At 37.6% G+C, this 72089-nt stretch overlaps 2 protein-coding genes across 4 annotated transcripts; both read right to left on the minus strand.

Moving 5' to 3' along the window:
* Positions 1 to 8875: 8875 nt before the first annotated feature.
* Positions 8876 to 18398, minus strand: C1H3orf52 (chromosome 1 C3orf52 homolog). Of its 3 annotated transcripts, none has more exons than XM_072422498.1 (6): positions 18248 to 18398; positions 15682 to 15799; positions 14150 to 14289; positions 12611 to 12684; positions 9785 to 9960; positions 8876 to 9006 (listed from the first exon to the last, which is right to left on the minus strand). In XM_072422498.1, exons 1-6 carry the CDS (start codon positions 18305 to 18307, stop codon positions 8999 to 9001), a joined length of 576 nt encoding a protein of 191 aa, XP_072278599.1. In that variant the 5' UTR covers positions 18308 to 18398; the 3' UTR covers positions 8876 to 8998. The 3 variants fall into 3 exon arrangements, with proteins under 3 accessions (XP_072278599.1, XP_072278582.1, XP_072278590.1); XM_072422481.1 differs by having other exon boundaries at positions 9781 to 9960; XM_072422489.1 differs by having other exon boundaries at positions 9781 to 9960; positions 15682 to 15796; positions 18248 to 18365.
* Positions 18399 to 43485: 25087 nt separating this feature from the next.
* APOBEC2 (apolipoprotein B mRNA editing enzyme catalytic subunit 2) lies at positions 43486 to 52347 on the minus strand. The gene is made up of 2 exons (XM_072422509.1): positions 52073 to 52347; positions 43486 to 46174 (listed from the first exon to the last, which is right to left on the minus strand). The coding sequence occupies exons 1-2, from the start codon at positions 52210 to 52212 to the stop codon at positions 45613 to 45615; spliced, it is 702 nt and encodes a 233-aa protein (XP_072278610.1). The 5' UTR covers positions 52213 to 52347; the 3' UTR covers positions 43486 to 45612.
* Between the last annotated feature and the right edge of the window lie 19742 nt (positions 52348 to 72089).

Consider the following 72089-nt stretch of genomic DNA (forward strand, 5'->3'; position numbering starts at 1 on the left):
AGAATAATGATCCTGTAGGTGTCAATAAATATTCTGATAGTTTATTACAAATATTTGGGGCACCTAAAAATCCGCAGCACCCTCCTAATTATGTGGTGTGTCTGTGTCCACCATACTGTCTGTGGAATTATTCTCCTCCTTCCCTTAAAAAAAGATCTATAATTCTCATGACCCCTTTACAACCATCACTGCATGCATTGAGGTTATCAGAAGTGCACAGTAAAAATCTGGGCCCTATGTGGGAAAGGCCTTGTCACATTTTGGACAAAACCATCCTCTTATATAAACTTGAATAAGCATGCTTGATGCTCTGTGCTTATGAATGGTTGGGTGTGAGCAAGGGTTAACCATCCATGGACCATCCACAGTTTAATGCCAAAACTGCCTGTTTAAGAAAATGTTTGCATCTCTGCAACTGTAGTAGGAGCCAAATTTAAATATTAGTAAAGGTGAACTTTTACACAACGTAATCTACAGCTAGCAGAGCAATGGAAAAATATTTTTTGCAATTGAATAGTTCGCTGACGCAAATAGGAAGCTGTATGGGGGTGTATGTGTTTGCCATTAATCTTCTCTGGATACTGCCAAAGATCTTTTTAGAAGGGTCTGGAATGGTCCCTGGATCCTCAGCTCCTGTATCAGCAGATATACACAGAATCACTCAAGTTCAAAGAACTTTCTGCATACATTGAAAAAAAATCACCAAAATCTCAGAAAAACAGCAAAGATCCATCACACCCTAATCAGCTACCTTTCCCTTCTCCCTCCTCAATACACACATATCAAGAGAAGTGGCATGGCACTTGACGCTACAAATATCTGATCCAGAAAAAAAATTGATTGAATGAAGTTCTAAATTGACTGAATGATGGTTCTGGAACATGAATCTCAACGCAAGGAATTTTCAGAATAGTAAGAATGGCAGCTATCTATGCTGAAGAGAATACAATTTTTAGCTTAGTAAAGGAAACAAACTTGCAATTTTTAGATCTATGAAAGCATTAACTTTATCATTTTTTATGATTTTGTAGGACATATGATCTGGTAACATCATTTTGTCAGGTGAGTAAAATATCTTTCATTTAAATTGCTTCTGATTGCCTTGCACCATAATAATTCACTGTAATAAAATTCCTAGAATATTGTAATGTAATCACTTGACATGTATGTGATTAAAGAGAAGTAACAGTTTAAGCTCTTGTATTCACTGTTTTACTATATGTTGTAAATCTTCCATATAATGATGTATTTCTAGATGAAGAACACCACAAACAGGTGGAGACATTGCAGTATGGAATTATAGACGTTTATCTGCAATCCACAAGGAAGCTCATATGAATCTTCTTTAAGGGCATGAATGAAGGTCTAGAATTTAAATAAGGGAAGGAGATGGTTCAAGACACTTTGTCACTAGGGATGAGTGAGTGCGAATATTACGTTCGATCTCGCAGCAAATCAGGCCGTTTTCGTTTACCAAACATTTAAACGAGAATGGCCTTGTGATTGGCCACGAGGTGGTGTTCTCGCCAAACAAGGGGAAATGCAGAGGGCGGGACTCCCCACTATTTCCAGCGGGAATGGCGTGGCTGGGAGCGAATCATTTGCTCCCAGGATGCACAGCAAGGCCCAGCAGCACCAATCAGCAGAGATCTCAGAATAGGTTATATACAGGGAAGGAGGGAGGGGTTAGTCACTCCATCTTGTGTTCTGTGTGAGGTAGAGAAGCAGGGAGAGAAGTGAATAGTGACAGGGACAGGTTAGAAGCCTTCTGTATATCTAGAAATATACAGATTGTGCAGTTTTTGCTGTTACCTCTTGCTATTTATACAAAAAGGCAAAAAAAATTCTGTTCTACTCTACAAAAAGAAATATTTCAGTCTTACACCTCTTGCAATCCACTACAAAAGCCATTGTGCATTGTGACAGGGCATGTTAGGAGCCTTATGTATATCTTGAAATATACAGATTGTACAGCTAAAGTTGCTACCTCTTGCTATTTTTTCAAAAAAGGCAGAAAAATTTCTGTCCTACTGTACAAAAAAACACACATATTTCAGTCTGATACCTCTTGCAAGCTATCCAAAAAGCCATAAAAAAACTCTGTATTTCTCTCAAAAAATACAGATATTTAACTGTGATAGCACTTGCTATATATCCACAAAGCCAGAAAGGTGTCTGTATTTCTCTCCAAAAAATACAGATATTTAACTGTGATAGCACTTGCTATATATCCACAAACCCATAAAAATTTCTGTATTTCTCTAAAAAAAATACAGATATTTAAATGCGATAGCACTTGCTATATAACCACAAAGCCATAAAACTTTCTGTATTTCTCTCAAAAAAATACAGATATTCAACTGTGATAGCACTTGCTATATATCCACAAAGCCATAAACATTTCTGTATTTCTCGCAAAAAAAAATACAGATATTTTATTCTGATAGGACTTGCTATCTATCAAAAAAAGCAAGAAACATTTGTGCATTTCTTTAAAAAAAAATACAGATATTTTATTCTGATAGGACATGCTATCTACCAAAAAAGCCAGAAAATTGCAGTATTTCTTTAAAAAAAATAGAGATATTTTATTCTGATAGCACTTGCTATCTATCAAAATACCGATATTTAATTCTGATACCTTTTGCAATCCATCAAAAAAGCCAGAAAAATTTTTGTATTTCTCTCAAAAAAATACAGATATTTAAATCCGATAGAACTTGTTATCTATCCAAAAGGACAGAAAAATTTCTGTATTTCTCTCAAAAAAATAAAGATATTTTATTCTGATACCTCTTGCAATGTATCAAAAAAGCCAGAAAAATGTATGTATTTCTCTCAACAAAAATACAGATATTTAAATCCGATAGCACTTGTTATCTATCCAAAAGGCCAGAAAAATTTCTGTATTTCTCTCCAAAAAATAAAGATATTTTATTCTGATCTGACTTGCTATCTATCAAAAAAAAAGCCAGAAACAATTCTTTATTTCTCTCCAAAAAAATACAGAAATTTTATTCTGATAGCACTTGCTATCTATCAAAAAAGCTAGAAAAACTTCTGTATTTCTCTCAAAAAATATAGATATTTTATTCTGATCCCACTTGCTATCTATCAAAAATGCCAGAAAAATGTCTGTATTTCTCTAAAAAAAATACATATATTTAATTCTGTATATTAAAAAATACATACATTCAAAAAATACATATATTTCAGTCTTTGATACCTCTTGCTATTTACCAAAGAAGACAGTTTGGTACAGAAAACTTTCTGTCCTACTTTAAAAAAATACAGATATTTCAGTCTTTGATACCTTTTATTATTTACTGAAGAAAACTATTTGGTACAGAAAAATTTCTGTCCTACTATTACAAAAATACAGATATCTCAGTGTTCGATACCTGTTACTATTTACCGAAGAAGACTGTTTGATACAGTGAAATTTCTGTACTACTTTAAAATAAATACAGATATTTTAGTGTTTGATACCTGTTCCTATTTACCAAAGAAGACCATTTGGTCCAGTGAACTATCTGGCCTACTTTAAAATAAATACAGATATATTTTTTTTTTACTACATTAGCAATTTATTTGGAAATTATTAATTAACAGTATTGTACAAAATGCCCAATATTTGAAATAGTTGTATTAAACAAACCTAAGAAGCTATAATTTTTACAATTGTACATTTTAACAGACTATGCTGAAACCCAAAAATAGAGTAGAGGCACATTGAGTTGTTCTGTGCTTATTTTCCCCCACATATAAATGTACAAATAAAAAAACAACAAATAAACTCAATCCAAGACTTTCTGAAGTATTTAAGCAGACATACAACTGTATCATTAATAGAGTAGTTCTCTTCATTTCAAATGTTAATTATTTGTTATGATACCTACCAGTAAGCTGATACATGAGAGAACCAAATATAATATTGTTCTGTGGTTCTCAAAACAAAGAGGACAAAGTGTGTATGTGCTAAGGTGTCTCCTAGCACCAATCTTATTTTAGGAATGACCCATTTAGAGATCATGGCTTTGTTTACTCCTATCTCACAAGGTATCCATGGCGGGTAACATCATATTCTTTTAAAGCCTTTTCTCTTCTCTTTCTTTGGGAAGCTCAGAGCATAAGTTCTCAGTCACAGCTAAAGCATCTGCTTTTGCTAGGCGAAGAGAATTAAGATAGCTTTCAACTAACAATGTAAAGTCAGCGAGCATGCCATCCAACATAGCTTGACACAAATCTAGGAGGTTCGATACTTCCAGAGCCAACACTTTCAGCAAAGAAGCAGACAATGGACGGTCCGAACACATATTAGGATTTTGCTCCATCAATGTTTGTTTGATATTCAAGAAACGTACTTGTGCAGATGTGGCATATTTAGATACCGAGTCAAACATTCCTACACAGTAGATGTTCAATGAGGAAGAAAACCACTAGTCTCCATGGAAAACAAGTACATATCACCCACCTGTGTATCAAAAACATCATTCAAAAACACACCATATTGGTGGGACAAAATATCTCCTAGCCAACGACAGTCGTGGGTGACTTTTAGGATGCCTTTGTCTTTAAGCTTCACTTGGAGACCATTTTTAAAGATCCCTGGTCCCAATACAAGATGTCAAAAGGGTAAACATGATTTCTTGTGCCCTCCAGCTCTAGATGCCAGTTACCAATGCCGTCCTTGCTCTGTTTCAGGGCCCACTGCGTCCTGCTCATGCTGTTACTGCTGCTGCCTGCCCAGTACCCAGCTCTAGAAGGCAGTTACCAATGCTGTCTACGCTCTGTCTCAGGGGCCACCGCCTCCTCTTCCGGATGTTACAGCTGCCGCCTGCCCAGTACCCAGCTCTAGATGCCAGTTACCAATGCTGTCCATGCTGCATTTTACAAAGTTACAGCTAGCAGATAGGAAAAGGCAGTCCCCTACACAGCAATGTCTCCAATAGCTACTGCTTCTACACTGTCCATATAGGTGATGACCTCAACCTCTAATGCTGTCCTTGCTCCATTTTAGGGCCCACCGCCTCCTCCCCATGCTGCTACTGCTGCTGCCTGCCAAGTACCAAGCTGTAGATGCCTGTTACTAATGCCGTCCTTGCTTTGTCTCAGGGCCCACTGCCTCCTCCTCATGCTGTTGTTGCTGCCACCTGTCAGTACTCCATTTACTAAAATTGTACACTTCTGGGTGGCATTGACGATGCACTACACCCAGCTCTCCATGACTCTTACCAATGGAGTCTGCCTGGCGACAGCTGACCAGAGGCCACACATTGCTACTGCTCTTGCTGACCCACGCTCCATCTTTGGTCCTCCATTTTTTTGCTAATGTCACCACGCTACTTGTCCACAACTTTATGGGTAACATTTCTAACACATGTCATCCAGCTCATGATGGCAGCTAATGTAAATTCAATAGGGGTGCGTACATTAAATAGCAATGGGTTTTCCTGCTGTTTTGAGGGCAGAGACTGTTGCTAGTTCATGTAAGTTCAAGGAAATTTTCGCGAGACTGTCAGAGGCCTTTTCGCTCATCCCTATTTGTCACCATGGCATTTTTGCAATTAAACTAAATGCATGACATTTGTATGTTCTCTTCATGTTTGCCTTGTTTTTTTTTCCAGGCATTACAGTTTCCTCCAACATTCTAAAAACATGTTAGGTTAATTGGCTTTCCCTAATTTTCCTTAGACTTTTTTCTTTTTAATAATAATTTTTATTGATAGAAAGAAAACATCAAATAACATAGGCTACACAAACTTTAAAGGTCAATAACAAGATCTTAATAACAAAAGTACAGGACATTTAGATAACATAAAATATTGGTATTAGTTGTACTAGATAAATAGGAACATCCATCATATTAACAGGCATATGAATGTGTTTCCTCACTAACATTTTTTTTTATTTAACCAGGGATGGGGGAAAGGGATCACTACCTAGTCGGTAGAACAAGGGCAACTAATTATTTAAACAAAACCAAGCAAATGCAATGTCTGCCTCATTAACAAAGAACTAAAATCATGAGCTAGCTATAAACAAAAGGAAAAGAAAAAAAAAAAGAAACCTCTGAAACTTTAGGTATTGTTTAAAGTTCTATAGTCGTACCATGTAGAATGACAGAAAAGATCAATAAGATCATCTAATTGAGAAGAGGAGAATGTGTCTTTCAAAAAAGGCATCCAGGTATCAAAAAATCTTTGAGGATGCGTATCTAGGTGCTGAGTAGCTTCTATTTTATTATCATCATAAGAGAATGTAATAATTGAATTAGTTGTAACATAGACGGAGCTATGGGGTCCAGCCATTGTTTAATAATATATTTTTTTGCTGTGAGAAAACATACATTTTCAGGTTTAGACGGAGATCTGGTGGTGCTAGATACTGGCAGAGAAGAGGGAAGTACATGGAAAAGAGCCCCTTGAGATAGAAAGGTTTGTCTTTGGCCTGTTAAATGATTTGCATAGGAAAAAACTTGGTGCCAAAAAGACTGGATTTTTGGACATGACCACAATGCATGTTCCAGGGAAGCTAGGGATAAACCTGATTTAGGGCATGCCAATAAAAATTTGGAAACTGTAGAAGATTTGATTTTAAGATCAAATGCATAGTATGCCCTATGCAATATTTTATAATGCATCTCCCACCAGATTTCACTAATGATCAACTAACGAACCACTGACCAGCTAGTTTCCAAATATTGCAGGGTTTCTTGGTAGGGCATATCTAGGAATGTTGCCCATTTCTCTACATAGGAATAATTGCTGGGTAAATCAGCGTCCCTTAGTTTCAGGAACTGATAAAAATCTGCAATGGATAGTCTACTGGGCATTTTCCTAATTAACCTTAAAATGGTAGATGGCAATGGAAAAACTTGATAAGAGGGGAGGTGGGTGTATATATAATGCTTTACCTGTAAATAATTCAAAAATGTGAGGCTGGAAGTGCATATTTAACCCTTAACATAGCAAATGATCAAGAAATTGAACTCCTCTCCTGGGTCAGTAAAAAAGCTTTTAATTGGAATCCATGTGGAAAATCAGGCGTAGACTGTAGTGGCATAGCAGATGTAATATAGTGAGAGGCTCTATATAATTTCCTGATTTCCCGCCAGACTAAAAGTGTATCACAAAAAAGCAAGTTAGTCCTGACCTCCACAGGGATACGTGGGAACCGTGTATGGAGCAGTCCGAGTAAAGACCAAGGTGGAATAGCTGATGTTTCCAATTTGACACTCAGTTACTCAGTTAAAAATTTTGTGTATTAGGGGCTTATAATTCAAATGGTACATCTCCGAAATATTACAGGTCACTTTAACCCCTAAATATGTGAAATAATGGTGCACCACTGCCAGGCCTATTTGTCTCGCCCAAGAGTTCAAAATAGAGCAATGAGAAGATTTGAGAAACATTATCTCGCTTTTATGGTCGTTAATTTGAAACCCTGTTAGAGTACCAAAAAAAGTAATAAGCTGAATCAAATTTTGGAGATCCCTTCTAGAATTATTAAGAGACAAGGGAAGGTTGTGAGCAAACAAGGGCCTTAGACTTTTATTGTATGACTATTTTTTTGAACATTGTAAGCCCCTTGTAAGAGGGTCAGTTAGTCATGAATATGGACTGTGAAGTGCTGCATAATTTGTTGGCACTATGTAAAATAATAATACGTTAATAATGATAAAATATTATTAGGAAGAATGCCATTCACTGTGGGTCCATGCCTTCATTTAAAAGATGCCATGTGATTGCAAAGCAGCAGTAAAATCTACCGTTTCTCAATTAGAAAGATACATCTGCAGTGCATATGTGCAAAAAGTCTTGCAGCAAAAAAAAATATATATGTTTATATATATATATATACTTTTATAATTGGTCTGACTTATTATGGCACAAATATTATGGGCTGTATTTTTACATATTGTGCTCATTAATTCGGTTCTATTTTCGTGCACAGCCATTCAAATTTTTTTGCATGGCTTGTTTTAAAGCCTAATAAACAAATTCCCATACTTATTAAACAAAGTCCCAAGTTTTATCAGTTTCACCCATTCTGCCGGCCAATCCGAAAATAGCCTCTTTATCATCCCTGGCTTTTTAGCTAGCTCAGACACAGCACATAGCACAGCACTATGTCTCCACTACTGCGGAGCCGCCTAGCTCAGCTGAGCATTTCCTGTACACCAGTTGGTTAATTCAGTTCTTTCTCTGTCCAGCAAATGTGTAAGCGCTTGTTGGCCAGTCTGCTGTTTCCCAGCCAGTTTCAATGTTCTTCTGTCTGTGGTTATCCCTGTGTCTCCTATGTTCCCTGTGTCTTTGGTGGCTCCTGTGTCCCTGGTATTTGACCCCTGGTTTGTGACCTGACCTCTTTTGCTTGCCACCCCCTAGTGGCCCTGTCTCCCTAATCGTGACAAATAACTGGCTAATTATAATAACCAGAAAACAAACTTTAGGAGTCCATACATGTATAAAAATATAAACAAATTTATTTTACAGACACAGTTTAGGTTTTAAATTAACAGACCAAAAAAAAAAATACAAACTTTTCGCCACGTTAAAATAGTCATTACTTCATATTCTGGTTTACATAAACTGAGTTGTTAGGAGATGTCCTATATTTTTTATTAGTCTACAAAGAGTAGTGAAATTACAAGGTAATCAATTTATGAATGAGTCAACGCATTGATAAAACAGTATAAAGTATCACATTCTTATTAGTGTCACCATCATCAACATACTGAAGAAGTCTATGTATCCGGAAGAAGCAGCACGTCTGGAAGAGGCACAGTGCCAATGAGGCTTTTTATTTCTGCTATAATTAGCGGAATTTTTCAATTAAAAAAAGGAAAACTCCTATACAAATGTTCCTGTTGTGTCAACTAAACCACAATAGGGAAAAAAAAAACAAAAAAAAAAAAAAACACAGTACGGTAGCAACATCATTGGTGAAATGTGTGAACTGTGGTGGTTTTTGAACCAATGTAATCAGTCAGTGATGCTTACAAACCTGTAAAAGATAGAAAGACAGAGACAAAGAATTAGCGAAACCATTACATTAATTCTTACTGTTATTTACACACAACAGTCTTGTTGTGGATTAAAAGTTGCTAATAAAAAAACAAAACAAACAAAAAAAAAAACTTAAATAGGAAAATACGCTTTTACCTGCTACTAACCAGCCATGATGGGCTTGAATTGACATAAGGGGAAGAGATGGTTCAAGGCACTTTGTAGCCATGCAATCTTTTTCTTTTCAAGTATGGCCATCACTAAGGCTGGGTACACACGTGCAATAATTATTGTTGGAATGGATCTTTCATGATCCTTTTCAGCGATTAAGGACTGCACGATGCATGAACGAGTGCTGTACATACACCACCATTCTGTTCTATGGAGAGGGGAGGGGCACCCTGCTGCGCGCTCTTCCCCTTTGCTTCCATTAAGATCATTTGTCATCCATCATCCGTGGATAAGCCAGGATAAGAGGATGGACGACAGGCACTGTACACATGCCAGATTCTCGTCCAATATCGGCCCTGACCCAATTATCGGACGAGAACCATTGGACGTATGTACGTAGCCTTAGTCTCAGCAAAATGGAGTTCCATTCCTGGCATTAGCCATTTACAAAACACACCCCCAAATATTTTGATAAGGTTTTAACAACAAATAGATAAAGCATGTCTAAGACCAAAGAAGGGCAGTACCAACAACTATTGGTTTTAGTTAATGCCATATGCAGTAGTAGACAAACATTTTATCCATTTCTTACAGGACATACCTACTTAATGTAACTTGAAATGCATCAAACAGTGTATTGGAATGCTGACATGCAGAATAGTCTGGATCGTAGATATCTTGTCTCAGTATGCCCTCCACCAATTCTGTACTGATAAAATATTCAAAAGCTTTTGAAGGACTTGCAAACTCCAGTTGAATTATTGCTGATTGGTTCTCATTACTGAAAAACAAAACACATCTTGCATCTCAATTTGTAAATAAATGTTGTACAGGAGAACCCACTTCATTTCAACATTTGCACTTATATTGTATTACTACACAAAGTGCTCATTGTAGTGGGCAATGGTTTGTTTTGTTACTTATTGTGCACCTATAGCTAAAAAGGCAATATAGAATGTCCTTTAAGGAACATCTAAAAACGTAATTTGTGGCAATGCAGTGCACTTCCTGACTCATAGTTGCAAATTTGAAGCAGGACATCTTCTAAAGCAGTTCCCTCTGCTACCTCTGATAACTGCTATTCTCAAGTAATTAAAGTTAGATTTGGAATACAACACACCCTTTTTTCCCCAAAATACATGGACAATATGGAATTAAAATGGCATACAATTATTGGTTAAATCCACCAGTCTTGCTCCAGGAAACCCTGACTCAATACTTGTATTTAGTCATTGGCAAGGCAGTCATAAATCACATCAATCGTGAACTATAATAGTTATCAATTTTATTAAAACAATAGTTTAAAACAGTATTATTTAATATCTGAACATAGTAAAACATTTTCACAATTTTGGTGTGACTCCAGAAAAATAGAGGGATCTACATGATATAATGCTCTCAACGCGTTTTGCGGAACTCCAGTCTGCTTCTTCAGGGGATCTAAAGAACCCATATGTCACATTTAATTATGATTACCATTTTCATTTATATATATATATATATATATATATATATATATATATATATATATATATATATAAATAATTGTGTTCACTCTTTCCACAGGACTTGGTAGGAATGATTTTATAGGCATGTTTCCAGAAACTTCAAAATTATTTTTTTTACTGAAGGAGTATCTTGCCATTATATAGTGAAATTATCTACCATGTATTTGTATTAAACTGTTGAAGGATGGTTTTTCAGAGGCAAATGTAAGGGGCCATTTTGGATATTAAAGATATGAAAAAAGGCACAATGACTCTTTTTTTATATTACTTTTCATTTTTTTTTTACAGGTTTTAGAAACAACCTCATATTCTGTAGGGTGAACACAGATGTAATTCTAGGTAGTAAAAACATAACATGCACAAATTGTGGATTTAACATACCTTAGGCATTATACAATTATGAAGACTGCCAATTTTGACCTGTGTGTTAAAGCTGAATAAAACTTAAAATGGAAACAGGAGATGCATGAAAACTGCTGCCTCTACTGCAACCTGTGGCTTCCGCAGTGACAATTACATACCTGCATGCACACTAACACATAGCATAAGCTACAAGAGGCCTCTCTGAAACCCTGAACCCCAAGCAGCTTATTTTCTACACCTGTTGTCCACTTCCAGAGTCACCCACTAATACATCACCTCTGGCTCAAGAGACAGGCTTTCATTCAAAATTTGTCAGCCATGGCTGCCTTTGGCCTGGCTCTGTCTTTCCACAACATGTACTAGGGGTGGAGGATCATTCATCAGATGAGGCCAGTCACAATCTTCCTTCCTTCTATACCATGGTGGCAATTAAACAGCAAGGAAAAAAAGCAGCAGGGAAACAGACAGCAAAACTCCTTTTACATAGGGACAACCAGTGTCACTCCCCCTCATTGGGCCTTCTGAGCTGAGAGTTATTCCCCTGTTTTTATGTAGGACAGAACAAGGAGATAAACTTACCAAATTTCTCACTCCCCAGCCAGTGCTCCTCTCTATTGCCCAAAATGGGGGGGACCTTTTGTGTCCTCCCATACAATGCAGAACTGCAGGGCTTTTATTGTACATATAGATAAGAGCTGCAACAAGCTTTAAAGCTTTAAAGTGGCCAGTTGACATACATGCTGTTTTAGCTTCAAGGCTGTTTTACCAGTCAGTGAATCAAAAGTAATAATGCCAAACATAAGCAGACAACGTTCCAGCGGCGAGCCACTCATAAGATTTAGCCCCACATTGGCCACGTCTGGCACTTTCAGCCTTCCCCCACAGCTGTACTTTTCCTTGCTTCTCCAAGGCATGGACTTGAAGATTGGATTTTCATAGAAGAAAATTGTTATTATTGTTAGCTTGTGCAAAAAGGTTGCCAATGAAAGGTTACCTCTGTAGAAGGCTACAAATAGAGAAAGAGGTATAAGTTTTTTCCTATATAAAATTTTTAAAAAATTCTTATGCCTCTTTCTCTATTATAGGCTTGTTCCAGATTGAATGTGAAGCAAAACGTCTTTGTTTCCATATGAAAAGGTTTTTTATCTGATGAGAAAGAAAAACGTCCCCAATTTTTTTCAATAAATTTCAAGGTTGGCCCGCGACTCATCTAAGTTTTTAATTTTGGCCCACTGTGTATTTGAGTGCGACACCCCTGCCATAGACAGAAAACAATTATGTACATACCTTCCACATTTAGTAAATATTTTCTTTGCAATAATAATTCTGAGCTCTCCTGCATACAACTATGTCTACTGCCCTGATAAAATTATGCTGTATAATATTATTCATCATTTATACAGAATTACTATACATAGTTTGAAAACATGAAAGAGCCTGAACATCTGTTATTATTAGCATGGTTGACATCATGTCTCTTTCAATATGGCTCCATAAAAGTTGTATGCAATTATTTTTCTCACAGCTGTCATCATACAACAAAATGAAATACTGGCTTACGTTGGATCATATTCTATGTTGGCACCAATGAAGTAGTATTGCAGAGAAGGCGCTTTTGCATATAGACTGACAATCTGCAAAACAAAATAATATACTGCTTAGCAAACATTATCAGAATTAGTAAGGATAGACGCAGAAAGATAAAAGTGAATAGTCATTTAATGACAAGTGTAGCTCAGGGTTTGTGCAAAGTAAAATGAACAGGGTTATTTATATGTAGAGCAAGTAATTTATAGATTACATGCTTTGTAAAAATGTGATACCGGAGTTGGATACAAAAAAATTTATTATTTAAAAAAAAAAAAAATTCATGGTTATATGTGGTATGAGCTTTCTAGATTTAAAAGTATAAATCACCTAACATGTGTCCAGCCAAAACTCTTGAATTTTTGGTAGAGTTAGGAAGGGTTAGAATTCCTATTAGGTTTTACTGCTATGTGAGATTTGTTTGTGAAAATGTTCCCTTTTTTCTTGCCTAGAATTTTTTAGGTCTTCTGTATTTGTTTTGAAAGGGAAATACTAATATATCACCCAATAATATTCAAATATTCTCAGATGTTCAGCTGGGCGTTCCTGTTTTATTAGCATCTTATACAGATGCATTAGTGAAACTATGTGGACAGAGAAAATCTGCTTATTGGCACTGACTGATACCATTACAATATCCTGCTGCTGCCAAATGTGGTACAAACCAAACCTCTTAGAATGCCACAGCCATACAGTTCCTCCAAATCCAAATCTCAGCCAGGACACTATACATGAGATTGTATGTTCTCCCCATGTTTGTGTAGTTTGACTCCCACATTCCAAAAATGGTAGGATAATGGCTTCCCCTATGACTACGACCATCTTTAAGCATATATATTATTATTCCTAATAAATAGAATTTATATAGCACCAACATATTACGCAGCACTGTGCATTAAATAGGGGTTGTAAATGACAGGCAGGTACAGAATGTGACACAGGAGAAAAAAAGGACCCTGCCCAGAAAAGCTTACAATCATTAGCATGTAAGAAGAAGTTGAACACATCACACACTATGTTGCTGTAGTCTGGTGTTATCCCTCTGCATGTTTTTCCCCAAAACATATTTTGTTCAAATTGGTAAAGGATAAACTAAAATAATTTTTGGGTGCCTTTTTAGGTGACTTTTCCCCACATTCTGTCATTTAATAGAAAGCCTACAAAACAGACACCTAAAACATCTAATAGATAACCGACTATTACTTTTACAGATCTATTTACTTGCAAGTGTAAATCTTAGTTGCAATTAAGCTTGAAAAAGCGTTCCCCTCCCCCAAAAATGCAAAAAAGGATAGCCTGGTGGACATGCAAAACATAGCCCAGTGTTGCCTTCTAAAATATGTATAGAAATTACTAGCCAGACCATGTGTCGAGAAACAAGAGTTTCTGGTAAATGCTCAGCAGGGACGAAAAACAGGTAGCAGGAGCACCAATTAGCATTTTCAGTAATTAATTTACATATTTTCTATGCCTATGAAACACAGCATAATATTAATATTTTATACATCTTACTCTGTCCTGAAATGTATTTTCATTTTTTATCCATGAATTCAATAGACAAGGATCTGACAGATTCAGGATTCCTGTGAAGGTACAAGTTTTATTTGTTGATGAACTTCTGAAATGCTTTTCATCGTCGTCCTCATAAACATCTACATTAAAAAAATAAATAAAGGTATAATTTGAAAAACTTTGAATATACAATTTTAGCCCTTTACATAAATGCAGGCATTTTCCATACATGCCATTAAGCTGTGTCTGTGATCCCACCATTTCTTATTTGCACCAGGGGGTGTTATACATTAACTAATTAGGAAGTTATGACTAGAAATAGCAGAATCCTCCATCTGAAAATATGTGTACAGGTGACCGCCTAGCCAGTCACCAGATGCCAGTAAATTAATGGGACAAATATTTCATCAGACTTGACTTTGGCTGAAACACATAACTGATCCAGTCCTAGCCGGCAGATACAAAAATGCACAAATTCACCTAGCTCTGTAAATATTCATAATTCATACAACTTAAATGCAAGCAGTGCAATCAGCATCTTGCAGTTTATTTTATAGTCTGATTGAGGGAGTTGAGGAGGTACTAAAGAGCAAACCAGGTGTGCTGAAGGGCATTGAGAATCTTGTGAGGAGGAGAAAGATGAACTCATAGGTGAGCTCATAGTGTGCAGATTCTCCCTTTCCCATTCAGTCACAGAGAAAGATGGAGAGAAGAAAAAAGTGGAGATGCAGGAAAATTAAAGCAAAAGAAAGTTCAGATTCACTAGCAATATGGTAATCTTACAAAACAACACAGATATTACTTTTTAATGTTAAAATAAACCAAAAAGATGCAATTACAAAATAAAACTTGTCAGGTGAGTCAATGGACCAAAATGTGTCTATAGTGTTTCAACAGGGAACCAGATGTACTCTGAAAAAGGCCAATGCCCCAAAATGTATTAGTGAGAGTACAACCTCAGGCAGTGACTGAGTGAAAATTAAACAGATAGATATTAGTACTTTTTACTATCTAAAAAAATTAAAGTAAATCTTACTGATGTGTGGCCATTTTAGGCATTCCCTACAATCCATGTAGAGAGTCTCAAAGAGAGAAACAGACCATAACCACAATATTTTATGTGATGCTTCAGTTCACATTTAAGAAGTCTAGAAAAGCCAATGTGTTTTCACAACCCCCCCCCCCCCCGCCCCTCCCAAGTAAATAGATATATTAAAAGCACAAAATGACAGTAGCTTGATTGCTTATTCAAACAAGATGCTATTACATATAATTATTGTGGACTCTCTTAATCTAGGTCTGGTGCACTTTTTAAGACTCATGTATATGTGGAATGCAACTTTTGAATTGCCTGGTAAAGGGGTTAAAGGATTAGCATCATTACAATTAATAAACATTGGGACATTTCCACTGTTGTATAGAAACCAATCAACTGGGAAGAGTTTGCACCTTTAACCTACATTTGCCTGGATTATTTAAGGAAGACATTCTAAAGAATACAACAGAGAATTATTGCATGCAACTTTACTTACTTGAATAAAGTACAAGACTGATAATTGTTACAAGTACAAACAGTACAAATATGATGGCTATCCAGACTTTAGGTTTCTTAAAAAATGTCTTTTTGTGTCTTTTTGAAGCATTTTCCTGCTGAAAAGATAGAAGACATAGAATTTTTATACTTTAATATCTGTGTGTGGACTTATAGAATATTAGGGATTGTGATGGTTATGAAAAATGCCCAGAGCAACAATAAAATCATATATGTAAAGTTTTCAGGATTAAAGCCATATTGTAGACACATTCCATGTTCATATAGAATAATTGCTTAGCATAAGGTATGTTAATACAGTTTAGTATTCCTGTCTCACAATCCAAATGTGCTTAATGTGTTTTACAGGCACAGACTTGAAAGCCATATTAAAGTAGTCACAAGTTTCATCACTGACATACTTTCCACAACTCTCTTGTGTATAAGGGATGTCAAGATTACATTTTTCATGTGTAAAGATAATTCCTGCTGCTTAATAGTAATTATGAAAAAGTGTTGGCCATGCCTAAATTTAAAGAAGTTAGAATCAAAATTTTTGTAGATTGACTTGTTTCCAGAAGGGCCCTCTGAATCAGCAAGCTGGAACTAAAAGAGAACAAGGTGCTACCTTTCATCTATGACAATCATCTCTTTACCAGCCAAAACAAGAGAAAAAAATGACTGATATATAAATAGCCTAACCCATAATGATATGCAGGATTGGTGGGCTGTAGGTGTACTATTTAACAATTCTCGAAATAGCACGTGAGAGGTACATGTGAAAACTCCTTCAGTTTTCTTGTTTGCAGAGCATAGCATGAGTCACTCATCTATTTCTGTGCCTGTGTGATAGCATTGTAGAATGCAAAATTGTTCACTGCACATTTCCAACAATAATAACGAATTATGTAAAAAAAACAAATAGAAAAAAACAAAACAACAAGTTATATGGCAACTGCTTCATGTAAACTATATTGAGTTTGGTCAAATGGTAAATTTGAATCTTTTTGTTAACAAAGTATTCAAACATGTTGATATCAAATATATATTTCTATACAAATTATATACAGAATAATATTTAAAAATACCTGCCAAACAGATTTCTGTTATATTGTGATTTTGGGGGGAATGGGGAATACTGCATCACAGAGTACACACCTGTACAGTCCAGAACAGTGTTGTTAACACGAAAAAACTTCATCCAGCATACAGGAAAAGAAACTGCTTTTTTTCAGCAGAAATTTTAACAAAATATAGCAAAAACGATGCAGAAAAACAAAGTCCAAACCTGACAATGGTCCATGACAACAGTCCCACACAGGGATAGTAACTTCCACTACAGAGTTGTACTCAAATCTATTCAGGCCTCCTCAGGCTATAACATCAGTATGACCTGGCAATTCTATTAGATTTTCAGGTGCTGCAGAACCATCTCCTAATCCTGGCCTGGGAAAGAGATAGAGTGTTTGTCCCACCCGTTTCTATCCAATACACACTGTGCCTGGATCCCCCCCCAAAAATATGTCTTTAACCTCTGCTGTGTATGCCTATGCAGGGCGTGGTGGATTGATGAATGATGTTGGGGATAACTGTTCAAATATTTTACCCAAGATAAGCACAACCATTCACTCGGGCAAGAATCATCTGACGTGTGTATTAATGGAAATTACCGTGTTTATTTGTATTTACATTTGTAAATTGTGAATAAGGCATTGTTAAAAAATACACAAGCACAAAAAAATGGTGCAGGCAGGATCTCATAGTAATTCTGTACTAAGCTCTGTAGCTCTGTCACATGAAAAAGAAACAAAATGGGAAAAAGTTAGAACCCCTGTCATGCTTTAATTTTATCTGGGACCACCTTGGGATAACCTTTTACCATGTAATATGTGTGGGAAAACAGACAACAACAAAAACTAGCAGAGGTTCTAACATTCAAATTACTTCTAACAGTTACAGAATCTTCCCCCTACCTCCTGTCTTGGGGACAACCTTTAGGTTATGTACACATCAGATGATTGTTCTCCAAGATGAAATGTCATGATCGGCGATTATCTGAAATGTGTACAGTGGTCTCACAACATTAACCATCAATTCTCCCTGGCAGGTGAATGACTAATCAGGAATGAACACTGTGCATTTTTATGGAGGAGAGCACAAAGAAGTCCCTCTTGCTTGTCCTTCCCCCACCCCTCTCCATTGAGCAAAATGTGAGTGTTATGTGTACGACATTCGTTCATTTATCTATCACTGGAAACATTCACAAAAGATTATTTCCAGCGATAGTAATCTTACATATATACGCTTTGATTAGGCAGGAAGTGAAGGAATTTCTCCAACACAGCTTCTAACAACAGGGAAACAATAAAACCTCAAATCTATAGTTGTGGCTAAAGATACACTAAAAAGTAATGAAAAGTCTATGTATATTTGGTAAATGTTAGTTCTCCACAGTTTTAGCAAATGTGAGATATATTGTAGCTTCAGTTTATATCATTTTACACAATTTGAAGATAAATAAAAGTATTATTATACACAAGGCTACATAGAATACAGCACAACCTTACCTGATTATTTGGGAGAAGAATCTTTGACTGAACGCTGTGGTTGTTTTCCTCTGAAGCCATGGTCCAGGATTATATAGATACTGAAATATCCGGAAGCATTTTCATCTGCTCTTAGAGTGAATGCAGTTTAAAGGTTTTAGGGAGTGGCCCTAACTCCTCTAAAAAGGTTAAACAGTAATGAGAGTAAGCAAATACCATCTGACTGGTTTTTCTGGTTTGCTGTCATTTCCCAGCAGCCCATGCACTGGCTAAAACAAGGCAAGAAAACATAATAAAAGAGTTAACAAGAGAAAGGGAAAGAAAAACAATCCTTCAAAATGACTTTTTCTTAAATGTTTAAAATTCTTTGATCCTATTAGCTTTCTGAATAATATAATGTGACAAGAGTGCAAACTTGTTTCAGATCTTTTATGTGTATGTAAGTAAACATTTTCATTTAGTTCCAAATTAGACTTAAACACTTTTTAGGATTTTATTGTTGTCTTTTACCTTGTTGGGGGGATTTCTACATTTTGTCATAAAACAACGGGTGAACAGAAATCTGCCAAAGGGGACAATTGCTGAGGTAACAATTGCCTGTCCTTTTCCTCCTTCTTCATTTACCTACAATACTTAAGGTTTTGGGGGCCCTTGACATGGCTTATTCTCATGGTCAATCAGAATTTTTGGAACCCTAAATGCAGACACTCACCTGCTCATTTAGCTCATCGCTTTTGGTCATGTGATTATATTGATAACAAAGGAAAAAGTGAAAAGAACAGAGGTTTACGGCTCACGACTTGGTTTGAAAGATTAATAATGTATTTCAGCACACTTAGTGAAACAATTGTACATGCAAGTAAACATCCAATACCTGTTCAACATTTCACAGGATATGGGTTTTTAAGGTACTATACATACGTGCTCCTAACAACAATACAAATGAGCAAGGAAATGAAGGGTACCATGCTTAACCCATATATAATCCGACGCGTTCGACGCTTTCTCAGGGATATGATATTAACAAGCTTTTTTTAACAGTCTATATATACACATAAACATTATATGAAATATATTATTAGTAATAGATATGTATAGGTGCAAAACAGATATCATCAAAAAAAAATTATAACAGTAGTAAATAATTGGTGGTAAATGTCAGTTCATACATGAGGGTAACATTTTTCCAAATCAATCTGATGTTTAGCTTGTGTGCAGATGCTTACGTGCAGAAGTCAAAACATAAAAGTGCAGTTTTAAAATTAGTAAGATATAATGAAGTTTGGTTGTAGTAAAGGCTGTGTATAGATGAAAGATGCATTTGTTAATGATAACAGAAGGTAAATGAGCATATTCTGGGTATACTATATTATGTTAGAGGGTACATACCATAAGTCAGAAACACTTAGGGGTACTTATCAGAAGGTTGTTGATCTGTACATTAGGGGGTGATGTTGGCCTCAGTAGGAATAGGCATTTTCATCCAATAATGCTTATTGTAGTAAGGCGTAAGAACAGGACTAAGCCTTCCAATTCCTAAAGTAAATAATTATAGTATGTGTAAGTAGGTTCAAAGATACATAGGGCATAATGTATCACATATATAACTTCAATAGTATATGGGCATCACTTATAATACCAAAATATAGTTTAAGGAAAAATGCTTGGTAAAAATAAACAAATGAAGGATCGAATTGAACAATTACCTGAGCCCAGAAATTGTGGTGATCCAATGTGTGTTAAGGATCCCAGATAAATCCGAACGAGTTGATAATTATAAGTATTGAATACAAAAATTCTAGGTATAAAAATATTGCTGCACTCAGTACAGCAAAACTGGATTGTATTAACATTTGCTTTTTGACAGCTAGGAGGGCCATTATGGCTACCTGGATACTCTTATCCATCATTGACCATGTGGTTTCTTATTTACGAATGATCTTTTACAGGGACATGCTTGAGGCACAGCAAAAGGATGATACCTTTACCACACTATTCTTTCAAAAATGGTATACCTTTACAGTCATACCTTTATGGGCCCAGAAAAGGAAAGAATTTTAGACCACTTCAAATACCACCTCTACATGGTATATTACTAATGTGTCTAGTATGATTGTGTTTGGTGTATACAATACAGTGTGGTATGATAGATGCCACATTGTATTGCATGTATGGTGTTTTTCCATTGGAAGCCAGGCAGGCATGACGTAACATAATTTGGCAATATTATACTCTTGCATTCTTCTTGATGTGAGTGTCTTATGTTTCCTTTTTTAATGTCTCTTTGTTATTTCTTTTCAATATCCAGTTTGTTTAATTGTTTAGCCACTTTATTGACCCTCTGTTATTCTGTTGTTGGTACTGTTCTAATCTCTGTATCTTCTTTGTTGCTATACTTGTTCTTCTTTGTAATACCCAAAACAATAAAAAGACAGTTCTAAAATATGTATATTTTAAACATGTTTGTCTGTGGATTACAAGAAAAAAAGCTGCAAAACAATATTGGTAAATTAAAACCTAGTCTGTCCCCCTAAAAACCAGTGTATGCTTTATTTTGCTATCTTATAGGTCCATGCACAGAGGTAGATACATGTACAAGTTTGAAAGCTGACCTAGTTAAATGTGATTGTTGCTGGCAAATGTAAATTAGGCCACATACAAACACATCACACAAATCCATCATCAGGTGTATATATTCAGATAAAATGGGGGACTTTACATCATGCCGCGATCTTGTAGGCTAAGCCCCACCCCCTGATGAAAAAAGAGAGAAGGGGTGGAGATTTCAATGTTTTGAGGTGCAATCATACTGCTGAACCCTTCCCCTGGACCCTCAGGGACAGAGAGCACCAGGAGAACACCAGACAAAATGAGCCTAGTTTTGGAATTTGTCTCCTAATGATATCTGCCTGTTCCTAATAATATTCACATGAGCAAGAGATTCGCCTGTGGTTAGTAAAATTCTGCTTGTTGCAGTATATTTTTTTACTGGACACATTCACTTTAACATGGCCATTTCAATTTGACCATGCCTCAAAAACATAAGTTAAATCTAGTCAGTGAATACACTGCACACATCTGCCTCAGACCTTCTACCCACAAAATGCTACTTAATGACTGTGCCAAAAGGAACACTCTCACAGACACAAACTTCAAAATCAAGTATATTTTTGGAGAAATTAAACTTCTCTGTAACATGTACCTTTCTTTCCACAAAATATAAATATTTTTTGAACTTCATTCTGCACAAGAATAGATAGGTGTCAGTCAGTAGTATGTAACACACAAAATAGACAATAAAGAGCAGTGGTCAGTAAAATGTAACAAAGTGACTATTGCATGGCTCCACAGTGCACTCTTCTTCTGATGTCTACTTTCAGCAGGATAAGGTACTTTGTCACAAAGCTCAAATCCTCTCCTGATGAGTTCACTGTACTCATGTGGCCTCCACAGTAACCAGAACTTAACCCAAGGGAGCACCTTTGGGATGGGATGAAAAGGGAAATTGTGTGGCCAATGAGTATAGATTCACCAATTAGCTAAACCACTTTGGAAAATTGCATTAACTGGTTATTTTAAAATCTCATTTCAGTGTTTGTCATGCTACATATGCTTAATAATATTAATATTTATATACTGTAACTCTTCACAGATGGTGATGCAGTCTGGCACAAGTATAAGCTGTCATTTCCCCCTTGTATGGGCAGAATTGATGGCTCATAATTTTTCTCTCCATCTATGGAGTGGTAGTGTAGCATTTTACATGACGTGAGGTACAGGATCGAGAGGCTGGGTATTGCTTTGCATGAACGACTAAGTGTAATAGATTATTTGCTTTGTTTGTGGCAAAGTGTTGGCAGGCTGTTAAAACAAACATGCTGGTACAGCATGTTTGTTTTAACAGCCTGCCATGTTTTTTTTTTGGCATCTCAGTAAAGTAAGTCTTACACTAATGAGAGATGCTGCGTTAATATTATTACAAATACTGCTGCTCTTTTCTTTAATGCTTTAAAGGGAATCATAAGAGTTATAAATAGATTTCATTTATATCAGGTGAATATACACGGTATATCCTCCTTTCTAAAAGGTACAGGAGAGATGCAGATGTATTCTGACCAGATTTTCTGCCAAGTTGGCAGAAAAATACAGTTTCCAACATGAAATCACATAATGTACAAATTATTCAAAACCAACCGTAAAGTGGCCTAGTTATAAAACACTCTTCCAATCCAACTAATATTAACCCCCCTAGCATTCTAATTCTGTTTGTATTTCCATGCAAAAAGCGTTACATTTTTTTTGCATGGAAATTTATTTTACATTGTAGGCTTTAATTCTTAGGCATAACTCACAGATGTCCAATACTTAATAAATTTAATAAATGTAATGATAAACTTTATAAAACTGTAAAAAAAAGTGAAAATGTAATATAATTGTACAATAGCATGTATAATATATATATTTATATTTTATATCAAGATTTCTTTATATTGGACTCAATACAGCTATTTTGTATTGAATCCAATACAAAATATTTGAATTTACCGCCGATCCTCCCGCTCGCACCGACGACCGGGAAACCCCAGGGATCCTCTCGGCAGTTCGCGGCTGAGAATCGAAGAGAGAAGACGTGTCCCCAGGACATGACAAAAACTTTATACAATTTCCCTAATCAATATATGTCTTTTTTAACTGTTTTATTAAAGTTGTTAACCAGTGTCAGGGCTGATTGAACTACAAGAATTGGCGAACCGCTAGACATGTTAGTCTGTTTAAAAATTAGGAAAAAGCTCTTCTTTAGAGCAATTAATGGTGAGAATATTGCACTGCAGGCTGATACCAGGTTGCCACCACCCAAATACATGTCTAAACGGGACTAGCAATAGAGGATTTGAACAGATATAGTATACAACACTAGGTTATTATCGTTAGTTAAGATAGTAAAAAGAATCAACAATTGGCAGGTCTTGGCGTGGCGACCATTAGTTTACCCGCGTTTCTGGAAAAGAAAAACAAATCAAATCCCTATCAGTGCCAGGAGCCACTTCTACCCCCTTCCTCCCTTGTCATGGTTATAAATTAATGAGCTGAAAATCTTTTCCATTTAGAAGAGTATTGGGGGGGGGGGGGGGGTGGTTTGATGATTTTGGAGGTTATTTAAATGGATTGGAACATGGGGGGCTTGGAGGGTACCTGGTGGTACTAGACCTTAATTGACCAGTAGAAGTACCAGTCATAAAAGATTTAAAAACTATAAGATTTTTTTACACTGCATTGTCCTGATATCATGTCAAAATAGTGCATAAAAACACTACAAAACCACATCCCCTGATCCCCTGAACCCTCTTTCATTTTAGTATCTGTTGTTGTTCCTAACATAATAAAATATATGATATAATATAGAATTTGGGGATGTATGTGGTAGAAATTAGCCAGTACAGTACACGAATGCCTGAGTAGAAAGAAAAGAAGAAAATCTGTTTTATCTTACAATAAATATAAAGAAGTATATCACAAATATTGCTCAGTATGTAAGCAGCCTGTCCACAATATAGGCGAGAGACAGACAAGGTGGAGCTTTATCTTAAAATAACGAATATAGTGTATTATTTGCGAGAAAATAGCAACAATTATTGCACAGTGGCTGTACCATGCACCTCTAGATGGCAGTAGGCATCAGATTACATATAGGGTTGCAAAACATTATAACCATTCAAGACTGATGTCTAATTTTGTCAAGGATGTTTACACTGCAACAGCCCACGAGCAGTCGCGAGAAAAGGATGGTACACCCTTTTTCAATGCTAAGGTTTTGTGTATCGGGAATTAGGAAAAAAAATGATCTGTTCTAATGCATGACCTAAAGGTAGATATATAGATATGAGAAGTGAGAGATGATATACCAAGGCATTATTTATTTGCTAAAGACTAGGTCAAAATGCAGAAGCACTGTGTGAAAAATGATGTATACGTTACCAATTTCGAGAGGAAGAAATAAGATAGTAAGCATAACCTAAGTGCTGCTATTCAAATTCACCCGATTAACTGATCATTAACAAGTGTGACCACTTCCATGAAGGCAGAAGTTTTGGCAGTTTGTTGGTCTGGATGGTAACACAGCCCCCATGAGGAAAGTCATCAGAAGCTGAAGAAAGCAATTGTCCCCCTGTAGTCCAGGTTCAGAAGCTTGAGTAATTAGGATTTTAGGGTACATATAACAAGATATGTCTCCTCTAACTAATCATGTTGTTGAAGCAATCTGGGAAGGTTATAAGGCCATTTTAAAACAATATGAAGTCCACCATTCTTCAACAAGAAAAAATATTACCAAGTGGAAAACATTTAGGACGCATTTAGGTGTAATTTTCTCAGGAGTGGATGTCATAGAAAATTCACCCCAAGGTCAGGCCATGCAATGCTCCATGAAATTGCAAATAAACATAGGCTACATTATAGACTTTACAGGCCTTAGTTAGTGTGGTAAAAGTTGACAATCATACCAGTACAATTAGAAAAAGACAACAGGACTTGTTTGATGGGGTTGCCAGGAGAAAGTGTCTTCCATTTAAAAAAGAACATGGCAGCATGGCTTAGCTTCTGGAACAATGTCCTTTGAACAGACAAGACCAAAATGGAGATTTGGTCATAATGCACACTATATCAGCACAAACATCACTGATAAATGAGCAAAGGATCGAGACTTCACCAATTTATGCCAATTGATGTCATAGCAATCAATTAGGGCAAACCTGGTCTCTGTTCTGTGCGCACCTATGGTCCATTACAGGTCAAGTTGATTCTTTAGAGCTAGTTTTTTTTTTTTTTTTGGTAAGTGCTACTCTTTTATGTTACATATTAATAATTTGGAAAAGTTGTTTATTTATTTTTTTTAATTGTTGTAGTTGTTGTTTTAGTTTAGTTTAGTTTTAGATAAATAGATTTAAATGTATGTATATACATATGCATTTTCATTTTTACTATTTTTTTTGTTTTCTTTTTTTCATTTTGCTCAGAACACTTTTTTTTATTATTCAAATTTTCTAAAAGATAGAAGAAAGCACGGACTTAATTGCAATACAGGATCAGGAAAACAGATTATTTGACACTGCATGTCTGCGGCGACATGACAACGTCCCTATGGAGAATGATTTGGAGTGATCTGATTCTAGCTTACCTTTGCGTGGAGAGCTTTTTAGAGCCCTATTTTATTTATTACGGGAAGGCCTTGAATAAACTGTTCAGCTAAAAGGGAGCTACTCAGTGGAAGTCAGTGGTGATGGGGGGTGATGTTTGTTTTATTCAAGTTTATTAAGTTTCAATTAAAAACATACAAACAATAAAAGTGCAATATTATGTATACACAGATACAAGGGAAAAGGGGTAGAATAACTTTAAGAATCATATAAAAATACCATGAGGCATTGGTAACTTCCAGAACATGTAAACAGCTAGCTTTTCAAAAGTACAGCGGGGGCTTACCGAGGGCAATATGGATTATTTATTGTAATTGCAGTCACCCAAGGATAACCTTATAGGTACAAATTTACCTATAATAATGCTAATGCTAATATATAATGAAATAGGGGGAAGGGGAAACACACGCATAAGCTTAGTCCTGTTAAGCTTATGTGTGTCCCCCGGTGGGGGAAGGAGGTATAGACATGGGAACATCGGGGGGGGGGGGGGGGGGATGGGGGGGGGGGGGGGGGGGGGGGGGGGGGCGTTGATGGGGAAGGAAGGAAGGGAGGGTAATGCTCTCTTAATGCCAAGAGATCTCTCTTTAAAATCATAATAGAAAAGTTATGATTATTAAGGAATCTTTAAACCAGTCCAATGCGGACCATGTCATTTTATATTTCTCCATTTGGTCCTCATCTTCAGCAACCAACAACTCCAAGCGCTGAATCTTCTCCAATTCTGTCAGCCACTCCCTCATAGAAGGGGTAACCAGCTCTGTTTCCAGAACCTGCTCTGAATAAGTGCTCTGGCCGCCGTCAAAAAGTGACAAAGCACACTTCTCTTGGCAGACTTAACTGTTCCTGGTATCATAGACAGTAGTACCACCTTGGGGTTATTTGGGACATCAGAGCCTCTCATTGTGTTGTATAGATTTAAGATAGTTTCCCAGAATTAAAAAATGGTTGTACATTCCCACCACAAACGCAACATAGTGCCTTTCTGGAACAGACATCTCCAACATACATCAGGGAATGCAGGCGAGATAAGATGTGAATCTGCCGGGCATCTATACCACCTGGATAAGATCTTATAGTTAGTCTCCAGGGATTTACATGGAATGGCAAGTTTATGAGTGAGGTTGAAAGTCTTTTCCCATTCTGAATCAGAGATAGCTATATTTATGTCTGTTTCCCAATACCTAGTAAATAGTAGAGAATTGGGCACGTAATTTTGAAGGATGATGGAATATAACAGTGAGAAAGTATGGGATGGACGATCTGGGGACACTAGTAGTGTCTCCATAGCAGTAAAACTCCTGTTGAGGTAGGCTATTTTTGTTGTATGAGGTTATAAAGGATGACAGTTGTCTGTATTGGAACCATGGTGCCAGTTTGCCCCACTATCTTATATTAGGGAAGAAAAAGGTTGGAGTTTCCCGTTGTGTAGTATATTTCGGAAGTACCAAGATAGGAAATGTTCTGCACCCACTGCTGGGGGAAAGGTGGGATTATCAAATAAAGGGGTCATAGGTCCCAGTTTGGATGATAATTTACCAGAACGTAGGAGGTTGTCTCAGATATGTAACAGATTCGAGGTTAAACCTGGGGGTGGGAGGAGCCTAGGAGAGGATGGTCTATTCATGGTAGGGATCAAAGATCTAATGGGGAAAGGGTGTTCTCCAATAAAACCCAACTTTTCCTGTCTTTGTTGTGGAACCAGTCCACTAGGCGGATCTGGACAAATGACCATCGGTAATAAGAAAAAATATCAGGAACACCTGCACCCCCCCCTATTTTTAGGTTTACTCAACTATCAAAGAGCTATACAAGGGTGTTTCGCTTTCCAAATAAAAACACTGAAAAGTTGCTGGACTTTACGAAAAATGGGGTGGGAAGGAATATCAGAACCGTTTGGAAAATATAAAGCAGCCGAGGTAGAACAGCTATTTTGAGTGAGTTTATTCTGGCAAACCATGACAAAGGGAGAGAAACATATTTCTACAAGTCTATTTGAAGTTTACAAAGTAGAGATGTGTAATTGTAGGTGAACAATTTGGTCCGGTCAGAAAAGATATGTACTCCTAGGTATAGCGTTTTTGCACAACCGAAGGAGGTATTGATACAGATAGAAGCGATTTGCATGTGAGTGAGTGTTACGTTGAGTAGCTCCAGCTTATTATGGTTGACTTTAAAGTTACTGGTCCTGCTAAATCTCTAAAATTCTCTCAGTACAGAAGGAATAAAGGTATAGGGTGAAGTGATATTTACTAATAAATCATCCATATACAGCGATACTTTGTATTGGGTATCCCCTATTTGCATACCCTTCACATCAAGTTTCATAAGCAACACGATCACCAGGTGTTCAATACCTATAGCATATAACAGCGGGAATAGGGGACAACCCTGTCTGGTAGCATTTAGTCTTGGGAAAGATGCTGAAAGGGAACCATTTACACGCAAATGAGCTTGTGGAGACTTGGCTTCCTGGGTTAAAAGAATCGTCTTGAGCGTGTTGTCCTTGTCTCTCGTCCATATAAAAAACCGACCTGATCAGAATGAATCATGGATGGCATATATATAAGGCAAGAATGCTATACATTTGGAAAATAGCTTAGCATCCACATTGATTAATGAAATGGGCCTGGAACAGACCAAATGATCTTTACCTGGTTTAGGGATGACTGTGATATGCGCCTCTAGACTCTGGGTCAGGAATATAGTGTCAGCAGATATGGGAAGAAAGGGACCAAATTTCAATTTCAAAGGAATGCAATTTATAAAATTTTGGGGTGAACCCATCTGGGCCTGGGACTTTTCCCTGTCGGGGTGTTCCTAATGGCTAGAGAAACTGGGGCTAGAAGAGGTTTCTAAATGAGAGAAAACCTCTGGATCCAATGTTGGTAGTGCTGTAGAATCTATGTAGCTTTGCAGGGATCGTGAGGAGATGTGTGTAGAATCGATATTGTACAGGTCTGAAAATTATTGTTTTTTTATTGGAACACTTGCAGGATGGCCTGGGGTGTAGTGAATGGGGTCCCCTGGGGGGTGCAAATGAAAGGAATATAGGTTAATGCTGTTGTAGGATGGAGCCCTCGCTCCAAAGAATTTGCGATTGCAGTTGTCACAGAGCTAGCGCAAACCGACTCTTTAAAGAGGGAGTCCTTGCATTTCCAATTCCATTCCCCACGTCTCATCTGCGGTATATGTATAGTAATTGAAACAGATGAGTGATCGGACCATGGGCAATTATCAAAAGAAGCCTCTGGTGGCCAATCTAACACAATCTAACAGTGTTGTGTGGGTCTGAATAAAAAGTGTAGTCCTTGGCTGATGGATTTTTGGTGCGCCAGGTGTCCACTAATTGGAGGTCATGTAGTTTGCTGCGAAAGACATTTAATTTGGAGTAGGGGATAGGGGTCTTCCCCAAAGAGGTGTCCACTTTGGGGTCAAGAGCAAAATTAAGGCCCCCCTACTATAACAATGACCTTTGCGAATCCCTTCAAAACATCTAGATATTTAGAAGAGGCTATTGTGGATTGTTGATTCAGTGAATATATGGATGCCACTGAACTTGACGAACAGGTATCTGCCCTGGGGGTCTTAGAGAGTGTCTATGATTTGAAGTGGAAAAGATTTATGAAAAACTATAGAGACTCCCTTGGATTTGGAGTCTGGGTTAGAGCTATGGATCCAAGATGAAAAGTGTGGGTTGCTTATAGATGGAATTGTTTGTGTTTGAAAATGAGTTTCTTGGAGGAGGAGAATTTGTACTTTAGCTTTATTTTGGTCATAAAGAAGTTGTGAACCCTTAGATAGGTTGTTTGGTCCCTTGGCAATGAGGGTGTGGTTTTTCAAGAGGAGGATCTGAGATGGTTCCTGGGCCATTGGAAGCAAATTCTGGGGGGGAGTGTGTTGGAAGTTGTTACAGGTAGGGGTGATGGAAGAATACTAGGATATCCCTAGAGAGTGCTAGGGAACTCTGCTAGGGTAAAGATATGTGATAGTGGTTGGGATTCCTAGGGAATAGTAGGTAATGTGGGTGTCAGGGCAGGGGGTACACAATAGGATATGCTCTCGGCTGTTGGGGAGGGCTAAAAGCGCCGATGAGCAATTTAAGGTGAAAGGTATAAAACCTTAATCTCCTGCCTGTTGAGGTAGTAAACCTACATGGGGAAAGTGAATTCTCATAGAAGAAATCTAGCCCAGGAGAATCTTTTTATCTTTATGTTACAAAATCCTGTTAACATAGAAATAAGTACAGGCATATAACTTATAACAATTAACCAACTTTGTGTTCTATTGGCATTACCTGTAGAAATATACTGTACATGTGGAATCCTTTTAGGTTGTCACAAGTGAAGAAAATCCCATGGGAATCTCCTGAGAGTAATACACTCAGCAAGAGTAATAAACTAAACAGCAGAATGCCTACATAGAAGTCAGTACGGTGGCCCAACTCCATTGTTAAATAGGCGTCAGGTGCGTTCCTTCTGCCAGAACATACAACAATAGTAGTAATAATAATAAAAATATTAACAATAATACTAATACACAGCCTACTGTAAGCAGCCCTCTGGTGTGTCGTCTCCGGGTGTAAGTAGGACCTGGACGTATGGGAGTCCTTGTGACTAGCAGTAGAAGTATGGTGGAAAAAGCCAATAGAGTCTAGAGATCCTTATGGTTCGTCAGAAACAATGAAGAAGCATTAAGTAGTGCGGTGATGAGGTAAGTTGTGTGTCTTTATTGTGCCATGAAGGAAGGGGACACCAGAAGTCACGTCTCGAGGCTGTGGTAAAATTTTGGGGTATGTGCAGTGGGGCCAATAACCATCTGGAGACAACAACCAGGATGTCCAAAAACATAAGCAGTGGAACAAATAGAAGAAGGAGAGAAAAAAACAGACAAGAGGATCAATGCTGCGTTCACAGGATGGATATGCCTTGACCGGTGTTGGTGATTCTGAGAACAGGAAGCTGAAGGTGAATTGAAAGGATCGGTGAAAGGATATGATACCTTAGTTGGAGAGACAGGTGTGGTGTGTGTGGGGTGAGGGACTGCTGTATTCAGCCCACGATTTAGCGAGAACATCACCGTGGGCCAATCCTGAAGCACCATGTCGGAGAGTTGTAAATCAACAAGGAGTTGTGGTAGACCAAAGGCTCTCTAAGGATATGGTTTTTCCCTCCTTTGCGAATAACAAGATAAGAGCTCGTCAAAGCTCTTATCTTGTGTATATCTGGATAGATCCAGTCAAAGTTGGAGCCGTGCTCCTCCATATTCAACATTTTCTGCCTCACAAGCCTTACGCATGATGTTCTCTTTGGTCCTGAAGAATTGTATTCTGCAAATAACATCTCTCGGCCTCTGGGGGTCTTTGTTATGTGGACCCAGGGTTCTATGAACCCCATTGATTTTGACATGCATGTCTTACGGTAAGTCCAGCAACTTGGCAAAAATTGAATCAGCTGCAGTGGGGAGCTCAGAGGTAGTTACTGTTTTAGGTACCCCACAAATGCAGATGTTATTCCTCCTGTTTTGGCTCATAACGTCACCATGCAGTAGAAAAAGCTAATTAATTTGGGTTTCAAGACGTGAGAGAGTTTCCTTGTGGGAGGTCAGTTGTAAGGATGACTGTGTACAGGTATGTTGTCGTGTGACTGCATGGAATTCAGACTTGCAGCTGGCTTCCAAACAAGCAATATTGTGTTCCAGGTCTGTTTCTGGTGGGTAAGTCGTGAAGATGTGCTTTCTAATCCCATGTATCCTCCCCTGAATCAGCTGAATTACTGGAGCATGTAGAATCCTCCATAGTAAGTGGCAGATGGCTGTGAGGAGGACTGGGATGGATGTGTTTGTGGCCGTCTGGTGTACAGATTCGCGGGGGAGCCTAAAAATCGATGCCGCGGCTTTGCGTCCTGGTCTGTCGGCTGCTCTGGCTTTTCGACCTTGACGCTGGTGGAGCGTCCACCCACTGGGAACAAGCCTGTGAGTTTTCCAGCGTCCCTATTGCTTCCTTTGGGTTTCTCCTTGATTTTGTTCCGATGTAGCTGCTGTCTTCGTGCACACTCGTACTGTAGCTAAAAGATTGCAGGAGCTCACAGAAACACTGCTTTCACTGCCATTAGCCGGCCAAGTCCCCCCCCCAAAATTTTTACTATTTTAACTTGACTGGTTTGTGGGGGGGTTAATCGGGTTAACTTGTATGGTATGAATTGATGTGACTTTTTTTTAACCTTCATTATTGTTAGCTTCATCTGGTGCTGCAATGTTTTTGTGCCTGGTTTCTAATTATGGTCTCTGTTGGTTAGCAATACTTATTCAAACTATTCTACAGAACTACTGATTTGTAGTAGTGGTATAGGTTTGTTCCTATTGGACTGAGCCTTGTAGTTGCTGTGCTGGCTGATCTTAGCCCTATTGTATACAAGCATACTTCCACTTTCTGTCCAAACATGTTGTAATTAGCTGTCCAGCTCAGTTGCCCACTCATTTTAACACACCTGATGGTGATGGAAGGAGGTCCAGGTTGCCAAGCGCAACGTCAAACCACATTTATTAGACAAGCTCACAAGCAAGGTCAAGCACTACTATATATTCACTTCCTCACATCAGCTTGGTAGTGGAAGCACTTAAAGGTGGATTCCTCCTTTAACTAGAAGCATTATCATGCACAAATGTACAGTAGTCTGTGATGCAATATTCCAGAGGCATGCCAGAAGTTCCCAGCAAAGGGATGTTATCTTCCTGTTAAAAAATGAATTACATTATTAGGGTGTGATGAACAACATGTTTTAAAATCATGTTTTGTTGGCAAATAGATGGTGCTGTGTTGTATGTTTAATGCTTTTCTTGCTGCATAAGCAAATCTGCACTAACATGCACTCTGTTCCAGTTTGGGATTGTATTAATTAAAGGGTCACATAAAGGCACAGCTCTTCCCCAAATATGTCTGCTATTAAATTTTACAAAGGACGAAAGACGGCTTGCTTTGACCTAAAATACCAGGTTTAGTTGTAACTCGAAGATAATGTGCTAAATATGTAATTCATGCATTCTATGTACACATTTACCGATGTAAATACTCACGCGAAGACGTTTCAACAATCAGTTGATCCCAGACTCAAGACTCTGTCGTTGTTTGTGAGCTGGGGGCAGAATGTTGGTGTACCTCTGGCTCATTACCTTTGAAATGTCCTAGGTATCAGCATTGTGTATGCATGGGTTGTGCGGGACGCAGCATGTCATGTTGGCTCGGGCAGCTTTCCAGGGTGTGTACAGGAGTTCACCACCAGGCTGCGCCAAGCACAGAACCCAAAGCTTTTAGCAGCCCAATGGTGTTCTCCCCAACACCCTTGCTTTTCACCAGAGCCTTGATGAAATTAAGCTCTGCTTGTGACCAGGGGTGATGCACTGGTGTCATATTCCATGGAAGCTGCTTGTATCCTTTGTCAGCTGTTAAAAGACAAAAAAAGAAAGTTGTGTGTATTCTTCTAAGTGTTCTCTGTCTTTATCCTTCCTGCCCTAATGCATATACAACCAGGGTACAGTGTAACCCTGGAGGTTCTTATAATGTTTGCTAAGGGTTGTGGTCAGATTAGAGCTTTTTGGTTGTTAGGAGCCACTCTTACTACTGACTACCACACTAACGTACTGTGAGCTGTGGACATAGTAATTATAGTAGGGCTTTCCTGAACACCTGAAAAATGGTTCAAGGGTTCCCCCATGGTCACAATATTGTAAAACACTGTACAGTAAGGTAATACCTTTGCAGGCAGCAAACAGTCACTGACTTCTTCTTAATGTTATTCATTGTGCCAATATGTTGTCGAGGACCTATTCATAGAGACTTTGAGGTGGATGACTGCTACTACATAATAGGTGTCTTTAGGAGTTAACTACTGCTACTGTTGTATTACAGTAATTACATTATACATTACCTACTAACCAGCCCTCAGGCATTTCTCCAGAGTTGAACTTCTGCTTTTGAAATGAAATGTCCTGAATTGCCACATGGGTGCAATCAATGGCACCTTAAATATTCGGAACTCCGGCTCCCCTGAAGAATTCCACCTTTTTTACACTCCTCCACTCCCGAGCTGTGCGAGGGAAATTAATATACGGTGGGACAAGGTCCAAAATGGCATTTATGACCTGGATAATCACCCTGGATACTGTAGGCTGGCTCAGGCCACAAACTAATCCAGAGGTTGTTTGGAACAATCCCCTGCCTAGTATGTATAGAGTGGCCAGGAGTCTGGTAACTCCTGGAACAGCCTGGCTTCTTTTTGTCTTGGGTGCAATTTTGTCCTCCAAAATAGTGTAGATCTTCTGGATTACTGGACGTGACAGGTGGAAATGTCATCCAGGTTGGTGTGAAGTAAGAAAAGGCGTAGCTGCCGGACCCGTACAAGACTTTGACTTTGGGATGATGTTGAAGGCTGCCCCTCACCTTCTTGGGAAGGTGAAGCAGCATTATTCTGTGCAGCAATCCCCATTCTTGCAGTACGGGCCACAACTGTGCTTGCAAGAACAATCTCCATAATCATAAACAACAGACCACGTGAATGCATGAGGAGCATAAATCATGTATGCATGCTCTTGTGATTGCGCGTATTTGCACACAACAGGAATGTACGCTGTATTCGCAAAACGTGCACGCGCCATTGCATCCTGATATATTTTTAGAGAAGTTCTTGAACTTTTTCCTTGAAAAAAAATATATTTAAGAATATATTAAGAATCCATTAAGAATTTCTTTTACTCATCAAAAATGTATTTTTTGTGTTGTCCCATAACTGTTTTTCTTTTGTTCTCCTAGGACCATGGAGCCTCCATCTAAAAAACATCACACCCCTGACACCACTGCTGGCACTACCACTTGCACTACTATCCTAGGGCACACTCCAGCCCATAGACCAGCAGGCACCACCCTCACGCAAGGTAGGTTCTATAGCAAAGTAGCCCAACAAGCATCTAGGCCCCTGGGCCCTCAACCTGGCAGCTCAGCCAGTTTGAGTCAGCCCATAGATTCTGCTTTTAAGGCAATCAGCTTCACACCTGAGCAAAATCCAGCCTTCATGTAGTCCTACATAGAATGTTTTCCACAAATCCGTGGTGGCTTCCACTCTTATACTGCCAAAAGGAGGAAATTGCCAGGAGAGTAAATGCAGTGGGCAGTACACAAAGAACGGTTCACCAGTGTCAGAAGCGTGTAAGTGACATCTTCCGCTACATCAAAAGTGTCCTGGGCACAGAGGCAGTAAGGAGTGGGACATATAGCCAACACCATGTGCAGCATCTCAGGGAGTATGAAAGATCAGTGTTGCCACTCATTGGGTCAGAAACGGTTATAGAGGTGAACTACTGGGATGACTTGGCAACCATGTAAATTCAATCGTTTTGGACAAATTACCAACTACAAATGTCATTTTTTGTTTTTATTGTTGGATCCCAACAGTTTAGTAATTTGAACTTGTGCCAAAGTTTTAGTGTGCTTCTTTTTACTTGTGTCACACTTACTTGTTTCACCTCTTCCTCACTAAAGAGCAGGCATCTCTCTCCTGAGCATGTGGGCGATTCTGACCCTGAGGTTGCCTCAACTTCCAAGTTTTATCAGTTTTGTCCAGCACGCCGGCCAATCAGAAAATAGTCTCGTAATCATTCCTGACTATTTAGCTAGCTCAGACACAGCACCCAGCATTTGTGCAACATTTCTTCATTAGTACCGAACCCCTAGTTCTTTTGAGCTAGTTCCTGTACACATGTTGAGTAAATCAGTGTTTCTCCTGTCCAGCTCCTGTGTTAAACCCTTGTTGCACAGTCTGTTGTTTCCAGCTAATTCTCTTGTGCTGTGCCAGTGTTTCTCCCTGTAGATATTCCTGTGTCACTGGTGCCCCTGTTGCATCCAATGTCTCCTGTGTCTGCTGTGTCAGCAGTGTCCCCTGTGTCACTGGTGTCTATTTCTTGGATCCCTGGCATTTGACCACTGGCTTGTGACCTGACCTCCATTGCTTGCTGCTTGCCTTGACCCCGGTCTTCCTTGACAATTTTTCTGCTTAGTGATTTGGTACCGTGTATCATCCTGTCCACCTTGGTGTGCCCAAGGACCGCAACCTGGCAGTAACCCGCAGTGCAACATCCTCACCACTAGAGACTCTGGAGAAGACCTAGGTGCCACTTAGACTCTGCGCCTTATCCCTTCTCAGGGCTCACACCACTTTTGTGCATGCTGTAGCTCCCTCTAGTGGCCCTGTCTCCCCAAGTATGACAACTTGAATCAACAATTTCTGATTTTAAATTTTTTGGACATAGTAGGCGCTGAGACGCAGCAGTACCCTCCTGGCCTCTCTGCTCAGAGTGATGAGGATAATAAAGATGGGGCTTCACACGCAGATGACACTGGTCTTCCTTCTGTTAAGATGAACCTTTATGGTATATTTTTTTTGGCAATGTCCAGCTGTAAATATTCATTTTTTACAACAATAGTCATATGTGTATTATTTAAGCTCCCCTACATGATAGATTGCATGCCTTTATTTGTCTTGTACTCTTGTGGGTTATTTTTATTTTTAACTGATCCATACTTAGAGCCACAACAACAGGAGGAGGTTGAGGTCACTGGCCACTGCAGAGAGGCCTGGAGGAGATTCAAGGTAACTTGGTTTGTGTGTGGTATGCCTTCCAAAAGATAAATTAGAAGCTTCTATCTCTATATTTTTTTTTTAATTTTAAAAATAGACTTCAATTCTGCGTGATTCTACAATATTCTGTTTGCCTTTGCTAAATATTGTGGACTTTTTAGATATTGTGTCTACAAATGTATTCATTTTGATGTCATGAGCCTTTGCAGAAAATCCTTGTTGTCTGGTTAGTGGTGCTGGAGATTTTTCACAGACTGCATTTACTGTGGAGGTAGGCAAGAAGCTATTCATGTTGAATGTATGCCTTATTCTTTAGGCTGGGTTTCGTGGGTATGTTTTGGCCTTTTTGACCCATAGACAAAAATACCCCAGCTTACAAAACTCCTTTTGACTATGCGTGTTTCTTGGACTGAATTTTAATTTATAGTGCTTTCTATGGTTCATGTTGAATGTTTTGGATTATGAAGAAATGTGTATAGATTCACTAGATTTGTCTGTGTCCCATTGTCAGGATGCTGTCTGCATAATGTAATGGTGACCCCCAAAGTCATTTTTTTCCAGACTGCCTAATATTATGTTGAGACAAACATCTGTCCTAATTTCATTTTTCAAAATAATGTATGTGTTCCGATCTACATACAAATTCAACTTAAGAACAGACCCACAGTCCCCATCTCATATGTAACCCAGGGACTACCTGTATATCCTAGTTTATTTGTCCTAAAGGAATGATCACAAATTAGAAACACTATAAATACTTACATTCAGTTAAGGAACCACTGGAGGAGGTGATGGCAATCCAGCTCCCATAGCTGTAAATTAAAAAAAAAAAACAGCATAAGTAAAAGTGGGTGGGCAGGACTAAAGTACATTTGTAAGGTTATTCAAGGGTAACAGCTTAAGGCCGATTTTCTAACAGATACTTTTTGGTTATGTAAAAACATTTTTTTACATTTGCCAGCAAGGGACAACTGAACAACTCAAGTCTAATTTTTTACATGCTATTGAACAACCAGAAGGAACCATCATTAGACGCAAAAGCATGATTAATGAGTGGAAGCTAGAAGAAATCATGCTAGGTCTTAGTAGTTTTACCTAAAATGGTGAAAATGGTGTGAGAATGTGTTTAATTTAATGTTAGTTTAATTTTAACATTTTTAACAAAAGGTGATTATGAGGTTAACTTACAGGCAACATCCTCTGCTTCAGCCACAACCTCCGTGGCCTTTGGCCGCGGCTCGGCCTCCTGCTCCTGTGCGCTGGCCTCCTCCAGACTCTTCTTCATGTCTCTCAGACACTGCCTCTCCAAGCACGGCCAACTGCCTGAATGGCAGCTCTACAATAAGCAGCTGCTGTGATGGAGAGCGGGCTGTAATTTAAAAATAACAAACATTACAACATATTAAAGATAGTCAAATTTAGGAAGTGCTAAACAGTTCCAATTCCAGACAATACTGCCTTCCCCACCATAAAACATTCTAAAATAAAGCCCCTTAACAAGAGGAGAAGACAAAATGCAATACTTACCAAAGAGGAAGTAGTTCCCCACTTTGTGGGGAAATCTGGTCTCCTCTGCCTCAGGTTGCTTCAAGTGTGCTGTCACTGCAGCACACTTGGGCGACTCCCTGCAGGGGTCCACAGCCTGTCCACCAGCCTCTCCATGATACGCTGCTTGGTGTATATCGACGGCTGCTGATTGTAGCGCCGAAGAAGCAGTGTCTAAAAAAAATAAAACAAATTATTTGCTTTTCCAACATCTCTTAAAAACTATAACAGATTGATTTTTTGGTGCATATTTACAGTTTGTTTGCAGTTGTGAAATCTTGATAATGTGTTAATATACATACATATAGATGCACATATTTAGATATGTGTGTGTGTATACATACATATTTAGATATATGTGTGTGTATATTGGGAGATATCACAAGGGGGATTGCTCATTGTAACCGGACGCTTGCAGAGCAAATAAGAGGCAAACTAACAGCAGTTAGGGTTATTTAACTTGGTGTTACAGCAAACTCTCCATAACTTTACAACAAAAAAAACAAACAGTAGCCCGGCTGGGCCTCTGGCTACCTCACTTGGTGCCCTGTCTCTCTTACACATACCCTTATAATCAATACTGTTAACTCACAGTTTGTAGTAAGGCTTGGACACTGGCTTTCCAGGAGGTCTGCTCCCTTCTCATGCGAACATGTACACATATCCCAGTTAGGATTGGGCCAAGGAACCCACCCTTCACTTTCCTTGGCTGGCTCCAGGGCCCTAAAGAACCTGGTTTTCTTCCCAAGAAACCCATACACAAATGACAACTTTCTTCTCCCTGGAGCCATTATCACACTTTTCCTGACGTTTAAGGGACACTCTATCACATATCTGCCCCTACCCGTTGGACACATTCTGCCACTATATAATTAGTCCTGGATAGGGCGTCTGCACTCCCCTGCATTTTCTCGCTCTGTCCTCTCTTTCTCCTTTATAGAACTCTGTAAGTTGCCATTGAAGACCTGTCTGTCTTTCCTTTTCTAAAAAAAAATTTGTCTCTGTCTTTAAACTCTTACTGCAAAGTGTCTTTTCTTGTTCAACTTCTCTAGATTTTCCTCTGTCCTCTCTCCCAGTTCTTGCTTTATCTTTAGTATTTGGTTGAACCTTCTTTCTTGGAATGCATTTTCCGCTTTCCTCCAGGTTTCCCTTTTTTGTGCATCACCTCTTCTCCATTTTCACCTTCAGTGGCATCAGGACCAATGCCATTCTCGGCAGGTCTCGACATCGCATTCTAATTTGTAAATGTTTTATCGCATTGACTGCAAGCATAAGGTTTCTCTCGAGTGTGGGTCCTTTTATACCTGATCATATGAAGCTCCATATGAACGGCATAACGGTCATAGAAGACTGTATCACAGTAGCGGCCCCTCCTTTCTTGTCCAAAAAAAGGAAGCTACTTTCGTAAGTGAACCCCAACATTACTCTTTCTTGTAACAACTGAATCACAATGGGGACAGTGAAATTTGGCTACATTCTCAGTATGCTTTTTCAGTATGTGCATTTTTATGGTCCCACTCTGTGTAAAACGAGCATGACAACGGTAGCAATCATATGGCTTTTCACCAGAATGAGTTCTCATGTGCCTCTTCAGTTTGTAGGTGTCCCTGCTAACATAGCTGTCTTGAAGTTTGCTTTACACCTTTCTGTTGTTCTTCTCCAACACCATACACAGACATTACCTTATGAGGTACTGAGTTCCTTTCTTTAGGCGCACCCCCATCTGTGTTTTCTACAGGACTACCTGTGGAAGACTTTTCTCCCCGCCACAGGTCCCAAAACAACGGAAAGTCTCGCCCCAGAATGACCCTGTGCCTTAGCACTGCAGACACCCCCACTTCATGACATGCAGTTCCACAGACAGTCTTGAAAGTAACCAATGCCGTGGGGTAACTTTCAGTGTCTCCGTGTGTACACATCTCTCCTCTGTGGGGCTCCTGTAATTGATCAGGGCTTACGAGGCTGGCATGTACCAGTGTCACTGGGCTGCCCGAGTCCAACAATGCCTGAACTAACTTGTCACCCACCTTTCCAACAGCCATGTGCAGCTCAGTGTCTGTGGTACATACCGGCCGGGCAAAATAAGACATTCTTTTTGTAGCCCTGCACTGCATAGCGTCCTCTGACCGAGGGCATCGGGCCGCAATATGGCCCCACTCCTAGCATCGCTATCATTGTAACCAGCCAGAAAGATGCTCCAGAGGACTTTTCTATGGCTTGGGACCTTTCCTCCGTCGCTCTCCTGGTTCCAGTGGCCCTGATCGAAAACTTCTCTCTTGTTCTGCGGGACCCACCACTAAGGTGTTGGATTCAATAGGAAATCTTCTGCAACCAAGTACCGTTCTATCATTTCCACCAGCTGGTCAGCGGTCTGGGGGTCCGCATGAGTCACCCACTTGCGCAGGTTTTGGAGAAGAATTCTTAGAAAACAGTCCATAGTAACTCTCTCCACCATCTGGGAAGCGGTGAGAACCTCTGGCTGCAGCCTTTCCTCACCAGATACACTAGGTCCTGTATCTGGGAACAGGGTGACCTGTTGGACTGGCAAGTCCTGGAGCGCACAGCTGGAGTGACACCCAGCCGTCGGAGTATCTCGGTCTTCAACTTGTCATAACTCATAGCGTCCTCTGCTGACAGGTCAAAATATGCCTTTTGGTCATCCCCTGTTAGGAAGGCGCCACCAGGCAAGCCCACTGCGCTTGGGTCCAGGCCTCCCGCTCTGCAGTTCTCCCAAACGTATTGAGAAAGGCCTCCACATCATCATGTGGTGTCATCTTTTGAAGAANCCACTGCGCTTGGGTCCAGGCCTCCCGCTCTGCAGTTCTCCCAAACGTATTGAGAAAGGCCTCCACATCATCATGTGGTGTCATCTTTTGAAGAAAGTTGCTGGCCCATTTGAGCTTCTGTTACCCTGGGCAACTGGCAGTCCCTCTGGTCTGGAAGCAGCTAGCTGCTGTATCACAACCATCAAACCTCACCGGTCACTCTCTACCGTCTTGGTCAGTCTTCAGCTAGCTGGGCTGTTGTGCACCGACAGCTTCTTTCTGTGCTCCCAAAAGATGTGCAATTGTTTCCCTCTGTGCAGCATTTGTTTGCTGTTGTGCAGCATTTGCCAGGGAGGTTAATACACTCTATTTTAAACTAGCATCAGTAAACTGCTTACGTATATGTTTACCCCTCCTCAACAATTTCTTTTTGTATTTTTACTATGTCATACCTATGTCTTATCCATTAATTACACCACATTACTACTTCAGCTTGATCAATTTTTACTTTACTCCTACTCTGGGACTAAATATAATTGGTTATTGTTATTAGACTAAATTTAGTTCATAACCCTAACCCATTATAATTCATACACAGATTTATACTAGTGACACTCATACATGAATCCTCATTTGGGCATTTTGTGTTTTGGGGTAACCAATGTGGACTAATACGTCACCAACATAGGTTTAGATGAATCAACCTAATCCGCACTAAGTTCCAAATGTGTGCCCCTATATTAAATGTTTCTATATTGGTATCATGACCATTGATAATATACCCACAGCATTTAAACATTATTACTATCATACCTTGGGCCTGTAGGAATCTATTGTCAACTAAGATTTTTAGACCTATTTGTTTACTTAATTTACTTTAGTTACTTGATATATAAAGATATACCAAGATCATTTAAAACTTTTTTGTCAAGCTTCAGACAACATTAGAAAAATATTTATTTATGTAACTAATAAGATTAAAACTTTCTTTACTTTAATAGCTCTAGTGTTTTAAAAAAACTAAGTGCTTTTTATTATTTGTACTGCTCCCTGAAGCCCAGGTTCAGACACCTGACCAATTAAGATTTTAGGTTACATAAGAGGGTATGTTCTCTGTTACTAATTAAGTTGCTGTAGCAATAAATACCAAAAATGATAAAAAATCATTTTTTTTAAATATTTTAAATACAATTCTCAATTTGAAGTTTTCATAGTAAATTATTACTTTATGGAGGTTTTGTAATAAAGAAAAACAATTTTTAAATAGCTTTTTACTTGATTTTAGCAACAGTTATATGTCAAATATCCAAGTGTTTCTAGTATTTCAGTCCAAGTCACAGCTGCTATATGGTCAGCTCTGAATTTATTAAGCACGTAATGGGGGCAAACATTGATAGAATTTTCCTTTTTTTAATAAGGGTGAGTATGTAGGGCATGCACTTCAACAATCTAAAGGTCAAGGTAGATCCTGGTGTTAAGGATTGGTGTGGGCATTTATAAGGCTCTTATTTTTATTAGCCTATATTTTAGATTTATGATTCACTGCGCCCCACCTATTATATAAAATTAAGGTGTAGGAGTTTAACCTGCAACATTCTGGAATGAACACATTTGTTATTATAAAAGAGTAATGATCACAATTGGTGGTTATTGGCACCATTGTCAGCTGTCAGTTCATTGCAGGCCATTGCTTGCACTATTAATAGTTTTCTGCAGCTGCTTAGGTTAGTCATTATTCACCAATTTTTTAGCTCTGTAAACCTGGTAAATGTAATTTTTTTTTAAATAATTCCATTCGCAAAAAAAAGCAAAAAACTTGTTTTTAAGATCTGTAGATTTTAAAGACATTTACACAACACAATTATTTGCATATCTGTGCTAATATACAACTGCAAAAAAGGCAGTCAAAAATTGTCAAAAAATAGCCTAGTTCTGGTGATCATTCTATTCTCTACTCACTGGCCAGTGGTTTTAGCAGTCCCAAAGCTGTAACAGTAGGGCCCTTTCTAATTTAGAACTCTCTCTCAAAGTAGCATTTGCAATCCCTATAGAAGCATATGGTAAAACACTCAGCCCAGGGGGAACAACAAAACACCCAGAGACAGATAGACTCCTTAAAAAAGATAGAGGTGTATTTATAAATGATTTCCTTGTCACTCTGATCTAGATTCATATTTTTATTTGTTAGAAAACAGCATTTGCTATTGTGACTGCTGTGCTGATAATTGGCCACTAGGTAGCAGAATTAATTATATTCTTTATTTGCATTGAAATGAGCAATGCATAGGGAATCACACTGCTGTGAGTGAAAATACAGCCCAACTAATAGGGGAATCATTTATAAATACACCCTTTAAATCAGGGGTCCCCACACTTTTTCGGCTTGCGAGCTACTTTTAAAATGACCAAGTCAAAATTATCTACCAACAATAAAAACTTGGACTTGATAACTCCTGTGTGCGATAGAGTTCATTTTAAAAGGAAGGGCTCTGTGATCCATTGCGTTGCCTATGCAATCTACTGGTAGATCGCGATCCAACCTCTTGGGCACTCCTGCTTTAGAGAAAAAATAAAATCACAAAAAAAGTGACCAGCAAACCTCCTACCAGTGCTTCTGCCTTAGTACCCCTAGAGCCTCTGCTATGGATGCAGATTGATGCTACATTGGGTGATGTCTTTGGCTTTTCCTTCTCTAGATCTTTCTTTTAAATGCTGCTATTGGGCTCAGTCCAAGGCATATCAGTGTTTAACTGACTAAATACTGGGGCCTGGCAGGGACAAGCAGCAATACTTTGCTCCCCCCTACCCTTTCCTAATGTCTGAATGGACCTGAACCGTCCTCCCTGAAGGTTTTACGCTGTTTCCCCAGATCTGTCCCATTGCATCTTGATTAAGTTAAGGTCAATTTACCTTAGTTTGAAATCTACGTAATTTACTACAACTAGATTTGGCACTGGGAAATAAAAGTGGGAGAAATGTCCCCAGTAGAGACAGTTCTCTAACCCCTGACCACTCTATGTATACACAAAATGTATTTGTTTAATCCCACATACTGTAATATGCAGATGGCAACTGTGGAGTCAAGTTAACAGCCATTACGCAAAATAATCTGATTGCAAGTAAACAAATGTAGGAAATATTCAACACACTTTTAATTTGGACAAATCAGTGGAACACAAACTCGTGTCCACGGCAGGCATTCTTTTCCAAACCACCCAGAATACAACAAAAAATCTGTTAAACAATACAGTATTGACTTGCATTGTCACTCCAGTTCTGTGTACTCCATTCCACAACTTTTGATTATAGTACATTCTAATGTTAGAGCAATGATAGCTTATCCAAACTTCAAAAACAACATGTAATATATAACACCAGAGCCGACTTTTAATTTGGATGCATTCGTTTTTTTAGGTGCTTTCTCCTTTATGTTTAATTGGTAATACTGTGAATAACAGCAGCAGAGACAGCAGAAAACAGAAACATCTAAAAGTACTAACAGAATGTTGCAAACCTATATTAGGCACAGTAAACATTGAAGCAACTAAAGAAAATATGTATGCAGAAAGTCAATAAGTCAAATAAGCAAGAATAAATCGAGTAAAGGGAAGAAAAAAATAACAGACCGCATGACATATTATACTCGTGTTTTCTTAAATCAAATATTGGACCATGGGCTTTGTAATTCTTTAATTGTTAATAAACATACATAATATGGTGTTTTCTGGAGGCTATGGTTTGAGATAGGAACCAATTTAAATTAGCACTAGTGGGCCAGTTTACATGATCAGTGTACCCAAAATTATATTTCAGTTTTTGTAGATGTTACAGTTAAAGGACAAAAATGTTTCTTATATCTATTTTTCACACAATCACTAGGATCTACACTTGAGTTTCCTTTAAGACAGCCATGTCAAACTGTATCTTTGCAGGCCTCATATAGTCCCCTCAATTCTTTCTTGTAACTGTCAGTCGTGTCAAAATGTAAACTGAACGAACAAAGACTGGGCTTTTAGTTGAAACTTGAATTTATTATGTAACATTTCAGCTAAATATTTTAAGACATGGTTTATGGTTCCTTTGTCTGGGATAAAATGAGGGGTGATAAAGGCAAAGCAGGGTCCCAGGCAAGGCAGGACATTGAATCTACACATTACTTCAAAGTACATTATATTTCCAAGAATTGCAATAGACACAGAGAAGCCCAGTCCCCCATTGTCTGTACTGTCCACATCAGACACTTCTGTCTACAATCCATAGCACCCCCAGCCCCCCCCCACCGGCATGGTTACAACCAACTGCAGAACAATAGAGGTTGTAGCTGGGCACACTGACCCTAGGCTGCTGCAAATGTTGTCTTGTTTTCTGGAATCTAGTAGATATGGCCCTCATTAGACATAATATGGCCCCTGAGATTACCACTTAATTTGGCCCACTGTTTTATCAAAGCTTAATATGCCTGCTTTAAAGGAAGTGTCATAACTTTTTTGAAAAAAGCTTAGAAATGATAGGCTGTTCACTTCAGTTTGCCAATTTGGGTAATTGAGCAATTTCTTATTAATAATACCTATCCCTAAAACTCACTTGATAATTTAAAGTGAACTGAAGCTTTATGGCCTTGTAAATAAGTGTGGACCATTTAGGCCTATGCAAAGTGGTAGTGCACAAAAAACATGTTTTTTTTTTAACAGAATGCATGATTTGCATTGTGATGCCATTTATGTAAAATGCAGAATTATAGTACTGGGCAACAGACCTTTCCTGCAGTGGGCCACTTTTTACATGCCATGTTCTTTGGTGTGCAGTCTTAAAAGAGTGTGTGTGGGTGGGTGTTTTTTTTAACAATTGAATTTCTACTGAAGAGAATAAGCCAGAAGCCCCCAATACATAAAATTTCCCTAGTTAAAATTAAAAATAAAAAGTACTAGTTTAAAAAAAAACATTAAACCTAAAAGTTTTCATTCCTACAATTTGTATAAATATGATCATCATGATTTGAACCCCCTTAAAAGAATAATGTACATTTTGCATTTGTTTATATCATAAATCATATTCATTTGCGACTACTTTAAACTAGCCAATTTATTTTAGTGGAAAGGTACATATTTAATAATTCTCACTCAATAGAGAAACTATGATTAAAGCAAATTGTACATGGTAAGTCTGAGAACCAAAATTAACATTAGTAAGTAACAAGCTAGGCCCAAATCATCTGCTTTCTTTTGCCCATGGCATTTTAGTTAGACAACAGTTCTTTATCTTAAAATCTCTGCAAGATTTTCCTCATAATATTTAGCATTTTCTTCCAAATCCTCCCAGGGTATAAAGTCTCCTTGCTCACTCTGTTGCTCAGCATTCCCTTCTTCATCTAGGATGATGTCAGGCTCCACAAAATTTTGCCATACATGCGAGTAGTCGGCACTTTTCATCATTCGAAGCTTACAGCCTGCAGAGGTAATGCCTCGCAGTGCCCCACGAATCTCTGATTCTTCCCACTGGAAGAGCCGTGCCACAACCAAGTGAAGTTTTAAAGTTTTATTCCTTTTCAGGCATCGAGCAATGGAGGCAGCACAGTTGACACAAGGGCTGGAAGACACATAACAGGTTACACCAACTGGACTGGATGAAATGTATTGTGGCAGGACATTGGTGAAGAATGCTTCCTCTGCATGGGCAGAGACATGTTCATCCTCCAAGTACCCACGGAAGATCTGAGCTTCTCGTTCCACAGTGTAGCACAGGAGAGTTTTATTTCGCCCAGAACTGTACTCCACATTCTTAAACTGGAACTTAAAAGAAGAGACAGGAATTCGACTCCTAGGGATCAGAAATAAAACTCAGTTAATATAAATTCTTAGACTTAAAGTATTATGAATATCATATATAATATGCCCTAGAGAAATTTAAATTTCTGTGATATCTATTTTTTTCTGTAACCACATTGGTGATGCCTGTGAAAAGTAAATGTTGTTGCCAGAAAGATATGAGCAGTAAAAAGAGTACCTGAATTTCTGACCTTCACACTGACAAAAAAACACATTTATAGAAAAATACAACAAAATATTGATAGAAATAGAACATGTCTAGAGATTGGCAACAAAAGGGTTGTGAACAAGGTTTAGTAAGGTAATAGTGTTAGTATAAAGCTACAAAAATTTCAAAACTAAGTCCAGCAAAGGTAGTAAGTCAGTGAAAAATAACATGTTTGTATGTAAAATAAAAGATTCTATGCTGTATGCACATGTGCATACAGAATGATTCAGTTAACTTTTTGGCATTTTTGGTTGTCCTAGAATCAAAAGCAAACCATGTTTTCAGTTAGAGGCTTACAAATGTAATCATAGATGTAGCAGGCTTTGTCATTGCTATGGCACCCAGTAGTACTATTTGTAGGCATACTGATATATCCAGGCACCTGTGGCATTTGGAAAATGGTATGCAAGCAATTTGTATGGTACAGTCTTAGTTGTTGTTCTAGTAAGGCATGTTTTTTTACTGGGAAAACCTTTATTATGGAAGTTTGGCTATGGTGTCCTGTCATGTAGATTTATGACCCTTACAATTTTGGAATACATAGGTAGGACTTTTCATGTACATCTCAAAAAATAATTTATTGATTATATTTCCAATGAAAACACAATGTGTGTCCTAATGTCATTATATGAAAGCAGTTCACATTTTCAATACAATTCTCTATCCGCTAGGCTATCTGCTGTCCTTCCAAACATGGTATTACAGTTTCTACAATATAGGCTCAACATGAGATGTTATATGTGGAAGTACAGATACAATGCTTTTTTGAATGTTTTGGATGCTATTTATGAAACTATTGAATACTACTGTGTCTTAATATTGAAGGATATCTTTTGTATTATAGACCTTTATAGGATGTTTCTCCTGAGGAAGCAATAGGCGAAACATGTTGAAAAGCATTGTATTGAAAATGTGAACTGCTTGCCACATTTTACAACATTGGAAATTGTCACTGTGTTTGTAAAAGGTGGAAAATGTGTTTTGTAGGAAAATAAAATTAATAAAATATTTTTATTATGTACCTAAAAAGTCCCACCTATGTATCACCAAAATTCTAATTAAATCAATAGGGATGTGGTATGAATGATAACTGAGCCTATATATTAGAAGATTTATATCCATACTATAGTTCAGAATCTATAGACTGCAAATACAAAAAAACGAATCACATTCACCAACATTTACTCCACCTGCATATAGAGGGCATGTTCCTCACATAAGGGCAGCAGATATTCTTCCTTTACGCAAAGGCTCTGTTAAATAACTTTTTGCAATGTATTCCCTACGAAAGCATTATTGTCTATCAAATCTTTCTTTCCTTTGTTGCCTTGTATACTTTTCAATACAATGCATAACATGTCGTAGTGTAGAGATATAAATGCATCCCATGTGCAATCGTTTCTCTCCCTACAAGTATTGCTATGTCAGAGATAACACAATGTATTCCTTTCCAGCCTGTGTGACTGTGATGCCCTGCAAAAAAGCATCTGTCACTGTAACCTTTCTGTGTCACTGAAATGTTGAAGATATTTTTAGCCTTGCTGTAGGCATCTCCTATCACCTGTCATCGCTATATTAATCTAGAATATCTCACAGCAAAATAGCAGTCGACAAATGTATTGTCAGAGATTTGAGCATGGTTAATATTGAAGTGGGGGGGAAGGGACTGTAGTACAATACCTAAGACTAGTCATATGCTTTGCTTTTCTCAAGCAGTGAAAACAATTTCAGAAGCACTTTAGAAAACAGTATCATTTTTGGAATATAGCACAACAAATCCAAATCTAATTTGGACTGTAATCTGTTTTTTCTTTATTGCAAACTACAAAGAAACAAGTTTCGCAGAATATTCAAATCAATTTAAAGCCATTCTAGCTTGGTTGAATATTAATTAGAATACGGTAGGCTGAGAAAATTACTTAATAAACTACAGTTCCAGTATGTTCGATTATGTTGCTGCAGTGAATAATGCATATTCAAATATGCCACTGCAACAGAGTCAATCAGGACACATTTGGAAGCACATCTATTTAAATGGATCTTGTAGCTCTGCACTGTAAACTCAGCCATATAATTTTTAGGTTTTTAATCTAGGCACGGTGGCTCAGGGGTTAGCACTCTGGCCTTTGCATTGCTAGGACCTAGGTTTGAGTCCCAGCCAGGAAACTATCTGCATGGAGTTTGCAGGTTCTTCCTGTGTCTGTGTGGGTTTCCTCTGGGTACTCTGGTTTCCTCCCACATCCCAAAAACATGCAGTTAGGTAAAATGGCTTCCCCTAAATTGACCTTAGACTACATTAATGATATATGACTATAGTAGGGACATTAGATTGTGAGCTCCTTTGAGAGACAGTTAGTGACATGACTATGGACTTTGTACAGTGCTCTGTAATAAGATGGTGCTATATAAATACTGTATAATAATACCAATAGGCCCATATGACTCAGGAGTGCAGTTTAGATTTGCTATCGCCAGCATTTCCAACAGTGTCTTAAACAATTTAAATGTTCTCTGACCTACCATCCCCTTGATGTTCTTTTCACAGATGGCTTCTTCTTCTTCACAGAGATTCTGTCTAACAGACAGGTCTTTGCAACAGACCCAAAAACATGCTCACACCCAAGTGTATGAGATCAATGCTAAGAATCACTGAGCATAAGAAGCATTGCAGGTAGCTTTTCTGGCCACCATTACTACTGCAATCTCAGTCTTTTTACATACTGTCTGATCTATGATAAGTAAGCTTTTCTTTTGTTCATTTGAAATGCTAGTATGTTTGCTAAGGTTGCATTCTATGGCCATTTAACCTAATAGGCTTAAATCACCGAGCTGCAATATATAATATAAGCTGATACTGTAAAACTGTTTCAACAAAGATAGAAATAGTAGTTTTTTTACTCAATTCACAGATTTTCAATGCTAAAAAAAGCCTATTCACTTAGAAAAGTTAATTTTCACTGTGTTTGGTGAATGTGGTAAACATCAACATGCACAAGGCACCCAATTACGTGCAAAGAAATGTAAAATAAAGAAATTATTTGAACATGTTGCATAGCTTAAGTCAGCAGAGCCTTGCATCATTCTCTAAATTAAATTATTTGTTGCAGAGTGGTAATTCACTCTCATTTACTCTCTGGAGTGGTAATCTCATTCTCAGCCAGAAGTTGGGTCTGAAGTGGAGGAACCTGTATTCTACATGTAATCACCAACATGGATTACCAAGAGGAAAGCTGTTTGTATGCAGCAGTTTCATATATCGCTTGAATCTGGCCGTCATTATCATCACTATTCTTTTCCATTTTACTTGCTTTAAGAACAGGAAGAGCAATCCCCACATTTAACTCTGAATTAATGGAGGTGTTCCCTGTAAAGATTAATGGGTTGCACACATGCAGCTGTACCTGGTAAAGCTATTCAGAACTCTATCATCCAATCATTTGAAAACAAAAAACTCCCTGTTTTAAATATTTTTCCTTTTACATGGTTGCCTATTTTTGCTAAATAAAGTCTTACTGTATTTACTAAGGTAGGTGAATTTTATATGCAAAATGAAAGTGAACATGTTTAATATCCTTACTAAATCAGGGTCAATGTAACAGCTAGGTAACCTAATATAAATATTAAAGGACGACAACCCCAGTGGCTCAGGGGTTAGCACTCCGACCTTTGCAGCGCTAGGTCCCAGGTTTAATCCCCAGCCAGGACATTATCTGCATGAAGTTTGCAGGTTCGCCCAGTGTCTGTGTGGGTTTCCTCCGAGTACTCCGTTTTCCTCCCACAAAAACATGCAGTTAGATTGGCTTCTCTCTAACAATTGACCTTAGACTACATTATTCCGATATGACTATGGTAGGGACATTAGATTGTGAGCTCCTTTGAGGGACAGTTAATGACATGACTATGGACTTTGTACAGCACTGTGTAATATGATGGTGCTATATAAATACTGTATAATAATAATAACCCAGAAATCAGAAGTCTAAAATGATGAGAAACGAGATTGTGGTACGCTTGTCACTCCCTCATGCCTGTGAACTGCTGCCTCGGGGGAGATGCCACAAGTATCGTCTACCCGTGGCAGCTCCATAGGGAATAAATTGGGCAGCAGTGTGTGGTACAGTACTGGTCACTGCAGCTGACTGTCCAGTCAGCAGACAACAATACAGGATGAGTGCATTATGCCCAAACCTGTGATAATGGCAGGATGAACACACAAGATGAGCACTTTGGTCAGTGCATCTTATACTGGAACAAAATATTTATATTAAGCCCAAATATCACTTTAAAAAGAGTTTCAGTATTTTATTGATTTGAATTTGTTTTTGCCACTTAGCATCTCATTTATTACTACAGGAAAAAAACTTAGAAATAAATAGCTTGTGATGTTGAAAGGTCTGACTGAGAGTCATTGTTGTATTTCCATTAAGAATAAACTATTTTTAAGGATCAGATGATAAAAACCCATGTGTGCTTAAGATTAGGAATGGAATTTGAAATATGCATTGCGAATTCTGGAAATGCTCTTCTAATCCACATTTCATCTAAATTTAAATAGCTACATGAAACCTAGTGCTGTGTATCAGCTATGTAATATGTTGCTAAGTATTGCATATGAGGGTATGCAATTAAGGTGTAAAAATGGACCCATACCGTTAGAGGTATGTGACTATATGACTATTGTTTCCTAACTGCCTGTAGATGTGACTGTAACCGGAGAGGGGCTCATTGCTGTCTCTGTATGGGAACATTAAAAACAGGTCACTTTGGGATCAGAGCCAAGGGAAAATTCTTTAGTGATAGTTCTATTAAAATCTTTTTACTGAAACAATTTTTTAATGAGCTTTAAAGAAAGAAGACTTATACAGTAATAAAGTCTCCTGGATTCCTATATTTCCAGCAAATGTTTAATCTAAAACTAGTCATTAAGGAAAAAGTCATCTATATCCTTACTGTAAACCAATAATTATAGATGCACACTTTTGAAGGATTTTAAAAGAATATTTGGCAAGTTTCTGCCCTTTATCATAAAATGAAGAAATTTTTTATTGGACTAAGAAAAAAGGATAAAAAATACTTTAGTCTATTATTCAGCATACTGAAAGAAAAAACTTCCATATTTTAACAGACATTAAATTATATGAAGATAAAATATATTCAATTTATCATAAATATATCTATTTGGTGTGTATATTGATTTGTGGTGTGTATATTTACATTTCTTAAAAATGCCTATTTACAATGAACAGCATTAACAATTGAGCTTATGATTTGTCCGAAAAAAAAGTAAATAAATTCAAGCTTCTTCTATATCAGTGTCCTTGCACAACAAAGATTGCAGATTGTAAGAAATGATGCAGAGTAAAGTTTCACTAAATCTTAACAAGCAGTTTAAACATATCATGAAAATTTTTTTTAGGTTTATAACATTTTGCCAATACCAAAACCTCTTACCAACTATCATAATAAATACAATGTATGATTTACGTATCTGTAGCATGTTTTTAAAAATGACATGAAATAATTGAATTGAACTAAATCTTGATATTAGGAGACATAGGTGCAAACATGTAGTCACCTGTTTACCAGCTTGCTTACAGATATATATATATATATATATATATATATATCGGTTTTAGCCTTACAAGTGGTAGCACAGTAGTGCTAAAGTCATTAGTAACTTACCCCTCTACCACCTCAAAAGGTGGCAATTCTTCTTGTTCCTTCTTCTTTGCTTCACCATTTTCTTCCTTGTCATTTTCTGAGTTTTTGGGGAGCTCCTCTGGAGCCTTGCAAGGTTCAGATTTCTTTTGATTGCGGGACATTTTAAGATCAGATTCAAGAATTAAAGAACAGAAAAGCAGAACAAGGAAAGTACCATGGGAGGTGGGAGCAGCAGTGAGGGCACTAAGGAGGATTGCTGTAAACTGATAGAGACCAGGGTGGGCTGACAGAGGAGATGGGTGGAGAGCTGACTTATCCAGGTTCTAAATATGGCATCCAGGAGTGACAGTGACAGGGTGACCTCTGTGGAATGGACATCCCTACTCCTTAACACTCACTTATCCCTTCATTGCCTGCAAACTGCAACTAAGGAAACAGAAATAAGGCAACATTTTGTTTCTAGCAGAAGTGACAGAAAGTGGAAAGCCACTCTAACACTTTGGCTAATAGACAGGTGCAGGACCTGCAGGACCTAAAGGAGCAGTCATCAGCCCTACAATAAAGAACAACAAACTCCCAGTCAGTTATGTTGTCTTATGTTGCTACTGGTGAAAAAAAATATTGTTTAATGCTTATAAAGCTTACGCCGGGGGAAGGGGGCTTACGCCGGAGGTGTGAAATAAAATAATAATAACTCTAAGCAACTAATTACTTTTCTAATAATTCATATTAGTAAAACAATCTATAATTTTGTCTTTAGTAGCAACACACAACTCTTTGTTCATTTTTGACTTCTGACATGTGACATGAGAATTTAGTTGCATATTAAATTACTTTAAATTATATTATTATATAGTATTGTAGTATAAGTCATGCATAAAAACAGACAGTGTTTAAATAGGTACATGTCCAGGAGACAGAAGACAGAAAAGTGTGGACAAGTTGTGTACAAATTAGGCATGATGCTTTATATTTTAAGGAATGAAAAACTGGATTGAATTAGTAGCATATTTCTGAATGAAATGTACAGGAGTAGATATACTTCTACTTAGCTAAAAGTAGTCATTAATTTACTATTATTATTAAAATTAATATTATTAATAACAATAATAATAAACAGTATATACATATAATGCAGCGCCATAAATTAAATATGGGATGCAAACGACAGAGAGTGACACAGGAGGAGATTAGTTAAACCCCAATAGTTAAAGGTGCCATAAGGTGTGAAGCAAAAATAACAGAGTAAGCTTTTATTTCTTGTGCTGAATAGGAAATGAAAGACTTCTTTGGAAATGAAACCTCACTATAATTTATAGGTATACAGCCTATGTGGTCTGAATCCTCACTCAACCACCAACTATGTCCACCAAATTAGCATTGTTTCTGGATTTCTGACTGCTAAATGATCTTTCATTTTCTGTCTTACTAGAAAAATTGCCTGTCTTGTGTCCTTCCCCTTCATCCACATTCTTAATTAACATTAAATCAAGCTTTCACATTTTTGTTTCAAACCATATTTGATACCTGATTACATTATTTTTGGGTCTCAGTGCAATTCAGGCAGATCATGGCAAAAGAACCGTCAAGACTGTAGGCTTAGAAGACTACTGTAAGTAGCAATGTTATAAAAAACAGGCCGTAAAAAAGTACCACAGATTGTGCACAAAGTGTGTGTGTGTTGGGGGAGAGGGGGTGTTGGAAAGTCTTTTGGTTTTCCTTTGAAATACAGGTTACCCCTAATATTGTATTACATTATTAGTATTTTGTGGCATTTCCATTTAATTTGACTTTGGATAATTCTGTACATATTGAACTGAGTTTTTTTATCACCCCAAAACTCACCACCTCCAAAAATTCCAGATTTAAGCAATATCTGAATCACTGCTCACCCCTCTTATTTATATACATAAAAATACTTCTATTTACCAGGCATTTCATAAATTCAGAAGTGATATGATGGGAAAATTACACTTAACATTGAAATAATAACACTAATAAAAAGCATTGTTTTTTATTCTCTGATATTTCTTCAAGTCTCTCTAACCTACTTCAGCCTGAAGAGCCTTAGAAAGTAGCAAACAAATCCAGCGTGTGCATCTCAAATATACAGTAAATCTGACGAACCTAGTAACCATCCTCTAAATAAACCGAGCAATAAATGTTGCCCTGACTTCATAAAGCATGGAGACCATGCACAGCTAGGCTGCTGTTGTAGCACAGTACATTACAACTAAAGGGTAATAGCTGGGATGCCCCATTTATGTCTGCACATCCTTAGCAGGTTCTACTGTCTTGTTGTGACGACACAGGCTCTGTTGTTGCAACAAAGCTCCTGCAGCCTTGCCTTAAAGGAAGACACCCTATTTATAGGGAGGATTTGTATCTGCCTGAATTGAAAATAAACAAGTACTATTTATTAGGTTTGTATTTGTGTAATAGAAATAACTACTTATGCAATGTTTTTCTTTCCATTTAAACAAAGCCATATTAATAGAAGATTATAATGTTTTGTTTTGAGCATAAGAGCTCTTACTGGTTCACTTGTCTGTACACCCCCTTCTCCCTCATGTTCAGCACTTCCCTTTTAGCATATAATGACAAAAGATATCTCTAATGAAAAATCTAATTCATTAAATCATTAATAGTCCATTATAAAATAAATAAAAATTCACCAATACTTCCCTTTCATTTGTAAGTACCTTCCACAGTACTTGTGGGTTAAATAAAAATCTGCATTTTTCATCCAACATTGAGCACAGGTTGGTATTTCATTTTTTATTTGCAATAAAATAAACATCTGCCTGATCACAGTTTTTTAAAATACACTCAATTGTCTCCACTCTGTCACAGACACTACCATCTTCTTGTTCTTTTCCAACTTTCTTGATCTTTGCCCATTTTGATTGGCTGGGTCAGGATGATGTAAAATTTATTCAATCCCGGCATCCCCAGCATCCCCTGCAACTCATAGTTTTTTAAATGAACTCTAGTAGAGTTACACTTATTAGGCTTTTACTGCCCCTTGACAAAACCCATGCCCGTAGTTTTCTCAGTCTTCTGTCCAGCCACATAGCAAAAAAATAAAATTTATTCAAGAGATTGAGGGTCATCAGATTGCAATTAAAGTCATTTTCAAAATCTGGTACTGTACCCTGCTGCTCACAATAAAGGCTATTTTTAAGAAACCAATAAGTCAGGGAATTGAAAAGGTGACTGTTACCTAACATTCATCACATGCCAGCTGCAAGTTGTAAATATTGTATTTTCATGCACAATATTTCATATTTACCTTGCTAAAAGGAACAAACATTTTTTTTAGCTTCGAGCATAATTAGTAAAATAAATGCTAAAACACTACATTCCCATTAACAGCAATGCTTTTTTTTTTATAACTGCTGAACTGTGTAAGCTTTTTTCCTTTACTCCCTGTAATCCATATTCAATGTTTGCTGAGAGATTATCAGCATGGATTTTTCTTGTCAAACTTTCCACAACAGCAGTCATGATTTGATAATAGTTATATTGGAATGATGCTTCCTCTGGTGTAAAATATAAGTAAATTAGGCAATGCCATGGATTCACATGCTCATATATACAAATGCACTGTTCAATGATTATGGAAGGCCAAGGTGACCTTACCAGCTGACCTAATGTACCCGAACAATGTAAACAGCAAGAGAGAAGGTGTTCTTGAAATAATTAAAGTATATTTTAAAATAAATTATTTTTATTCAATGTTTAAAAAAATGGTTTTTGGAATATACAATATTATATTTACTTATTTCCCCGGTGTTTCATATTTTTACTATTGTAAGTGACACAATGACAGGAATATCTTAGCACAGTGACTTTTCACTCCTACTATTAGGAAACACAGCTGCCACTTTCTACGCAGTATCCTGCACAGCTAAACATAGATACATTATTTTTTGTATTTTCACCTTATAAATGTAATTCTGCTTTTAGTTTTGCAAGTTCACATGCAGATCATGTAATTGTTAATGTTTACCTATGACTATATACCAATATACTAATTTGACCTTGACAGCATGACCAACTCATATTCTAGGGCTCCAAAAAAACCTACCTTATAGACCTGATTCTAAGGCTGGCCATTTGATTGAGAAGTCCATATGAATATAGAATTAACCATTTTTATTCTGAATAACGCTAGCCAAAATTGACCGATATTGAGTGTAGAATCAAAAAAAACTTGATTATCTGTTGGATGTGCTTCAAATTGAACACCTATCTTCAAAAAATTAAAATCTGATGGATTAAAAATATAGTGATTAATTTACTTGTGGATGGATTATAAAGATTTGATACTATTTAATTAATGGTTGACATTTATGTAGAACAAGTTGATCAAATTGATCTAACTAGACAGAGATGAACTAGCTAGAAGGAGTTATGACTAGCATAAGGTTCTTGAAAATATTTACAGGTGGTGAAGTGCAGTACAATTTGTGTAGTCTGCCACTTTGGGAAGTGCAGCTGCTTTCTTTATCGTCTTATCAGCTGTCTTTCCCTTAGTGTACACCAACCAATCTCACTTGATAGTTTAAATAAGTATACAATGGAGTGTTGTGAAGACAGATTTTATTCTAAAAATAGCACAAGAGAAAAAAAACCCATGAGACTTCACTAAAAAAAAAAAAAAAATACTGACAAATAACGCTATGGGCTACAGATTTTCGTCACATGGTTACATGTTTAGATCTATAAATACAGTACAAAATATTATAGCCAAGAATGCACACCTAAAAAGTAAATGCTTAATTAGTAAATTAATAAAAGTTCTATTCAAATTAAGCCTCCAATCAGGTTTTACATTTACAATGTTTAAAGGTTTAAACTAAGTGTGCTAAACTGGTGTTTTTTAGCCATATGTGATCCTCCATGTTCTTTCTTCATGAAAATAATAAATGAATGAAGCCTCAGGGCTTCAAAGACCTTCTGCCATTAATATGTTACACTACTTTATATAATTTTGAAGCTAAATACTTAATCTAAGGTTTTCAGTGCAATATCCTAGGATAAAATCTCGTGAATTGCAATTTTACTGTAATCTTAAGTACCCAAATACTATAATCTCTATGTGTAATTATGTAGGCCCTTGTAGTACGCAGTATGCAGTATGTTAAATATTAAGGTAGACCTATGCTCAGTCACTCAAATCTCATAAAATCCTTAACATGTTAATGTAACTTTAAAAGTAAGTTTTTATCTTTTTAATATGCCACTTTCTTTAAAAGAATACTTAGTGATCCCGCTACAAAGGTCCTTTTTTGAATACTTCCTGTTATTGGGTGCAAACATTCTGTTACCTTTTTCGAACTGGGTAAATTTTATGGTGTAATTTGTCTTGCTAATATTACATAGTTACATAGTAGGTTAGGTAGAAAAAAGACATAAGTCCATCAAGCTCAACCACTAGGGAAATAAACATATCCCAGATATAAAACTCTATAAGACATAGTTGGTCCAGAGGAAGGCAAAAAAACCCTGGTACAATTTGCTTAACGGGAAAAAAATTCCTTCCTGATTCCATGAGGCAATCAGATGTTCCCTGGATCAACACTATTTTTTCCTTTAAAGCCTTATATTCTGTGCTTCTGGAAAAACACTCATCTTTTTCTTAAAGCTTCTCTTCATCTTTTTCTTAAACTTCCTTTAGAAGTTGCTGAAACTACTTCCTGAGGGAGACGATTCCACATTTTCACAGACCTTACAGTGGAGAATATTTTCCTTATCCGGAGCTTAAACTTTTTTTCCTCCAGACGCAAAGAGTGCCCTCTTGTTCTTTGTAATGATCTCAAAGTGAATAATGGGGAAGTAGGTTTTCTATATAGACCTTTTGTATATTTATACAGGGTGATCATATCATAGGTTCAGTTCAACTAATCTCTCCTCATAGCTTAGCTCCTCTATTCCTTTTATTAATTTAGTTGCCCTTCTCTGCACTCACTCCAATTCCTCAATGTCCTTTTTGTGAATGGGTGCCCAAAACTATTAACCCTAACTTGCATATTAACCGCTTGTGGGGTACAGTGTCAAATGCTTTAGCAAAGTCCTAGTACACTATATCAACTGCTATTCCACTGTCTACCTGTTTACTTACTTCCTCATAAAAAGAGAGTAAATTTGTTTGACAGCTTCGGTCTTTCTTAGTAATATTATTTTCTAGCAGAAACTCCTCTATGTGGTTTTTTATCAAACTCTCTAGGACCTTTCCAACTATGGATGTTAAACTAACCGGTCTGTAGTTACCTGGTAATGACTTTGCTCCCTTTTTGAAGATAGGAACCACATGGCCTTATGCCAATCCATCGGTACCTTGCCAGTGACTTGCCATTTTATCTCCGTTTTACATCTTTTGGTATATTCTTCATAGTTTTCCAATGATGAAGGTGATCCTTTATTTTTATATTTTTGGAATGCCTTTTTCTTGTTCCTTATGGCTTTTTTAACACCAGCTGTGAGCCACAGGTTTTAATTTTACCCTCTTAAATCTATTACCCATTAGAATAAATTTTTCAGTTTGCTTTTGTAGAACAGACTTGAAACATTCCCATTTCTGTTCTGTGTTCTTTGAGGACATTACTATCTCCCAGTCCAAGTCACAGAGAGCCGCCCTTAATAATTAAAAATTTGCTCTCTTAAAATTAAATGTTTTAATCTTTCCTGTTTTTGCTTCCTGTTTACAGCTTACATTAAATGAAATCATATTATGGTCACTGCTACCCAGATTCTTTTTTATATACACATTTGTTATAAGCTCTGCATTGTTAGAAAGAACTAGGTCCAGCAGAGTATCATTTCTAGTTGGGGCACTTATAAACTGTACCATAAAATTATCTTGTATTAAATTCACAAATTTCCTCCTTTTTGCTGTTCCTGTAGTGCCATTATTCCAGTCAATGTCAAGTTAGTTGAAATCTCCCATGAATAAAACACTTCCACTTTTTGCTGCTTTTTCTATCTGTGATAGAAAGTTGATTTTCTATTTCTTCCTTAGCACTGGGGGACCTAAAGCAGGCTTCAAAAATTATTTAACAATAATGTATTGACAATAAAATTTTGTTTGCAACACCAATCATGGTGAAGGTTATCTTTCAGTATTTGGTAGATGCTATGGGACTTCTTTCCTATATAATAAACTATGTGGTCATTTTCCTATACCTCTCAGGGCTTGAGTTCCTATACCTCTTTGTATGCTTGAGTTCCTGGGTCCACACACCAGCTATGGTCATTATTAGAGACTTCCATTCCTTTTATTGCCTTTTTTATGGGGATATTTCCTGTCCTGTGACAAACTAATCAAGTAAAAGTAAATTCGTTTTTCCAGAAATAGACAAAACTACAAGACTAAAGTTAAATTGTAATAGGAATAGTAATTTATACCAAAATGATACTCTTGCAACCAGAACTATGAATAAATAGTATTTTAGTGGAAGAATTTATGCATGATCAGATTCCTAATGCTGCACCTATGGTTTCTTGCTGTCCTCGGGGTTAACCAAAAGAGCAACTTTTTTTAGCCCGTACCAAGGTCGGGCTTAACGGTCGGGAGGTTAATGTATCTGTTTACATCAGTATTTTTTCATAAGTGCCTTTTGAATGTGAATACAATTAAGTAATAAATTAATAAAACAACAGGAAACTTCCAAAACAACTGTTATATCAAATCATCAGTGTACACTGCATCCAGAATTTGAATTTTAGTAGGTCAAAGACCTTGGGACTTTCAGGGCATAAACAGTACATAAAAATTATCAACATAATAATTTATTCAAAAAACAACATTAAAAATGACATGAATCAGATCCAAAATACTGTCTTGTGGTTATACAGATATATTATGGAAGTTCAACGTGTTTCTCGGAACAATGTGTTCCGCGTTGAAATCCTGTTAAAGTCTTGTCTGCCAACATTGATACCTCAAATGCAGTGTTTCCCATGACCCTTCCCTTGTGTTTCACTGTAGATTTTTTGCAGGTATCACATATACACAAGTGTATTAATTTTTGTTTCAGTAATATGATTTAGCTGCCAGTGGAGGAATGAACAAGACATAATGAAAGTGTTTGAGATAATATTTCCTTCATTAGACAATGGATACATTGAAAACAGTGTTAGCAGTAAAAAGCCCTCATTTTACCATCCATCTGATTTAAGAATGCATCATTTTAGAACAATGTATGCATATGAAATGTTCTAATACCCTGACCTGACTAAAAATAGACCCCACTTATTTTTCTACTGCCATTTTCTGACATTAAACATAGCCAGGCTCACTTTTGCAGATTGAAGATTAAAAGGTTCTAATGGCAATGCAGATAAACTCTATGCATGTAAAACATGTGTGTGCCCTTTGCCCTGTGTTGTTTGTACAGAAAGATATGTCATGACCTTTGTACCCTTTTTAATATTATCATGTGTACTTCTAGTCCTTTACAGTATACCTAAATGCATTTGTTTGCTTTGTCCTGTTAAATATATTATTAATAGTGTTTTCTCCTATATCTGTTTAATACATGCAATAAATAAAATAAAATAAAAATATTGCTGCCCATTGTACTTTTCAGTCTCATCTCAAACAGTGTCCACTCAATTGCTTCGCTTACTGCAGGGTGTGACTTTTTTAATGAGAACCCCAGGGAATGCTAATCAGACCAAATCTCAAAAGATGCCTCAAGATTTTACTGAAGAAATCACATCTAAAATTAGCAGGCCATGTATTAATAAAGGCAATGAAAAATGAGTACAAAGACTGTATAAACATTTTGCAGGGAAATCCAAGGCATAGTCTGACATTAACTACCATATTTTTTGCCGTATAAGACGCACTTTTTCTTTCCCAAAACTGGGGGGGAAAAGTTGGTGCATCTTATACGACAAATACCGTGTTTCCCCGATTTTTGATAAAATAAATAAAATAAGACACTCACCTGTGAATAAGACATCCCCCGATAGCCAATCCTGTGTGTGTCTCCTCGATGCTGGCTGCAGTGTGTGTCTCCTCCTGGCTGCAGTGCAGAGCCAAACTGAAACTAAGAAGCCGGCACACTCGCCCCCGCGATTCTGAACCAGGAAGCACGCTGCTGATCCCTGCCCTAACGGAGTTACCCGGCCGTACAGTGGAAAAAAAGGTAAGTGAACAGAAGGGGAATATGAACGGCACAGAGTGATCAGAAACGGCTGCATTCCCAGCATTCAGTATAGCTATTCTTGCTGACGGTAGAGGTATACACTTCAGAGACTTGAACTGCAGTGATAAGTAACAACCAGCAGATGGTGAAAGCTAGAGATTGATTAATATATACTGTGATAAACAGCTCCAGGTATTTTCCGTCCAAAACAACTAAATTGGGGCAGTCTGTGTGGTGAAAAGGACTAATGGGGAAGTCAAAAATCTAGTTACTATGTGATGTACAAAGCTCATGTGACACAAAGCCTGGGCAATGATCACATGGTGCCTGACTACCAGGGGCATTGTGTTTGTTTCAATCCATTGGAGACTGCATAGTGTAATATTTAGTGTCAGACAAACTTGTGAGTGGATGTGAGAGGATGAACAACACACAGCCTGCATAGATAGATAGAATTTAATCTTTTCAACCCTAAATTGTGTGTAGAGGGGTTTGTTTTTGCTAGTTATGGATGAAGTAGTAAACTTCAAACTTCAAAAGTTTGGCCCCTGACTTGGTCTAAGTTTCGGCTCCTGGTCTACACAGACTGTTTCCCCAGCGTTTAACCTGAGGCTTTTAAAATCCCCATGCATTACAATTGGTTTACTCTACACCAGGACGTTTCCTTGAGGCACGTTTATGACATTTATCCTAAACATTGCTTGCAACGTTTAAAAAATAAAAACCCTGGGTTAACGCTGGAAAATGCATGTATATGCGGGTAAACCTTTTATTGATTTCAATGAGGCGTTTTCCCATGGTTTTGCAATAAAAACGTGAGAAATCGCGAAAAAATGCGGAAAAACGCAGCACAAGTGTTTTTCAGCATTTTAAAGGCAAGCTTTAAAACGCTAATAAAAGTGCATAAAAACGCATATAGACGCAATAGGAACATTTACATGCGTTTTTAAAAACGTTCTTGTAGACCCAGCCTAAGACAGCCAATTCTTCCTTCATTTATGTCACACAGAAACAGTTGCAGTGCCATCAACCCAGAAAAAAGGGGAGGACCAAGTGGGGTCCAGCTGCCGAGCACGTTACAGGCTAGTGAAGGAGTAGTGACAATTCTGCCAGCCACACCCCCTGTACTATTTATTTCAGCCCACTGTAGCAAAAGCTAAAGTAAAAACTCTTCTCTGAATTCAGGAGCAGTGCAGGGTTGTTGCCACTCTATCTCGGGAAGCTGTATTTAATGGACTTCAATGACACTCTCAAAATGTATTTATGTGTCTTTTTGAGGGTCCCAAGAGAAAATTACATTTGCTGTGAAGTGTTGCAGCTCCTCGAGTCCATAGTTTTATTAAAAAATCATAATACATTGATAATAAATATTTTTATTCATCATCTGCAGCCACCTATGGTGTTTTTAAGCTGTTCAAAAAATCTAAATTTTGTTTACTTGCATGTATACACGTCAATGTTGTGTACAGAATACCTTCTCAGTTTGCCATAAACGGCAAAGTTTTGATTCAAGAACTACTGTGTAGAAGCAGTTAGTAATCAGCATTATTTGCCTTGATCCTTGCAATGTAACTGTCCTTGTATTTTTTTCCCTGAAAATCAGAAGAATATATGTTAGTTGTGCAGCCATCATAAAATGTGTTATCTATCCTGCCTGATCAAAGCACAACTGGCCAGGAGGAATTGTTGCATACAAACAAATTCTCAGCAGGACTGGTCTAGAATTATTTTGCACGCCAATTAGGCACTGTATAGACACTTTTACACTACCAAGGGATTTTTGCAAGGCATGCAAGGCAGACAGCATAAGAATATGTCAAATTTTCCAGCTATCACAGCATGCTTTGATAAACATTTGACTGTGATTGACTGTATTTGTATACAGGTTGACAATCAAAAATCGGGCAACCTCCAGACCTGAGGTGCACCGCATTTTAAAAAATTCCTGATTTTTAAAGAGTTATACTTACCTCCACACACAGACAAGTCCTCCTCTCGCAGCACCCACAGACATCTGGCACAGTTCCAGGGAGCAGGCAGCAGGTACGTCTCTACGTGTATTTAGTTTAGCAAGCAAGACCTAACAGCTGTTTCTGCAAAACAGCGCCATTAAAACATTAGTGGCCAAACAGTGTAATGCAGTTCCTGTATTGAAAATGCGATCCGAAATTCATGCCGGGAAACTGAAGGAACCGGATTATCAATGGTCGGATTTTTGATTGTGAACCTGTATATCATATTATTCACTCCCTATTTTTTTTTTTTTTTTTTTGAAGCCACACTGGCTTATATTGAAGTTTACTTAAGTAGGGGTTGTAAATATTCTTCAGGCTTTGCTGTTAGAAGGTGCAATACCTACCTTGGGATCCAGCCACTTTTTAAGCTGCTAAAAGAGAAGGATTCAGTTAACTGGCCAACACACAATATATTGACTCATGCATTAGATGTTCTTTTTTGCCCATTCTAAAATTTAACATTTAGTTAAATCTAGAAATCCTGTATGCCCCACAACAAAGCACACTACCAATGCATGGCCAGTGTCAGGCCGGACCACCGGACAAACTGGACCACCAGAGAGATTTTTCCTTACTTTGTGTTAATGTAATAACAAAAGGTAGAGCTGTTATTAGATTAAATAGACACACAAAGTGAAAAAAAAACCTAACCAAAAATAACTAAATTAAAATATTTTAGTTGTAATTCAGATTTAAAGCTGAACTTCAGCTGTACTATCAGTCTTGCATAGTTGGACAGGCTTTCTTTTGCACCTAAACTCATCTCTCTCTTTTTGCTGGTACCAACATCTTCATTCAGCCCTTTTTCCAGTTCAGTAATACTGGCCGTCTTTATGGCCAGACCTGCAGGATGTACAATCCCAGCACTATTTGGTTTTTGTCAGGAAAAACATAGTCTGTCCTTTTGGCAATAAAGAGCTGCCTGCTAACAATTTTTTTAATTTTAGGTTTAGTTGCACTTTAAATTAAAATGATTTTACTACATATATAGTGTGCATTAGAAGCTTCATCAATTGCAATAGAATCAACTTTTCTTGCTGATGGACATCCCTTAAAAGTCAGGTCACTCCTTGCATTTGGGCTTAGGTTAGAGGTTATGAGAGAAGTAATGAATCAGGGTTCTACAATGCGTTAAAAAACTCACAACAGTACCGTTTGGTCCTCCCACCAGCCCTGGTGTGCCAGAATTGCATTAGCTTAAAAAGGAACAGTGTATGTGCAAGGCAGTTTGGTCAGGAGATCAGAAAGCCAGTGCAAAAAGATATACAATAGATGTGCAATAATGAGTTAAAGATTGTGACTATAAATGTGCTTATGTAATTTAAATTTGTTATTGTTGTTATTTACATATTAGGTGGTCACTACACAAGCAAGTATATAACTGACAAGAAACATTTAAGCCTACACAAAGTGAGACATTTCCAAATTGTTACTGCAAATATAACTTGTCAAAACATGCAGAACCTTTGTAAAATAATGTGGTCAGGCAGCAGTGTGTGTAGTGGCTGTGGCTCTGACAACCAGGATACCTCCTGTCTTGTTTGAGGCTTATCTAAGGAATGGGGCTTATCTGCAAAGTGGAAAGATTCTGTGTCCTAGTAAGGAAGCAGCAGAATGTGCACTACATACTGATAACATTAAAATACTCTACTGCTGCCTGTGCTACTGGTCACATCAATTGTACATACTACCATGGCCAAAAATATTGGCACCCTTGCATTTATGTCAAAAAATGCACCACTACTACCAGAAAAATGCTGGGGAGAACACAAAAAAGTGGAGAAAAAAAAATAATTCAACACAAAACGTCAAAAATAGCCTGGACAAAATTATTGGCACCTTATCAGAATTGTACAAAATTATTGTATTTAAAGCATGTGATGCTCCTTTGATTTGTAATTCAACTCACCTGTATCAATTACCGGGTGCTGGCAATATGGAAATTCACACTTGCAACCAGTTAAAATGGAGAAATGTTGACTCAATCTTCTTGTTGGTTTTCTGTGTGGAACACACCAAGCATGGAGAATTGACTTGACTTGAGGATTTGAGAACCAAAATTACAGAAAAGCACAAACAATCCCAAGAATTCATATTGTTTCTGTGTCCACTGTGTGCAACATTGTGAAGAAGTTTACAGCCCATGGCACTGTAACTAATATCCCTGGATGTGGAAGAAAGTACAAAAAAGAATTGTTCGAATGGTGGATAAAGAACCTTGATCAACTTCCAAACAAAATCAAGCTGACCTACAGGCACAGGGTACAACAGTGTCAGCTTGCCCTGATCTCTTCATCTGAATGAAAAGTGACACTATAGCAGGGGACCCAGGAGGACCCCACTGCTGACACAGAAACATAAACAAACCAGATTGGAGTTTTCTAAAAATCACTTGTGGAAGCCACAATCCTTCTGGGAGTGTCAGACAGATCCTAGATTGTAAGCTCTTCGGGGCAGGGTCTTCCCCTGTGTCACTATCTGTATCCGTCTGTCATTTGCAACCCCTATTTAATGTACAGTGCTTTGTAATATGTTGGCGCTATATAAACCCTGCTTAACAATATTAATAATAATAATATTAATAAAAATGACTTAAAAAATACAGCTTTTCGGTAACACATGTAATTTTACAGTTTACAGAAAACAAAAAGAAGCCTTTAAAGAAAAGAACACAATTTAAAACAGATTATAAAATCTGAAGATTACCAAAGAATTCTGGGGCACAATGTAGGGCCCAGTGTCAAAAAGCTGGGTCTCAGCCACAGGTCATGGGTCTTTGAAGCATACTTCGGAAAGCACCCAGAAATGGTTTAGGACACAGCGCTGGAGAGTTCTGAAGTGCCAGCAATGAGTTCAGGTCTGAATCCCATAGAGCACCTGTGGGGAGATCTAAAAACAGCAGTTGGGAGAAGGAACTCTTCAAATCTGAGAGACCTGAGGCCAGCAACTGGCATAGGAAGAGTGGTCCAAAATTCCAGTGGAAAGATGTAAAAGACATTGATTGTTACAGAAAGCGATTAACATTTCAGTTAACAGTTATTTCTTCCAAAGGGTGTGCTACCAAGTATTAAATTGAGGGTGTGAATAATTTTGTTCAGGAAATTTTTTGTGGATTGTCAAATGCCCAAGAATTGATTGATGTTTTGTGTTCTTCCAGTGCCAACAAAAGAAAAAAAAAACATGACAATACCAAAGCATTTGTAATTGCAACAATTTTCCTGGGAGAAGTGGTACATTTTCTGATATAAACTGATATAAAGGGTGCCAATATTTTTGTCCATGATTGTATACAGGTAGTCCTCGGGTTACATACGAGATAGGGACTGTAGGTTTGTTCTTAAGTTGAATTTGTATGTAAGTCAGAACAGGTACAATATTTAATAAATGATATTAGGACAGATGTTCGCTTCAACTTAATAATGGTCAGCGTGATGTCAGTTTCTTTATAAAATCCTCACTGTAAGCTACTCACAAACAAAGCAAAAAAAAAAATCTTTACGGAGCCTAGACATTCATTAACTTCTGGAGCAAGCTATGCTTTGATATGCAAAAAGAAACAACTGCAGAGTTTGTCTTAGTGATTAAAAAGTTACAAGAGCTAGCAAAAGATTTCATGCAAACCACCCCCCTCCCGCCCTCCAAGCCGCTGTCCTGCACAGGAGAGAGCAGGGAAGCCCCGTTTGTATCTAGGAGTCATCCGTATGTTGGATGTCCTTATTCCGGGACTACCTGTATACATACAATGCAATTTTCTAGAAACGTATATATACTGTACAGCATACACATGGTTTTCTATAAAAAGTGTAACATAGGACCCTGTGTAACAAAATGGTATGTGCCACCCCTTTAATGAAATTCTGTTCGTGTTTTAGTAACTAAACTGTTATATTATGCATTGCCTCTTTTACATGAATCTAGAGATTCACTTTTCCTTTTCATTATCCTTATTAAAAAATCCACTTATCTGATTAAGATAAGTAAAAAAAAATGGTTTCTAATCTGATGTTGCCAAAAAAGAAAAATGAATAGCTTGTAATTCATGCCAAACAGTTTTATACTTCTAACCTTGCTAAACTGACAACTTAAAAACAGCTCTAAAGAAAAGATTTCTTAATTTTCTATTTGTGGATCTGATTAAATTCACAAACCATGAAGGTTAGAGTGTCAAAAAGGAAGCTTAGCAGTGTTTTATCCCAGAGAGCAATTGACACACACATACATAGCACATGTACGACTAGCCTTATTTATGTCTTACGTAGTTAATATAGTCTAAAACTGGTATGCCTGATGACTAGCCCTTGCTGTAGAAGTCTCTAAAGGAAAATATAGTGTATTTTCTATAAATACTGTGATGAATAGGGGATGAGCTCATAGCAAGACTATGTAGGGCTTCAGAGAAGTCTGCTTATTTAGATTCAGACACAAATGATGTAGCTTCCATTCAGCATAACAAAACACAAAATGGCTTGGTCCAGCAGAACAAAAACAGCTTGCTTCAGCAAATAAGTCCCACAGATAAGATATCACACAGTCCTGCCACCACAAGCAGCTATGCCAGAAGGACACCTGGTACTCACAAACAGTCAGGGTTTTTGGTGTCTGTAGTTTGTCCCCCAGAAACAGGGAGCTGCCCCATGCTGTGGCTTCCACGCTCACTCTCAGACACTCTAAGAATGCCTCAGGGTATTGGCTTTGGGAAACCTCCTAGGCTCTAACAGCACACAGACTGCACACAGCCTCACCTCAGGCTACCACTTCCCCCTGATACAAAGGCAGATTCCTTTTTTTTTTTTGGCCAGGTGCTCCAAAGCCATCCTAATTTCCTGGCCTGGAAAAAGGGAGAAGTGCCTTCTTTCCAGGACTCTCCGGGCCTGGGTCCCAAAAAAAAGACTGCAACCTTGCAGCAACATAATTGGTGACAGCCTTGTCCAGGTCCTTTAATCTCTTTGCCATGGAAAATTGGGATAGATGATACCAAACACCCTGCAAATTTGGTATCATTAATTTAACCCCGTCATAATACATATTTGAGCTATAATAGTAGTATTTAGCATAAAGTCATTTTTCACATGAGTTTCACATTTTTTCCTGATTGCTTTTCTAAAATGTTATTATGTACAAAATGAAAATGTACTTATTAGCCAATAGATGGAGCTCTTTATCCCATTATTAATACCTAGTAATATTATAATAATAATACAATGTAATGTATAATGTAATAATGATATAGACATTGGTTACACAGGGAATTCAATGTTTTTAGAGAATCAGCAGTTAAAGCAGAACTAAAGTGAAAAAAAAAAAAAAAAAAAAAAGAGATGAGGTGTGACTTCTACGCAATAAAATAAAAAAGTAAAAAATATACCCACCTCTCTTTGCTCTGTAACAGGCTCTGTCAGGTTCCACATGAGCATGGAAGTTAATTTATTCCCAATAGTCAGGGGTTTGCCAGAATACCCAGCATCCTACAGTGAGCTGCACATGTGCAGCTCAGTGTACATTAGAGAAAACATAGCAATCCCACAGGTAAGTTTTTTCTATTGTCTGAAGTCTTCTAGTTATGCAAGCGTAGACATGGAAGGGAATGTCACTTTACTGTTGATTCAGCTTAATTTTACTTTGTAAGTGTAAACATCGCTATGTGTAACAGATCATTTAAAGTCCGATGAAGTACTTTTGATTTGCCAGAAACATAACTGTGACTTTCTGTCTTGATGTGAAATGCATTGGAAAATAGCCCCTTCCTTTGAAGCCAAGGAGACACGTTTGTAGAAACTTTGATGGGCAAGGACATTTAAACAGCTGATGGTAATAACTATGGAGATGTTCTGTTTTGGAAAGATAGTTTTTTGTTAATTTAATAATTCTTCATAGAAAAATGCAATCAAACATCAAATAGATATGAAGGTCAATTTACTTGAAAGGAGTATAAGGGGTAAACAACTGTGCATGATGGCATTTGACAGGTTAGTTGGATCTCTCTCCACCAACCTATATAGATACTATGTGGTATCTCAAAGCATTTCTATAGTTGTTTTGTGGTGGGATTTACTATAGATATAAGGCTCCCCCAGGTCTCAAAAAATGCTCTTTCTATTCCATGTAAATAAAACATTTAATTTAATTAGAAACAAGCACATGGTTGGTGGGGTAGGCGATAACCAACAGTGAAGAATTGTCTTCTTGCCAATAGCATAGAGTATTAGGCCAACTGTCTGGCTCCTCTAGAGTATTGAACAGCATTGTTTCAAATGATACCTAACACTTCCCATTGAGGAGTATGGAATATTAGTAAGAAGGTGTGTAATGAACTACCTGTCTCCTGAAAATAAGAACAAATTTGAAGAAGAAAATATCCGGAAAAACATTTCCCTGGGCTGGGATAGTTTTCCAAGAGAATCTTTATACCCTTAGTAAATGAGTAATTATGAAGGTTGGAAAGTTGAAAAGATTTTGGGAAGTGAAACACACCTTATTAATTTCTCAAGAGGGTTAGACCAGTCTCCCCAGCCCAAGAAGAAAAGTACATTAGAAATATATGCCTTGAAGACTGGAAAATTGACAAGTGAAGAAGGGGGACTGGCCAGCTTGTTTTGTATCTCCTGTACTAAGGGCTCATTTATTGGTAACATCTCTAGGAGTTTGTATTGACAAAGAACCTTTAGCATGCCAAGTAAGAAATTGCAAGGAAGTACAGCTAGGGGAGAATTCTAGGTTTCCACATAGTGGAAGAAAGCGGGAATGAACTGATCTTTTACACAAAATGTGCCACAGTAACCATAGAGACCATAAACAAGAACTTTTGGCTGCTGCCTCTGGCAGTACCTCTCTGTGGAGGTGTAAAAGGGCAAGGGGATGATGAGAGAGGAATAGGTTGAGAGCATTGCATCATAAGGGGAGTGACATAGACATTGAGTAGAGTCTAGAGATAGTTATTTTTGATATTCAGGCTGGAAATTTTGTATAATGAAAAGACAGTTTGTAAATTTGTACACTTGTTTGTAAATGTTTCTATGGGAAAAGAGAATATTTTAATGATGGTATTTACATTACATCTCTCTTCGGCAAAAATCCTTAAAGTTGAACTTCAGCCTTACCTTTCTATTCACACATTTACAGAGTCCTCTCATGTGCTGAAATTGATTAGTCCTAATTCCTCGCACACTAGGACTTTGATACAGCAGGCATAAGAATCAGGTCTTACATTTCCTATCCAACTGAGTTTAAGGAGCATTAAGCCCACTCCTCTCCATTTATGCTGTCCTGGTTCTCCCCTTTTTTCTATGTTATTACTGTTCTAAAGGTAATTTAGTTCATGTGTGGAGTCCATCTAGGAATGCCCATGAAGTGTGAAAGGCCTGTTCTTGATGAAGTTTACTTTTCTGCTGTGATTTATTTCACACAGACTTCTGTTTACACTTAGTGGAGTCACAAAACAGTACAGTAAGTCTTGCTAATACAGAGCTGTACCTCTTGTGCTAAAAACGTGCCTGCACAAACATAGACAATATACAAAAGGGCAAGGGTTTTTAACTTATTACAATGTTAGCATTAGCAGAGAACTTAAAGCTAAGGTAAATTACAGTTTGGGAGACTAGTTAAGCATAAATGGAGGGTTTACTCAGGGTTTAGTGGTAACACAAGAGAGAGGGTTTTTCTGATTTCACTGACTAGGAAAAATAAAAGAGTGTATGGCACCAGACATAAGCAGGATGATTGTGCTGAAACAGCCGACAACTGTAGGAGGCTGAGCTGTGAGAGCTGGAGATCCATCCTTGTCTTCCCTGCAATTACAGGCACCAACCCCTGATTGGCCATTGGTCACATAAACTAGTAAACTCTGTGAATTTCTCCTCCTTTTGGGGAAATCCACAGCACTTGTACTAATGTCACAAAGGCTAAGAAGAAGGATAATACAATTAGGAGTAATTACATTTGGACAATTAGACTCTGCAAGGGGAAATGCAAGAAAAGTCTGAGGGTACTCTAAGGTGGAGGCTTTAAAGTTCAGAGTTTGAAGTTCAGCTTTAAAGACTCAGTATACTGAACTTTTGGCAGAAAAATATATTTCATTTAATGAATAATTTTATAAATTAAAATTAGGCTGAAAATTGCACCTCCATATATATTCAGACATATAATATACCATTAGTTCAATAAAACAGATCTGTATTTTGTTCTTGACTAAATTTGTAGACTGGATTTGTAGTAAGATGACACAAATCGCAGCTGAAGCAGCAAGATTTTGGGGATCACAGACTGCTCATTGTTTTATCATTTTTCAACATCCTGTTTTTTGTACACAATAATTTAAACCTATACAAATTTGGTCTAATTTTTCAATCCCAAAGACCATTTGTAACCTACAATCTAACCTTTTTTGTTGGTTTCACTCGCTGTGCATGGTGACATTCTGAGATATAAATACAAGTCATTTGTCTATGTTGTTTTTAGTCCAAGGTACACTGATGCCAAGGGGATTCAATTCTCTATATTGGTGCCAACATGAGAAGTGTGAGACATGCTATCTCTCTATGAGTATTACCTATGCCTAGTCCAGTATCTTAGTGTCAAAACTCAACATAACATTTACAGTAGTCCATCCTGTGCTGTCAAGTGGCTATTATGAAAAACATCATAAAATCCTTAGCAGCAGTGGAAATCTTTGTGAGCTGTTTGTAAACTAATGTTGAGCTTCTTTAGTGACCATGGAATTTTACCAATTTCTAAATTGACAAACCCTGGCTACAGGGAAATAAATATTATGTATTGGAAAAGAAATAATAAAGAAGTTGTTGCAAAATTTAGGGAAAATTGAGGTTGACAAAGCACCAGGACCTGATGGATTACATCCATGTATCCTCA

Source organism: Pyxicephalus adspersus, chromosome 1 (genome assembly GCF_032062135.1).
Source record: "Pyxicephalus adspersus chromosome 1, UCB_Pads_2.0, whole genome shotgun sequence".
In the NCBI taxonomy this organism is placed as follows: Eukaryota; Metazoa; Chordata; class Amphibia; order Anura; family Pyxicephalidae; genus Pyxicephalus; species Pyxicephalus adspersus.

Excerpts from the sequence above, each read along its gene's own strand:
- C1H3orf52 (XM_072422481.1), bottom strand. The coding sequence starts at position 18,307 with ATGGCTTCAGAGGAAAACAACCACAGCGTTCAGTCAAAGATTCTTCTC. Across the intron at positions 15,800-18,247 it reads TTCTTCTCCCAAATAATCAG|CAGGAAAATGCTTCAAAAAG; the intron begins GTAAGGTTGTGC and ends CTATCTTTTCAG. Across the intron at positions 14,290-15,681 it reads CAGTCTTGTACTTTATTCAA|ATGTTTATGAGGACGACGAT; the intron begins GTAAGTAAAGTT and ends TTTTTAATGTAG.
- APOBEC2 (XM_072422509.1), bottom strand. The coding sequence starts at position 52,212 with ATGTCCCGCAATCAAAAGAAATCTGAACCTTGCAAGGCTCCAGAGGAG. Across the intron at positions 46,175-52,072 it reads CCTTTTGAGGTGGTAGAGGG|GAGTCGAATTCCTGTCTCTT; the intron begins GTAAGTTACTAA and ends TCTGATCCCTAG.